This window comes from Liolophura sinensis, chromosome 7, assembly GCF_032854445.1.
Source record: "Liolophura sinensis isolate JHLJ2023 chromosome 7, CUHK_Ljap_v2, whole genome shotgun sequence".
NCBI classification, from domain to species: domain Eukaryota; kingdom Metazoa; phylum Mollusca; class Polyplacophora; order Chitonida; family Chitonidae; genus Liolophura; species Liolophura sinensis.
This window is the reverse complement of record NC_088301.1, coordinates 29,489,847-29,554,932: the sequence shown is the minus strand read 5'-3', so window position 1 is coordinate 29,554,932 and position 65,086 is coordinate 29,489,847. Positions and strand designations below refer to the sequence as shown.

Below are 65,086 nucleotides of genomic sequence, written 5' to 3'. Positions count from 1 at the left end.
TTTCTTCCGAATATGTTCTCTACCTTCTATAGCTGGCTGGCATAGTACTCTGAATCAGTATGGTATTGGTTTCGTAGTGTTGTCTTTGTATGACTTCTTTCAATTGTATTCAGAAGTTGGGTTGCATAACATAAGATATATATGGACCATAACTTCTATTTATTCGGTGAGCCTAGCAAATAGACGTTAAGCTGCATACATGTGTGTACTGTATGCTATCTTTGTATGTTGGCATGTTTGTTATCTAAGGTTAGCCTCGGTAAAAATACACGCAAAAGGTGCCACTGTGCATTAGGCATAACAACTTTTTATTGTGGAACCACTGGTACCCACGTGTAGTATGTATAATATTGTCATCTATTATAATGATGTGTTTCTGATTTGAAAGTGTTTCAGTGTCAATATTACTCAATAATGAAGTTGTCAGACGTACGAAAGCTTGCAAGCTTCAGTATTAAAATCTCTGAGGTTAGAGCTCATAGCAGCCTATCGACAATAATCTCAACACCAGATGCTAGCCTTTCAGGTTAAAATCGAGATATAGCCAAAATAAAAGAAAGCCTCTAAAGGATAAGCTGTAGTGAATATGAGAGATTGGGATTTTTCGGCGTCCTTTTCAGCAGGCGCGAGGGAATTACGGCGAAATGTAAATAAAGCCAGAATTCCACCTATGCCAAAGTACGTATGCCTGATGGACAGTTTGTCAGAAAACATATAATAATTTGGGTTAGACTATTGTTAGAGCATGCACTAACAGGTCTCTGTAGCAGTTGTCAGAAACTAATAATACACCGGAGGCAGAACAAGTTACTAACATTCCTGTTACAAATACATGTATATGAATAAGACGTCAATAAACACCGGTTATGTTATATTTGATGTGGGATTCCGAATTCTAAATATTATGGTTATGGACTTATTTGTAATAGCCTTGCGGTTCAGGAACTTATTGTTGTTGTTGTTCTTCTTCTGCTTCTTCTTATTATTATTATTAATTTAGTTATTATAATTAATGATGTTTATACAACCATGAAATACACTGATGTGTTTTGTAAAATATTTCATGGTTTTGCTTTGTATAAAATATCGTAATATATATATCATGTAAGTAAATAGCTCAAAATAATGCCTGGGAAGATTTCGAACTGCATTTTCAAAAGACATCCGAATTTATATTTTTTGTTACTTTTCTGTAATAAACTCAAAAATAAATCACTACAAACGGATAGCAATTGTCTGTGTGTTTATGTCACTCCGCATGGTATTCACTATTATTGAGTCATTAAAGCCTCGCAAAATCCCCCAATCGTGAGGACAAACGATCGAGGGGTTGGTTCAGTCCCACGCGATTCCCCGCCTCGACAACTTTTATAGAAGCTTGATGACGGCAAGCGGCCGATGGCGCTCTTATATAGGCGTATGTAGTCTTACAGATGTTGCCAATGACTGGTCCTCCTTCAATATTGCGTGCATCTGTACATCACATGTGGGAAAAATGTTCCGTTTACTGACCAGCACTCTGGTTTCCACCCCCCATAAAAATGTCTACAGTCGTATAAATGAAATAATACTGAGGACTTGATTGCAACAAATCTATGTAGGAATTACAAAACGTGCCACATGTATAACTGACTGGTAAATTCTTAAAAAAAAAACTCACGACACACTATATTGCTCAACAATTTAATTTCAACATTGGAGTTTTCTCTAGAACAAGATATTCTTGATTAAATGCGACGACCGGTACCCGTTTTCGGTATATATGTAAATAAATTAAATATCCAGCACTTCAATAAGTAAATAATTTGTATATCTACTCAGATTATGCCACTTCTGTTTTGTGTCTTCACGTCTTGAGTGACAATGCATGCGAAGAGGACTTTATACAGATATATGGTCGCATATAAGCTCGGCACACACGAGGGCTTAAGAAAGGATTAAACTCAGCTCAACTTATCGTACAATATGGTCCTAATCATGGAGGGCCAAAAGACTAAGACTGACCAGCACATGCACGCTTAGCGACAATAGAGTTCTAATCCAGCAGAGTCCCGTCGTTATTTCGCAAACACGAGCGCTTAAGGCGTTGTAAGCCTTCTTCGTAAGAGTTCCTCAAGCTATCTTATTAATGGATGACGTTATCAATTGTATGTAACACGAAAAAGTCAGGTGGGACTAAGGGACTCGCTTTCCCAGTCTCCCTTGGGTATAGGGTACTCCTCTATGTTTTTAACCCGATATCGCCTAGGGCTGAGTTTTTCTCTCTAAGGAAACAAGAACTGCTGTTTGACTTGTTAGCAATCGTTTTTATTGCCACTTCAGTTTAACTGTTTGACTTCTGCTGGAAGACATTCCCGCATTACTCTCCACTCTCTATCCCCCCCCCCCCCCCCCCCCCCACCCAACAGCAGAAGATGGTTGGGATAATGATGGCATATGTTCCAATGTACAAAACGAATAAAGGAGCAATGTAGCAATTGGCTGACAACCGTTTCCTTTGTAATTTTCCCTAGAACAGGATCCAACCTTCTTCACTTTTGTTTGAGGATCGCCACCAGCAGTTTCATCATTACCAAGATAGATCCATAGCCCGCGACTAACCACAGCAACTCATAGACCCGCGAGTAAACTCCGAGTCTAACTCATACCTGGTATCACGTTAACCGCTACATCCAGAGGACAGCTAGGTCAGATTTCCATACGACACAACATTTCGTTTTACAAAAGAAGGTGAAAAGAATCTAAATGAAAACAAAATTGTGGCTAAAATGACACAAGCGTTTGTTGCGTATTAAAAGTAAAAGCAAAATAAAATTGTTTACATATCCTTCAAAATGGCTGGTGCGACATCTGTTCTTACAAATACGTCTCGTTGGCTCTGCATGTGATAAGAGGGCAAGGGGCAAAATCGAAGCTTTGCTGTCTTTATGCTCACCTAGATGACCTACAGGCCACATTTTTTTGTAACAGCGACCACAGTTTTGACACACTCAACTCGTATCATTGACCGAGCTAATTCGCACTGCTTGACACCAATCTTTATCCCCAGTGCCATATGTGCATTGTGCCTTTCCGAGAGCATCTCTGTGAAAATCAAACTGTAGTGGACAAGATTCTTGTACACCTTTTTAGAACGTAGCCGGACAAGTTGGCAGCGGGACTAGGACCGCCTGCAGTTTCGCGGCTTCAAAGGACTCCGCACGAACTGTTTTCACCATCTTCTTCAGTACAGATCAGCACCAGTTTCCGTACTATTGTTCCTTCATCAACAAAGCGATGCTTTTATAGTAAGATACACATGCATTGTGAACCCTAAAAGTATAGTTTTTTATACTATATCTCAAGCTGCAAACAGAAGCAAAACATATTCCACATCACCGTCTCAAAATACACTGGAATCCATAAAATTCATATAGTGAATATTCGTCATATATTGAACCAATGTCCAGTTTCTAAAGTTTTTGACAGATTTTATTGTCGTTTTCGAACTCGTATAAGCTGGTATGTATTAATGATCTACTTGCTTCTTTATAAAAAAAGATGGTAACTTTTTTCGAAACCCATTATGGCCGCTAAACTAAGATGCCTAGACGAAACCTTTGAGATAATATCAGAGAGAAATTTATTGCTAAATTTCACACAGCTGTGATCTGCAGTTTTCTAGAAGCAAAACAAAAAAGATTGTCAGAAAAAAATAATTTTAATATTTCGAGCAAGAACAAGAGGATTCCGACTGAGCTTTCAGTTTGGGAGCCTAAAAAGATTACAACAGTTATACGTATGAGATAAGCAAACTCTGATTGGCTCCACGTGACATGATTATACACTCGGATGTTTTCCTCCTTACCAATATAAACATAAGGTTATGTCAGGAAACGAAAGTAAATGCATAAGCAGGCACAGAACCATGGGTAGACAGTGTTTTAGTCCCATTGTGTGCCACTTGCTGATGTTCTGGCCGGATAAAGATCATTTCATCTCCACTTGTTTGTAGTATGAATCCAGAAGTCAGCAGATTAGAACACTGTGCTTGTTTGAAAATTTATTGGTCACGGGGAAACACGAGATTTGCAGTTTAAAATTCATACATATTGTCATGCTGTTGATTAGAGTGAGTGAGGGAGTGAGTGAATGCTTGGGGTTTAATGCCGTACTTCTGTTGACTTGAGTCACAAGACTCAAATAATAGCTTGTATTAATTGGCCTTGCCTCCTGTAATGCTGTAATGTCTGAAAGTCCATTATATAGCTTTGTCGACTGCTTAAATAATATCTTTCTCGTTGTGACAAAATAATTACGGACGTTTGGTCATATTACTCAATGCAAACAACGTACTGCACCTATTCCACGGGAGACAACTCCGTCTCAGTTATTAAATTAGGGCAACATACTCAACTATAATGTAGATCGAGATGAGTATAAAAATGTCATCTACCATAGGCGTAGGTAGGTATAAATTTCAAAAATACATTGTAGACATCTCTCGGGGCCTCCGTGGCTCAGTTGGTTAGCGCGCTAGCGCAGCGTAATGACCACGGAGCCTTTCACCAATGCCGCCGCTGTGAGTTCAAGTCCAGCTCATGCTGGCTTCCTCTCCGGCCGTAAGTCTTCCAGAAACCTGCGGATGGTCGTGGGTTTCCCCCAGGCTCTGCCCGGTTTCCTTCCACCATAATGCTCGCCGCTGTCGTATAAGTGAAATATTCTTGAGTACGGCGTAAAAAATCAGTCAAATAAATAGATACATAAATAGATATCTCTCCTACAATATATATTAGCCACGCGCGCAGATTCACATTATAACGAATGGGTTGTGGACTGCAGTCCACTTGTGTTACTTAAATTTCATAATAAATAATTAATGTAGGATGTATCTGGTTTCACCCTAGTAAGAAAATTGTTCTTATGAAAACTTTGCAAAAAATGGTGTAAACTGGAGAAGGTAAAATCTTCATCCTTCACACTTGGCTCGAGCTTGTAAAGAAAAAAGTTGTGTATGCAGTCCACCACATTAATACTAAAGTTCATGGAACATGGAACCAAACAAGTTCTAAAGGAATGGATGAATGAATGAGTGCTCGAGGTTTAGCATCGTTCTCAACCATTTTTAGTCATATGATGATGAGGAGTCACTAGGTATGTGTACATATACTGTGTCTCCTTGTGGCAGGGCGAGTCCATGCCGTCAAGTACTGCCGCCACTGAAGTATCATGCCGAAGACGCCAGACATGACACCCCACCCAGTCACATTATACTGACACAGGGCCAACCACCGGGCCAACTAGTCCTGATCGCAAAGCGAGGGAGCAATAAGTACCATTTCTAAAGTCTTTGGTATGATCCGACCTGGGTTTGACCAATCCTGAAAAGTTGTTGACACCCAACAAATTGCGCCTTAATAAATAATGAAGTGTCCCAGAATGGAAAGCGTGTGATGTAAATTGTCGAGGTAGGTTACGTATGCCCGGGGCCAGATTAACGAAGCACAAGTACGTAACTGCCATGACAACTTAACGCCACACGACTTGTTGCAGTTACGAGCTCGCAAAGTTAAGAGAGCTAATCCTGTCGCGCTTGCACGTTGCGATTTTCGACTCGACCTATCTAATTTGACTAATCTAATGAAAACAAGACCTGAGCTATTCCATGCGACTGTATAGCACTCGACGAATAACATCGTCCGACTGAGGCTAATGAAATAGCCTTGTCACATTTTCATTCCATTTGTCGAGTTCGACTAATCGATGCGACAAATCACATTGTGTGAAATCTCGGCTTTATACGATGGAAGTCACACCCATCGAAGCCTCAGTGCTTAGTGCGACCTGATGCCTCACAGAGGATATCATTCACAGCAGGTAGAATCCAATACGAGTAGGCAAGTTTTTTATTTCAAGAATCAAGAATTTGGAAAATTAACAAAGTACGAAACCAAAACAGCACTATATAGGCATATATAGTTAATAAACACTTTACATGGCCTGAAAAAGTTGGTAATTGTCGCTGTGTCATTATTGCGCTTCAGAAATTATCAGACTCATTCCTGCAGACTCTGCGGCCCAGTTGTGCACTCAAAAAATTAACCTGTTAATTTTAACAGCAAAATCTGTTGTCTAAATGATGCTAGAATGTATTCTGTCATTATAACATAAAACAGTGTCATATTCAACATGATATCCTGTTAGTCTAATAGAATGATTATGTTGAATTAATAGAGTATGTGTTTTATATTTAACAGAATAGTGTGTTGTCGGTCTTTACCAGAGTAGTCAAAGATCACTATAGATATCCAGGCTCTCTTGGTTGTATATTCACTTTATGCTGTTTTCTACTACGTTATTTCACTGGGGTAATAAACATTTGGAATTTTCTTGTAACTGTATATGTACATCTCCCAAATGAAATGAATCATCTCCTGCCTCGCCTAACTTGGATGGCGATCTTGCAGAAAGGCTGCAAAACGAATTCAAATGTTTGAAATTCATTCATTGTTAGATTTTGAAAGAAAAATACTTCTTCCGCCTGCTTGTTACATGTAGAGATTGATCCTTCGTGCCTTGATCATATGTATGTTTGGAATAACCGGCATCAGAACTAATTACGTAACTGAATTACATTATGTAACTAGAATCGATTTTTTGCAATTGACTTCACAGAGCACGTAATGTACACGTATATTTTCAATTGCCCAACTTGTATCTTTCTTCCTAAAACACTACTTGATCCACCCCGTGGCATGATTATACACTCGGACGTTTCCTCCTTACCAATATAAACATAAGATCACGTCAGGAAACGGAAGTAAATGCAGTAGCGGGCACAGAACCATGGGTAGACAGTGTTTTAGTCCATTGTGCGCGACTTGCTGATGCCCTCTCCGGAAAAAGTCATTCCCTCTCCACTTGTTTTAGAGATTTACAGTTTATACATAAAGTTGTTATGCTGTTGACTGTTCAAACAATAGATTGTATCAATTGGCCTTGACTCCTGTAATGTCTGCGTTTAAGCCCCCAACGAGTCAAGTATATAGCTTGGTCGACTGCTTAAATAATATCTTCTTCGTAGTGACAAAATAATTACGGATGTTTGGTCATATTACTCAGAGAAACAAATTATAAAATGCAAACAACGTACTGCACCTATTCCACGGGAGACAACTCCGTCTCAGTTACTAAATTAGGGCAACACACTCAACTATAATGTAGATCGAGATAAGTATAAAAATGTCATCTTTGGCCTTCTTGTTTCATGTAGAGATTGATCCTTCGTGCCTTGATCATATGTAAGTTTGGAATAACCGACATCAGAACAAATTACGTAACTGAATTACATCATGTGACTAGAATCAATTTCTTGCAAGTTACTTCACAGAACACGGAGTAGGGGCTATCTATAAACCCACTGTCCATCATTGAGTTTGAAGGCACATATGTCCTAACGATTAAAAAGGCATGCAGGCGCCTCTGATCCCTGATCCAGCTAACACATCGTTTCTTCCTTCTTTTCTCCGTCTTTGGCTAACTCTAACACTTTGTCACCGTCTGTTCCACTATCTTCCTCAACCTCACCGGAACCGTCCGCTTCAAACATCTCTTCTCTCGGAGAATCAGCGATATTCATGTCCTTGATTAAATCTAGAGACTGTAAATTATCACTTTGCGAAGTTTTTTTCGGTGTGTACTCCTTCAACTCTTTATCAGTGTCCATATCTGGTGACAATTTGATCATGCTTGCAAAGGACACGGCATATTTCTTACACAGCTTCCGAGCGTCTCTGAATCCCGTTAGTGTCGAAAATTGTTCATCGTTTGATGACAACTGGACATTGCAAAACGTATCAACCGGTAGCTCGAAAAGCACGTTGCGTTTATTGACTATGGTGCTGCCGATGACAGTGTCGCGTTTCTGACAATCTTTAATAGCAAGGAGACCAGTAAAAATACAAGGCACTACAGGAGCTTTACCATATATCAGGCGCACCATCATGGGAAATGTACAGCTTTCGATTAAATCTTTCATCCTGTAGATAGAGTGTGAAGTTTCCGTTGTTTTGTCGCGGTCATAAACAGCGTTAAACTTGCCTGAGTGCTCAAAAGGTATCAGGATTTCCAGTCTATCTGGGGTGTAACATCGCAAGTATTGGATTTCCCTGGTTACGTATTGTTTCTCCTTACGCTTAAATAAACCTGACTGTGTTTCGGTCTTCCATTGAGCTGTAAACAGACCGTCAGTTTTTAGTATCACACCAGCAGGAACTTTTCGTTCTTTGTAAACCGTCTCACCAGTTTTAGTCTTGGTTACGATGATGCCACCCACTGAATTCCTGGTGAAAAACTTCCGGGGCATGGCCTTGGCAACCTGTTCAATAGAACTGTAAAATTCTGCTCGCCCAAACGAAGGAGGGACAATCTCGAACCAACCTTAAACAGATGTAAAAGAAAAGAACTCACGATAAAATCTTGGTGGTATGATGAAAAATTAATCCTTTAATGGATTTCTTATGTGAATATTTTTCTCTGGGGATCCCCTGGAGTTTAAATTCGACAAGTTACTTATACAGTCAATAGTATACTCCGCTAAAGGCTTTCATTCAGAGTACACGGCCAGTGCTGTAACAATAGTCGTGCACAACCAGTGCTGTAACAATAGTAGTGCACAACCAGTGTTGTAACAATAGTCGTGCACAACCAGTGCTGCAACAATAGTTGTGTGCAACCAGTGCTGTAACAATAGTAGTGCACAACCAGTGTTGTAACAATAGTCGTGTACAACCAGTGCTGTAACAATAGTTGTGTGCAACCAATGCTGTAACAATAGTCGTGCACAACCAGTGTTGTAACAATAGTCGTGCACAACCAGTGCTGTAACAATAGTCGTGCACAACCAGTGTTGTAACAATAGTCGTGCACAACCAGTGTTATAACAATAGTCGTGTACAACCAGTGCTGTAACAATAGTTGTGTGCAAGCAGTGCTGTAACAATAGTCGAGCACAACAAGTGCTATAACAATAGTCATGCACAACCAGTGCTGTAACAAAAGTCGTGCACAACCAGTGTTGTAACAATAGTCGTGCACAACCAGTGCTGTAACAATAGTCGAACACAACAAGTGCTATAACAATAGTCATGCACAACCAGTGCTGTAACAATAGTTGTGTAGAATCTCACCTCCAATTTAAATTGATAAATGACGCTGGCCCTCGCCGTATAATTGAAACATAATTGATAGTTTAGTACGACGTAAAACATCGTAATAAATAAATATCATTAATGGCGGCTCACTATAGGAACAACGTAAATACGCACGCACGCACACGCACACGCACGCACGCACACACGCACGCACGCACGCACACACACACACACACACACACACACACACACACACACACACACACACACACACACACACACACATACATACATATATACATACATACATATATGTATGTATGTGCTGGTGTTGCTTAACATCTAGGTGGGAAAAAAAGTAACATGACCAGTTTTACAAATCTATGAAACATGCATACAAGACAAATTTAACGAATTTCTGCAAAAAACATATTCCTGCCGTGAGAAAAACTCTCAGCCAGGTTTGCGTCGTATGTACTGGAATGCTGGGGGTGTTCAGTTCAATGCTTTGCTTAACGTCAGCAACAAAAGTAATGATACATAGTAATATATGTATTTATTAGCAAAATATGTATGAATGTAACGAAAAAAAACCCTCACAAGAATACCTTTTCAATTTAGTTCATCGTTTCTACACCAATGTAGAGTATCAAGAAGGTTTTCTTGTTTGTCACCACATCCGAAAACTCAACTTGTTACATATGTATGTATGTATATGTGACACAAACCGGTTTATAGTTAGCATGCCTATTATATATGTACAACCTGCAAGAAAAGGGAAATATCTACTCTTACGGATGTACGTGCTGAAGAAACCGAGTTACTGAATTTTATTTACTTATTTATTTATTTATTTATTATTTATTTGATTAGTGTTTTACCCCATCGCTGCATTTTATTAATTAATTAATTTGCCAAGCATTATATCTCACAAGAGACCAGTCGATTCCAGTCAGTCACCGACGCTTAGAGTACACGTCACATGGGATGAAAAACCAATTTCAAGGGAATTTAAACCACTTTGACCTTCAAAATATAAGCGATTTATTAGATGCATTTTGGATTCCATATCATGTACCCTTCCCTAGGTACCTGACAAACCTCCTGTATTAAAGCCGCGGCCGAACTAGCGAGGGCCTGTGAGCTCATCGGTCAAAGTGTCCAGGCTCGGAGCTGTGAGGCTAATTACTTTACGTGAATGAGCCCCATAAGTGAAGGTCGCATATCCGCACAGAATACATGTGTTGTTTAACAGCCAACCAGAAGAAACATGTATGAAGTCTGATTGACAATAAGAACAGTTTTTGAAGAACACCGAGTAAATAATGAGTCATAGTTTTGCTCGGTCATTAATTTCAATCCAAGCTTAACATACTTCATGATTAGCATACTATATGCAGAGGTGTGTATATTGGGGTTATTTGGCATTGGCCTTGTCGTATAGATATCATTAAGCCATTGAAACTGACAAATGCAATCGAATTCACAGAACAGATAACACAATGCAGCTGATGATTGGCACAGATTCTAACTAGATATAGCAACAATACTGTCATTTATCACTTTACGTTCAGTGCTTCTCCTTAAATTTCATTCGACATTCCTAACACCTAACTGTAAACAGATAGATTTTCATGTAGATTTACAGAGATATTGTCATATCAATTCATGTCATCTCAAATACCAGTAATAAATAATAACATTATTTCATTGTTATGATTTATTTATTTATTTATTTATTTGATTGGTGTTTTACGTCGTACTCGTAAAAGTAAGAATATTTCACTTATACGACGGCGGCCAGCATTATGGTGGGTGGAAACCGGGCACACCCCGGGGGAAACCCACGACCATCCGCAGGTTGCTGGAAGATCTTCCCACGTACGGCCGGAGAGGAAGCCAGCATGAGCTGGACTTGAACTCACAGCCACCACATTGGTGAGGGACTCCTGGGTCATTACGCTGCGCTAGCGTGCTAACCGACTGAGCCTCGGAGGCCCCCTCATTGTTATGTATGTATATGATTGCATTGTATAGCTTAACTCAACCATTTGTGAACAACTGAAGTCTAGAGCCCGTAAAAGAGTAACGAAACCCCAGGAAAATATAGACAATTGCTGAACAGAATCATGACTATAGGCACATGCATGAGACACTTGGATGTAGGACCATATAGGATACAGTTAATCAACGCAGTTATACTTAATCCATCGGTTTGAAGAATGATTTACTGATTTTTTGTGTTATTATTTTTTCTCCAAAACAACACAAAATTTGTCATTTTGAAGCCAGCTTGAAAGATGAAATAAAGCCAAGCGCTCGGAGTAAAGCTGCCATCTGGATTTTATTGATCAAAGGCCAATCGGCGAATATGAGAGCTATACGCAACCAATCTACCATAATCAGCCCATCTACAGCTAAGGAAATTTGGGAGTACATGTTTTTAAAATGGGACTATCACATACTCGGTTAGAACAGGCACTGCCTGGTTCTGCTACCACCATAATGCTGGCCGCCCTCATATTTACGGCGTAAAGCACCAGTCAAATAAATACGTATATAAATATTCATGTAAAAAAGAAAACATATACATGCATGCATATATGCATGATTTTGCACAGTTGGGGTTATAATCAATGATTAAATAGCCACGAAAAAATAACCTTCACCTTGGATCGTCATCCACTACCTACTGCAATAATATCATGACACCTCCCACCTCCACTCCTCACCCCACCATATTCTGGGCATGAATCCCCTGGGAGGTTGGGGGGGGGGGGCACACCTGTCTTACCTTCATAGCTATCTGGTATAAGCAGAGTCTGTCCCACCTCAAAGTATTTCCCGGTTGTCTTATCACGGTACACCGTCCTTGCACTGACATCACGCTTACTGACACACTGGTTCAAGATAACGGGTTGATTTAGGTAGGGACGAAGCCCATAACTTATTTCAACGCCCTCATCTGGCTCCAAGTTGACCACACGTGGGAATTGATCTTGTCCGGTTAGATCCGAAAGACGGTACGTCTCCTCTGCCCACGTGAACTCAAAAATCTGGGCGGAGGACGACGACGAAAGGCTTGAACTGTCTTGTCCCACCGATGATTTCGTTTGGATTGAACTCCTGAGCGAACCCTCGGCCATTGTGTACCATTAGTAGCCATCAGAATTTCCTGTCATTTTGGAGTCGTTTGGCTTGAACAACGTACGTTCTATGTTTTGTAACTGACCGTTAGCCAGTCACCCCCATGAGCTTCGCGACAAAGCCGCTGTCATGCATACACTGTTCCAACAAAGCTCAACAGGTTTAAGTGTGCGGTCTATAAATAGAAATGTATTGGCGTAATAGGCATACCCGTTCACGACTCGGCTCTGGCGAAACCGGTTTTTAGGAATGACATTCTCAAGAGTATATATATATATATATATTTATATATACATGTGTGTGTGTGTGTGTATGTATATGTATATGTATTTACCGATTTACCGTCGTGTTAATATACCTGTAAAAGAACACAGTAACGGGAACTTCAACTAGGTTAGGTTATATATCCGGATAATGTGTAACTAGGCCAGACTTTTTCATCGTGTCCGTTTGTCGGATCTGCACGATGTGGCTGAAATATTACCAGAAAGGCGTTAAACCTCATCCGTGCATTAAAATGAAGATAAAGTCTGCCACTACATATACTCAGAAAAAATTATATAGTGCACAGTTATCACGGAAAAATGTATAAAAAAATTTTGAAGGCAGAGAAGATGGAAGTTCAGCACTGCGGATATTGTACTGACATATCAGTAAAATTCACTCCGATCAGCCATGTTGTAGAAACCCTTATGAACTGGGCCAATCACTAGCGCTGAAAGCGTCACGTGATTATAAACTTTCACGTCAAAAAACCTGTTAGCTCTCGATTGTCAGTGTGGTTTCTTATAATGGATGGACAGATATCGATGCAATGCACTGGGTTTTACGGCTAGTTTAAGTGTTAAAATGAAGTATTTAGAACCACACACTTATGAGTAGGGATCTGAGAACGTCTACTTTTATCACAATGTGTACATGTTTGGCAGGATACTGCTAGCAAGAAAACCGCCTCGGGACAGTCATTGCATGAAGACAAATATTGTGACTTTGCGTTATTTTTATTCAGCAAAGTCAGATTTATTACGAAAATATCTTCCCGAAGTCTGAATGAAAGAGTCTGTTATCTGTCGGAAGGTCCTGCTATGTTCGGTGAATTCCCTGAAGTTGGTACAGCCAGCTAGGCCAAATGCTTACTCCCATGCAGGACGAGGACGAGCAGGACGCGACGCTTGTGTTCTCGAATAGCATTGAACGAGCGCCAAACTAAAAGAAACACCGGCCATTTGAACACGGAACAGAGTTGACACTCTTTGGTTGAGTATCAAGCGATTTTGTTTGTATTTTTCATTGTCACATTGTTTAGTACCGATGGTACGGGAGAGCTCCTACGTTTTGTGACGTCGCTCTAGATAGCCATAACATGACAAAATGGCGTCACCAAATGAGTGGCTAGGTACTGACGATTGTTGGCTATTTATTTTATTGGTAAGCAGTGGAGAATAATTAAAATATGTTTAGAACATTTCTGGAATGTTACTTTATCAATTAATTCAGCTTTAGTGGTTGACTTTATGTTCACTTTTGTGTGTTTCTTCGTTTCTCGACATTTCATTGATTGACCTTCAGCACCATATTTGTTCTGTAATGTTTTAACCGACAATTACTTCTAGATTTCAATAACTGGTATTTGTTTACCATGGCATCAGGGCATAAAAAGGACAACATGCTAGCTAATAAACCTTTAATAGGGCTGATCTGCAATAAAGATTTTCTTTCTACACTGATTTATATGTACATATGTACCATTTAATGATGACTCGATGCCTTAGGCAACATACGAATAGCCAATGATTTCAAAATATAATTGTAGCTCTAATCGCACACTGCCGACAATGTTCGGCAAAAGAATAGCTTGTTCCATGCGATTACCTCGAATCAATTGGAAATGCGTTTTGCTACCCACTGATGTATCACATACTAATGCAAGAACCGGAATTCCAAGTTGTAGTGTAAATTTATCCAAGCCTTTGGACGGAAGTGCTCTGATGGGAATGTGTTTAAAAGCCGACATCATGTGTACTGAGGCATGCTAGATGATCACGTTTGGAGCTCATAATTCATGTCTGTTATCGCTTTCGTGTGAATGTCATTTTAACGCTGATCTGTAATACTTTAAGTAGAATTTATCTATTTATTTTGTTATTTATTTTGATTGATGCTTAACGCCTTATTCAGTAATATTTTACTTATACGACAGTTATAGGGTTATGGGTGAAAGACAGTGAAGCACGTTCATGAGTCCATGATCGGCCCCGATAGCACAATTGGTAGAACGTCCGCGCCGGGAGCGGTAGATCCTGGGTCGAGTCACACCTAAGACTTTAAGAGGGGAAGTTGTAACTTCCTCGCTTGGCGTTCAGTATGAAGGGGATAGTGCGACGACTGATTGACCCGTATCAGTATAATGGCTCGGACGGGGCCGCTTACTTCCTTTCGGTAAGGCGTTTCAGTGAAGCAGTACCAGATAAAAGAGCGGTGGAAATCCATCCTGCAACAAGAAGACACATTACATGCACTCTAAGGATTCCTTCATCGTCATATGACTGAAAACTTACTAAAGGAGAAGAAAACTTAAAAACATGACACTATAGGATGAAAAGAGCACATTTTTTTGCTATCTGATGGTGCCTGCTGCATAATTTTGCGATTTTTCGTCGCCATACACGTAAAGACTGAAAACGGCAAAGCTGGCATAAATCGCCATGGCATCCTCCATTTTTAACACCTTGTCATTTATGCTGGAGGTGTGTTGCCTTCTCAGCCAGTGAGAGTCGTTAAAACTGCCGGCTTGTAAACTCGGAACCTACGTCCAACATTCCGGTTTCCCGATCGTCAAGGGGAAAACGAACTGTACTGTTCGCTACCTTCTGAAAAGGGAGAGTTCTACCGGAAATGTACGAACTGCACTTCGGCGGTTTCCGACGGCAATTCTCCTAACACAGAACACTTCAAGACTAGTTCTTAGGCAAAATGGAGTCGCCAACAGCGGATTACGGCGCTGACTTTATTTATAATTTATCAACTTCAGGTACACATTAGAATTTTTTATGGCATGCACCTGCGAGGAAATGCACACTATTTTCAATGGTATTGGATTGATATTTAAATTTTCTTCTCCCTTAAGTACGACGTTAAACCCCAAGCACTTGCTCACTCACTTATAAGTCCATGAGGCAGACACGTGACAAAACTCCTTCAGCTTGAGCTGTAATCGAGCCTAAAAAATCAATGATCAAGGGTTTACAATAAAATTTAAAATAAATGTGATTTGAGAAACAGCAATGACGTTGAAATTCACGTTTATACAACGCGATTAAAATAAACATGATTAACAGCCTGGAATATCCTCTGTCACCTCTCTTGCTAGATGTTCTCTAAATAAACACATAAAACTGATCCCTCTGCTTGAATCGTCTGATTTGAAAAACGTCCCAGGGCCATGTCAAGACACTTGTCTCCCATTCGCTGTGACACATTTGCGATGTGCAGGTTCAAACCCAACCTTGGCATTTGTGGATTCACTCGCTTTTACTTTTCAATAAGGGGTTGACGACGCTTGCAGGACCGATTACGCAGTTTAAAGTCCCTGTCACACTTTGACAGGTGACAAGTTTGGCCTCGGTGTTACCCAATTTAAAATGTGATATTAACGAGAAGAGCGCCTTGTAGTGCATTTCATGACGCGTTTGACACGAGTCACGTGCTTGTCTTCACCCCAATTCCATTTTGAACCCTTTACGGCTTCTTTCTCTGAGACACACCAGGATTTGAATTCTCTTTCTGTCCGAAGTTCAGCTCTCCAGCATCTGAGCTACTGGGATATTTTCACTTGTGACTACTAGTATGAGCACTAGAAAGCTGCTCCCCTTATACCATTCTCCTCTTCCAAGGCACACGCCAGTTCAGGCCCAATTCTTGTAACATGTTTTGTTCCGGTAATGGATGGTGTAATGGATACTATAAAAAGAGCTTTATATAAAACCACATCAGTATCGCGAATAGACATAATTCACTTCCAGAGCCGATAGCAAAAAGTTGTCAATACTGTATCACTTGGCTTCCTTCAGCTTCTTAAGCTTACTATATTTTGCGCAATATTGTGATTTACCCGCCTAAATGCATGATATGTTACATGTTCATTAATTAAGATATATTTTAACATTTAGAAAACTCCTTTCAGCTTCAAACGCTAAAACGGAGATGCTTTAGCCAAATTATGAAACTGTTGGGTAAGTTAGGTGCCACCATCGGTTCCGGTGTCCAGGCTAGATTATCAGCAAATTTCGGCCGTCTTTTTCTCATATGACGGCCTCGAATCAGAGAGGCTGCAAACCATGGTTTGTAACAAACGACAAAGGTGGGCTTTTTTTTTGCTTTTTTGAGGGGGGGGGGGGGGGGCATACGCTTCGGCGACACCATCCGCCCTTACCGGTCCCCTTTCACTTGCTCATTAAAAATTCAACAAGTATGTGGCATATTTAACTGCATTTTTCGACCGATTCACCTGTTTTATACAATTACGGCCGTCATGCACAGTTGACCCAGCTGAAAGTCCCACTGTAGAGACACACGCCACGCCCACATACATTCTACCAGGCCTACCCATTATTCCGTGAAATACCGAGATTGCCGATTTTAATTTATTTATTTATTTGATTGGTGTTTTACGCCGTACTCAAGAATATTTCATTCACACGATGGCGGACATGCACACGGACAGAGCCACGACCATCCGCAGGTTGCTGACACCAAGAGCTAGACTTGAGCTCCTATTGATGTGAAGCTACTGGGTCACTGTGCTGCGCTAACACTCTTTTTCCTCTGCCAAGGAGGTCCCACCAAGTTAATATCATAGGTACCAGACAAATATTTCAGCTTATACGAGGCTCTTTAGACCTCCACAGATCCATCAAAAAACATTGTGCACTTCATTCAAACTCCAAAGTAATCGATTTATTCTTGAGGTAACATAACAAATGATAAGAATAATAATAAATATACCACAAAAAGGTGACCTTGCTACAATACTGAGAATGTGTCATATTGCACTTCTTCCTCACGGTTACATACTAGGCAAAAGTAAAGGAATAAACAGCCAAATGCAAGCTTAATGACTTTCAAACTTTTTGTGGCATTAAAGACCAAATGAAGAACAGATCGCAGTTTACCGTACGACTAGTACATAGAAACCAAATATAATAAATATGAATAAAAGTGAAAAAAAGATAAAGGAAATCATTCCTGCAAGGAATAAACAAAATAACAACCTATCCTGGTTGAGTTGTAACAACATATAGATATTATAGATAGATATATACATTTCTCTGACAAATTGATTAGAGACACATATTGCACGGAATGTAGGTAAAATAAATAGTAATCATCATATTATCATCAATCATCTCAAAAACATCTCAGTATATAATATTTATGTAGTGGTACTCTCTATCCGTTATCTTCCGGGTAACCCGCAGGTATAGCAATAGCAAACACCACCCGAAAAGTTTATTTAATTATGGCTAGAACAATTTCAGCGAATATAAAGTCTCAACAGAAGCATTGTTAAATGGCTGTCCAAACGTCTCATCGCATCGTCTTATCCCTTACCACAATCTTCAAGTGTTTACCGTCTAACCCCTTTCACTATCCACACTTCTGTGAGTGCAGTTACATAATTACAATTTAGCTCCGAAATTGCAGTAAGGCACAGAGCGAGTTCAAGGGCGACAACCTCCACATAACATTCGGCAAAGATGACGTTTACCTTGAGACATTTTAAGCGGGACACGAACAATGTTTCTGTATACATGAACTTTTGCGGAATGATTACTTCATGAACACAATTGAGGGTCCAGTTATTTGTCTCCATTGGTCTTAAACACTCAACTCATAAAAACAGGCTACCTTCGAATAAGGCCAGGCGTTCACAACAAAGTAAAACAAAGCTAAAACACGAGGTAAGGTTCATCAAACAGACCACAGAGAACTATGTGTAAAAATACTTTCATTTATTTTTTAGATTTTTTAAGAGTTTTGAAAGGCATTCAACTATTTGAATTCTACGGTCGGCTTCCTGGGTCACACTGTTGGTATTTAGGAACCTTGACGTCCTATCACCTTTTTTTCCTGATATTCACCAGAAGGAATGAATTTTTAGAGCATTATTTCAGTAATCTTTTACTCATGGGTTAAAAGAGTTATTCCAACATTCAGTGTCGTGATTAAAGGTGGAAAAACTTCCTGTGACGTCAGAGTTCCTGAACTTTGATAGTGTGGTCCATAAAGCCCACCTTACAATTCAAATGTTTAAACGGTTTAAACATCTTCACAAAAATCTCAAAAAATAAATAAAAGTATATTTATGCATAGCTGTAAGTGGTCTGTATACTGGACCTTACTTCATATTTTATCTTTCTTTTACTTTAAGAATTCATCAACACGCTGATTTCTCAAAAATCCAATCCCCTTTTCCTCTGCCACCCGCCCCCTTCCCCAAAAATTAGATGTCAATGAGGTAAATATACCAAAACCACAACCACCGATAGAAACCATTCAATCAAAGGTATCACCCCCTCTAACGTTACCTAATTTCAAGGTCACAACCATTCCCGAATGACTAGAAATATTAGTCCCAATGTACATAAAATCAATTCTTTTCAGATAAATCATTTCAGTAAATCAACACAATTACCTCTATGGTGGAAAATTGTTTAGTCTTTCAATTTCTTCTTTCAATTCGTATTTCCCCAAAGAAGTAGCTTTTCAATAGTTATGCTTCATACAATAAAAGGAATGGTGAATAAAGTTGAAAAGGAAATTATATAAAATAGACAGATGTATATGAATATATTATACACAATTCTCATTATCATTTAAAACAAATAAAATAGACTTAAATCCTCCGGTGTATATCTGGACTCGGAATGTCACGTAATTGTTGTGTTACAAATAGAACTGATAAAGGAATCGCACTATATCGAACAAAATCACCAACTTGAGCATGCCTCTGGACACACAATGCTGTCAAAAATTCCTTGTGATCGACTCTTGTTTGAATACACTTACCGGTAGTAGCACTCTTTCGTTTCCTCTAAATGTCACACCAAGGCATGAATATGAAAACAAGTGATAAATATATGCAGCCTTGCCAATTGACTGTCTCGATTAGCTCATTGTCACAAAAGGTCAAATAGTTGTCCACACTGCAAAGTCGACATCTACACAAACTCTGTGAGGAACATATATTTTATACGTCTTAGACTCATTTGTGACTTCAAAGCGAAGATTCTCTTTCCGGTGTAGGCCATGTTACATTTCCCATAAACAGTTCTTAGAGTAGTTTTGTAGAACAAACAATTAAGGATTTTGCTCAGAATCTGCATATGCTCGTTAGCTGGCCCAATTAAATCGCTCACCAGTGACAGAATGGTGTTATGGGGACCGCATCAGACTCTGCACAAATGAATATTTTCTGGATGACACCCAAATGTATGGATAAAAGACAGCTGATTAATTTAGCGGATGAATGATATTGTAACAACAACAACACTTACGCAAAGCGTTCTGATTGTTGATAAAATACGCCTTGTTTCTAACAAGTGGACAAGGCACCACTTGAATTCACTGACCTGGTAACAAGACGTTAACACTGTCTTAGCAACTGAAACTGTCCATGGATATGTCACAGTGAAACCGTAGAAAAACCAGACTTGAGCAATATCACACTATGGGAGGGCTCAGGGACTTGTCAGTTCATATCCATACAACTGTCACTGGATTTAGCCGCAAGGTCGCATGCAAACAGTTCTTTCCACCAGAGCCAATATTTAAGTACCGACTTGTACAAATCTATCACTGATTGTGTGTGTGTGTGTGTGCTTTGCATCTGGCATCCATGTTTGTGAACAAGATGTGAAGAGGTACCGGATGTGACGAGGTCCCGGTTGTGGACGTCCCAAACTAGTTCTGCTGTAGCAGAAGTTGTTCCAGCTCATCTGCAGAACGATACAAGAAAGCAGCCGATTCCCTGTAGCCTGCTATCAGCTGCTTAATCGTGGCAACTTCACTAGGGCTCAGTTGATTCTTGGAATTCTGTTTCTTTAAACTCAAATCCGTGGGCCCTGTAAAATCAGATAATATATTGTCAGTATTACGGCCCATAGTTATTTTGATCATTCCTTGACAAGAACAACAAGTCAGAATGCTAAGATTTAGAAGGTTAAGGCAGTCTCATCTGTCTCTCATCTGATCATTTCTCCACATCATACACATATACTTACGTATATATATATATATATATATATATATATATATATATATATATATATATATATATATATATATATATATATATATATAAGTAATATTATATATATAGGGATAACTACTAAGCATGTAATCACTTCCATGCATGACAACTCTTTCAAGTAAATGCACGCTTCCATTAGCGGGATGTCTTCAAAAACTGTCCCAGTTACTGTTATTGAAATATTTGATACAGTTGAGTAACGATTTGTATAACTACATATAGAGAATATAGGCACGCCCATATTATACATGAAAAAAAAACTAAATTATAAGTGCTAGTCTTAGGTCGAAGAGCAAATTTGTTTCATCTGAAAACAAATATTCCCTGCCCAGAACAGACAGTATATCACCATAAAATGTTAGGGTGCATTTTGTCCAGCGTAGCTCATCCTTACAAAATTCAGGACAATGCGGTTAATTAAACTAAATCGTAAGCAAAGGGATGCTGTCCCACCCTTATTTTCAACCATAGGAAGATATATTTAACTGAATGTCCGTCACGGAGGATGGATTAAATTTTGTTGCTGGTTCGTGAATAAAGGCCTGCGCTAAGCCGTATATTTTCACACTACCCTTTCATAGCGGTTTCTTTCGTTTTGCTGTATTTTGAATTACTGTTTCAACTTTTACGATTAATTATCCGGCATTTTATTTCTGTTCATGCGTGTTACGTATCATCCCTTAACAAGTGATCCTTAGCACTTCAACAACTGGTTGTATTCAACAATTTTGAGAAAATCCTGAAATTGACCATGTATACCATGTAATTTATAACACCATGGGCCATAAAGGAATGTGCAGGTGTCGTGAAATCAGTAGTATATATACCATGTCGTTTATAACACAACGTGGGCCATAAAGGAATGTGTAAGCGTTGTGAAATCAGTAGTATATATACCATGTCGTTTATAACACAACGTGGACCATAAAGGAATGTGCATGTGTTGTGAAATCAGTAGTATATATACCATGTCAATTATAACACAACGTGGGCCATAAAGGAATGTGTAAGCGTTGTGAAATCAGTAGTATATATACCATGTCGTTTATAACACAACGTGGGCCATAAAGGAATGTGCAGGCGTCGTGAAATCAGTAGTATATATACCATGTCAGTTATAACACAACGTGGGCCATAAAGGAATGTGTAAGCGTTGTGAAATCAGTAGTATATATACCATGTCGTTTATAACACAACGTGGGCCATAAAGGAATGTGCAGGCGTCGTGAAATCAGTAGTATATATACCATGTCAGTTATAACACAACGTGGGCCATAAAGGAATGTGCAGGCGTCGTGAAATCAGTAGTATATATACCATGTTAGTTATAACACAACGTGGGCTATAAAGGAATGTGTAAGCGTTGTGAAATCAGTAGTATACATACCATGTCAGTTATAACACAACGTGGGCCATAAAGGAATGTGCAGGCGTCATGAAATCAGTAGTATATATACCATGTCAGTTATAACACAACGTGGGCCATAAAGGAATGTGTAGGCGTTGTGAAATCATTAGTATATATCCCATGTCAGTTATAACACAACGTGGGCCATAAAGGAATGTGCAAGCGTCGTGAAATCAGTAGTATATATAATATGTCAATTATAACACAACGTGGGCCATAAAGGAATGTGCAGGCGTCGTGAAATCAGTATTATATATCCCATGTCAATTATAACACAACGTGGGCCATAAAGGAATGTGTAAGCGTCGTGAAATCAGTAGTATATATCCCATGTCAGTTATAACACAACGTGGGCCATAAAGGAATGTGCAAGCGTTGTGAAATCAGTATTATATATACCATGTCAGTTATAACACAACGTGGGCCATAAAGGAATGTGTAAGCGTTGTGAAATCAGTATTATATATACCATGTCAGTTATAACACAACGTGGGCCATAAAGGAATGTGTAAGCGTTGTAAAATCAGTAGTATATATCCCATGTCAGTTATAACACAACGTGGGCCATAAAGGAATGTTTAAGCGTTGTGAAATCAGTAGTATATATCCCATGTCAGTTATAACACAACGTGGGCCATAAAGGAATGTGCAAGCGTCGGGAAATCAGTAGTATATATAATATGTCAATTATAACACAACGTGGGCCATAAAGAAATGCGCAAATGTCGTGAAATCAGTAGTATATATAATGTGTCAATTATAACACAACGTTGGTCATAAAATAATGTGCAAGCATTGTGAAATCAGTAGTAAATATATCATGTCATTTATAACACAACATGGGGCATAAAATTGTTGAAGCCTCGTGAAACATGTAGTATACATACCATGTCAATTATTACAGAAGGCGCATAAAAATGTTCAAGCGTCGTGAAATCAGTTAAGCTTGTCATGAGAACCTGGCTGCGTATGTGATAGTTAACGCTGGTACTAACCAGGTAGGGAGATTTGTCATTTGTCACCCTGTAAGTGCAAGTTAGGTGCAGGAAAAAAGACAAGATAATGAGGTCGTACATTTACCATTTTGCACTTGAGTGTGCTGAAGCGTCTGGTGCTGCAAGAGTTGTGGATGATGATGGGCGGGAGGCTGATACCCAGTGGGGAATCCTGGTCGAAACAGGCCATTCCCATTGGCGAAGAAAGGTGGGTGGAAATCGTGCGGCGGCCTAAAGGTGGCAGGCGTGTGCCGCAAGAAATCCGTCACAGGCGGTATGGGGCGATCTATGGCTGGTGTTTGCGTCGGTGTGTGCGCCTTAGGGATGGTTGGCTGTGCCGGCTGGGGCGGGGGCGGGGGTGGTGGTGCCGACTGACGCTCCGCAGCTGGTTGACTTTGGCCATGACTAACTGGGGGAGGAGGAGGAGGGGGAGGAGCAGTTTGAGATGGTTGAGCGGTGGCCGAAGAACTTGTCGTGCCCCTGTTGTGCATAGCTGCTGCCTAATTAAAAGAAGATTTTTACACATTTAATGCAATGAAATGAATTATCTTAGTTCTCTCAGTAACCACCAGAATTAGTCTATATATTGACATAAACATTACGCTCGTATGGTCCTTTGGACAGTCTTACCTTCGTTGAAGATCATTTGTCTTCCGCAAATATTGTGTACACATTATTAACCTGTGCGTCAAAAACGTGTGAAAGTTCGTCAGGAGGTTTTCCATCGTCAGCAGTTTATCACGGTCAAACCGGTTTCCTCCCACCCATAAATAAACTGATTGCCATTTTATAAAAGCAAAAAATACTTCAGCATGGCGTGAAACAGCAATCCAACAAATAACTAAACCAGTCAGCGTGAAAAGTGAACAAGTCTGAGTAAAACGGTTAACCCCAGTCAAATAAATACATAAATAAATCAGTAATTGTAATTTATACTCTTCGTAATTAAACAATAGGCCCGTGTTTAATCACAGAGAGCGTGGTCGTGGACTTCCCCCGGGCTCTGCTCGGTTTCCTCCCACCATAATACTGACCGCCGTTGTATAAGTAAAATATTACTCTGTGTTTCCCTCTACCACACAGACCATCGGGCTAAATTTGAACACATGTAGGATTTCGTGCATCAAGTACTCACAGGGCCATCCTTAAAGAAACCTTTCTGGACGGTAAGCCAACGCTATCAGATAAAACAGGGTTGGTCGCTTGGTAAATTTATTTTTATTCTATCTAATGAAAAAGCTGTGGAATTCAAGTTCCATCAAAAGTCAAAATACAAATTTCGAGTGGGGCCTTTTTTGCAGAATCGGTTGAGTATCCCCAACAGACATATTTCTAATGGTGGCCTAAGATGAGTGGAAAATGAGGGCTACAGGGCGTGGTACGTACAGGTAAAGGGTCCAGACCCATTCTCATCCGCTTGGCATTGTTGCTCTCGTTCTCGCAAGCCTGTGCCAGGATACCTTCTGCAGCCGCTGACGTTAGGTGAGGCGGTGTTGGTCTTAGCTATAAAGAAACATTTCATTTGTCACAAAATCAGGAGGGTGGGGGGAGTAGATACAAATATAATTTCAGATGAATTCTTCAGTAACTGTTTCAAAATTTAGTTTGTTTCCTCCAAAAATATGTGGATGTATATAAAACTGAACATGATGCGATTGGGAAGAGGGCATCACTTACATTCCATGGGATAATATAATGCGATGACATACTGCCAATTGTGTTCTTTATGCAACGCGTCACCAAATAACAAAAGACGGTAACATGATAAAATAATGCATTACATACAAAATCAGATGAATACAGTGCATACACTGTAATAAAAAAAAACGGTATTCGAGGTGGATCAGTCACTAGTCAATCAGTCAGCTTAACGTAGTGTCTGAGGGCACGTCCTTATCGCTCTGTTCCTTCAGTAAGTCCTAAATGCAGGTGCCTACCCATATTTTTCCAGACTATTTTAAGGCAACCAGCTCACCGATTGACCCAAGACTTTAAACGGTATAGTATGACGGAACTAAAAAAAACCAGTTAAGCGGTTGGATCTTAGTTCATTTCGCGCTGCTCTCATGAGACGTCATTTATGGAGAAAATACCCTCTAAAATAAAATGAAGTTGCCCCTGTGGACTACATGGAAACGCCTTTTGCTACCACACTGTCGCCGCTGCTCTGGTTTTACTCTCTATAATGTTTCTTTTTACACTGTATTCCTGTATAAGCCAGGATCCTGCTGGTGGACAAATAGACATTTAGCTAATTCTACTTAAGACATGATGTAAGAGTATGTATAAGTTTCTACTACTTAAGCATGAAGAATTATCCGCGGTAATGTGACACGAGGCCCGATTTCACCGGTTCCTTTTTTATCATTTGCCCACTACCACACTGTCGTAGCCGATCTGGTTTTACACTATATGTATTATTTAATTCACTGGTCCACAGAGGCAAACCACATTCATGTCCTACAGATTAAGTCCACATTCATGTTCTACAGAGTAAGTCCACATTCATGTCCCATAGAGTAAGTTCACATTCATGTCCTACCGATTAAGTCCACATTCATGTTCTACGGAGTAAGTCCACATTCATGTCCCACAGATTAAGTCCACATTCATGTTCTACGGAGTAAGTCAACATTCATGTTCTACTGAGTAAGTCCACATTCATGTTCTACTGATTAAGTCCACACTCATGTCCTACAGATTAAGTCCACATTCATGTCCTACAGATTAAGTCCACATTCATGTTCTACAGAGTAAGTCCACACTCATGTCCCACAGATTAAGTCCACATTCATGTTCTACGGAGTAAGTCAACATTCATGTTCTACTGAGTAAGTCCACATTCATGTTCTACTGATTAAGTCCACATTCATGTTCTACTGATTAAGTCCACATTCATGTCCTACAGATTAAGTCCACATTCATGTTCTACAGAGTAAGTCCACACTCATGTCCTACAGATAAAGTCCACATTCATGTTCTAGGGAGTAAGTACACATTTATGTCCTTCAGATTAAGTCCACATTCATGTTCTACTGAGTAAGTCCACATTCATGCCCTACAGGTTAACTCCACATTCATGTTCTACAGAGTAAGTCCACATTCATGTCCTACTGAGTAAGTCCACATTCATGTTCTACTGAGTAAGTCCACATTCATCTGGACATTCAAGAAAAATTTCGAACCGTTTAACCAGCAATGATAACAGCAGCCCACTCACCGGTTCCCATCCGTTCTGCTCCTTTGATCGTCTCATTCGCCGACATGATTTTAAGTATGTGCGGATGCGTTTGCGAGCTCTTTCGTGAAATTCTGGAAACTGTCTATCACATGCCTCAAGAATAGCCTGAATTTTGTCCTTGGGTTGCTTTGAGATTGGAACCATTCTGTCCAGATTTTCGTCCACAAATAAACGCACAAACATCTGCAAATACCGTAAACTAATCAAGCACATTCGGAAGAAATCATACATATATTCTTTACATTTATAAGTGAACCTGCATATAACAACTTTATAAATTATGAATTCGTTGGATAACCATCATGCTACAAGCACTGTTTCTTTTTTTCGAACTCCAAATGCCACAAGTATAATATTTTTTACTAACAATAGTTAGATGCAAATTAGATAGTCCTTGATCTCACTAAACGACACCAATGAGCATTGTATTTCCTGTATAAACAAAATGATGTAAATATGCTTCGGCCAAGATCATGTTCATGTCACAAATATGCATATCAAGCTCATACTCTATATTAGAAATCTTGCTAACAAAGAATACAATGATGTCTCTTGTCCTGCTTGCAATGTGTGTAACAAATATGCTGTACTTTGCCCATATTGAATCACTGAATGTACTTTCTTGTTACCATAATTAATGAATCCTACTCATGTACTTTCCTTCGCTAAACTCGCATTACTTGAGTTCAGTAAAAATCAGGCTTGTCTAATTTCACTCTTACATTGAATGCCTTCAGACGCTCTGGATCAATATCCTGCCCAGGAAGAACTTTGTCGTCATCATCATTGTCATCATCTTCATCATCATCTCTCACAGCCTGAAGCTCATCCAAATTTCCACTCTCGCTGGCTTTTGTTGAACTCTAGAGAATATTGAAACATTGATTTATTGACAAACACCCTGTGGGGAGATGTTTCGTTGTGAAATGGGTGTGAAGTAAAACTACGTAAACAGATCCCAGTTGAAATGTACGTTAATTAAACCAATGTCCTGAGACTACATTATTTCGAAGTATTATCTCGTTAGAGTAAACTTTGCCCCAATATTCTTCACGGAATACTATAGACACAGACACTGAGAATAAAAGCTTGGATGAATACTACCACAGAAGTAAATATTATTATTTTCACGTTTGATCATCTTTGAAGTTTTCAGCACTCTTAACGTTGACTGTTCTCTTGGTAGCTGTACCCCAACCTACATTTTGATGACAGTATTAGTTCCACTTATTTCTAGTCTCATGGCATTTTGAGTTACCTGCTTGGACGTACTTGTACCTGACCTAAAGAGACTGATCTAACGAATGGTTTGAAGTATCAGCCTAAGTATAACTGAAGACATGACGCATTAACCCTTTGGCTTACATCCATGCTTAATTCATCGCTAGCTCGTCGTTTTCTTTCGATCCTCTCTGTGGGCAGCCTCTCTACAACGGGTTCCTCTACCTTAACGGGGGATGCATTACTTGGCTCAGAGGATGGGGTGATTAGAGGTGCTGGGACGGGCTTCTCCGCTGCTACTCCTTCCTCTAGTCGCGCACATTTAGTACCTGTGGCCATATTCAGCGGAGATGTGGTCGTTTCATCGGCACCTGGCAAAAACATATAAAATCATTTTGGTCATAAGCTGCTTGGGTTATTCGGAAGCCCTGGATAGAGGTATTGTTCTAAATGGCTTACGATGTGGTATAAGTCCAGAGTCCACAGTGTTCGGGATGGCTGAACGCCGCGACCAGATGTTAGCTTAATACTTGGCACATCGAAGTCAGCAATGCCTGACAAAATGCCCAGCACACACTACCATTTACCTTTCAGGCATGACTCCATTTCTATAGTGTTCGTTTTACATGTAAGCCCGTATATGGCGCTGTCGTGTCAATGAAGAAAACTGTTGGTTATTAAAAGCAGGGAGCACACCCTCACCGTCCTGAGCAGAGTGCGGCAAGGCGGAATCAATGTAAAGGTGGAATCAAGCGGCTTGGAAAATAACAGGTATGTCGCCTCATCGCAAGATGACAGGAACGCCTTTATCCCCCGCAGTAACACGGTGGAACTTATCATAATCTACACCGTCAGCTAGAACAGGGCTTCCCGGACCCATTTCCAAGAGAATATCAGATTGTCGACTGGCGATGAGCCCCGTTTATCGATCCTCGACGCTCTTAAAGGAATGGATAATTGTCCCGGCTATTTCTGCTTGATTCACTTAAATATTGGCAAGCGGCCCTAAGGAAAGGTCTGATAAAACTCCACCAGGTCCCAATGATTGGCCGCCTTCGCACCTGTAAGGTAGGCTCATCAGCACAGTTAATTTCCCATCGACCGCACTGTCTGTGATCCAAGAGCGACGGTCAGCCCTCCAACCCTTCAGTTCAATTCCCCAGACGACACCTGGAAGAATTCTAAATCACTGTCACCTTGGAAACGAGTAGCGGCTATCTAAAAGCCGACCGACGTGTGTGTGTGAAGAGCTGAACAGGGGTACGAAGGACGCTCTGCTTAAGATAAACCGTCCAATGAAAAAACACAATAGATAATGAGCTCTCCGCTCTATCCCAGCAGCACGGGTCAAGAAGCAGCCCCGCCCAATCTACAGACGAATCAACGTTGTCGCACAGTCGGAGTAATTAACAAATTAAAACTATCGAGTGCAAATTCACTTAGCAAATAAGAAAGCAAACGGCAACGTTTCAGGCAAACTACTACAATTTGGGGTGCTGTTTCACTCGTCTATGCTCGTGACAAAAATTTTCTAGCAAAAATCAACACCATTCTCGGGATAGTCTGGAAATATAATCGTGTCCATATATCATATGCAACAATCTTCTTAGAACAACAATTCCTTACTTATTTTCCTTTAGCTGATGGGTATCTTTATCAGTGGCGGTACCAATAACAATGATCGATTGTTACTGATATATTTGAATCTATGAACGAAGTTATCCTGGTGTTTAGTAATACACTGAATGCAATTTTATATTCATCATACATAAATACATCTCCCAGAAGACAGCCAGAAGGTTCAAAATTGTCAAATACATTTATTATTTGACAAGATAGGTTCGCTGAATGCGTTCTGTCCTGTGATTGGCTACAATTTTAGCCAGTCAGAAATTGTTTTTCGAAGCAGACCGGTCGAAGAAAAGGTGTGACTGGTTAAATAACCGGCAATTGTCAATACCTTGTAAACGGTGACGGCCTTTTCATTGGGCCGGTACAGAATTTTTACAGACTCTCATGTTACTCCTTCTCGCCTGTAAAACTGCTGTCCGGAGCGCAATCAAGAAATTTTCCGCTCATGATACGATAAAAAAAATCCTACTTTTTAAAGCTGTAACCTATTCAGAGTAAGATACATTGTATTCAAACCTCTGACTTCATTGGCTAAGGGAGAGAGAACATATGGTCAAAACTATTTCTTCCCTTAGCAAATGAGGGTTCTCCTATATATTTTACAATACTAGTCTACAATAATGAATATAGGATCTCATGTATTGAGGCAAATTCCAATCCATCCAAACATTGGAAAAATCAGCGATCTCCATTTACGCTATACTCAAGGTTATTTCACTTATACAACAACGAGGATTAGGTTTGCTGGTGAAAGAAAACACTGTGCCAACTTTCTGCCTTCCCCTCGCTGACGTAATGCCGTGGCCAGGTGACGTCTACCAAAAGCCAGAAGGCACTTGGCCAGCTGTGAGATGTGGCTTTGTCTAAATGTGCAAAACACACAGATAGGCTGATAACGCATGTACTATTAAAACCGCTTTTGTGTTGGAGCTTTTATGCATTGTAATATTTATCCCCAAAAAATCAGTAAAAAAATCGTTTCCGTGTTTATGGCTATTGTCTAGAGGTCCAGTTTTCTGCTCAAAAAGCTACCCTACAAATTCTGTTCTCTCCACTAAAGAAAGGGACAATGTGGTGTGAGCGCAACCTGTCGCAGTCACGTTGAACAATAGAAGAAGGGGCTGTGCATGTACCGGTTCTTGGATATCGCGAGACTCCCTCGTGCGTGCATCCACTACACTGTTAAGTCGGCCCCTCCCTGTCGTGCAGAGGTGTTACGGTCACCCCCAGGAGGCTAGCCGCCGGCAAGGCTGTCATCTTTGCTGTGCCTAATGCGGCATCAGGTAAATCCAGGCATGCTCCCCGATCAAATCAAGGGGCAAACAGCAGCCTGAACTGAGAGAGTCGGCTGATACCGCAAACAAGAGTTGAGAGAATAAATTTCCTCGTGCCATAACAGCACGGCCGATACTTATCCAGAAGGCTTAATGCAAACCCCTCGCGGTTTCCTTGGTTACTATGTCTCCATATCTGCTAGACTGAGTAACTTTGTGTGTCGCTTGGACGACGGATAGTGCCCCAAGATGGTAACATATTGCACAGGGTCGTCTTCTTGAGGTCCCTCAATAATACCGTACATCATACCTGTACCCTTCAACACAGACTGAATGTGGGCAGAAGGCAGTTTCTAACCTTACACCACGCCTTCTTTGTTGTCGTGTACAACTCGAATACAGCTGAGGAATTAATATAGCAGTTTGCCTAACACTACCAGTTTTGTTCCACCAAGTATGTAAAAGCTCAATTTTCCGTTGCTGTTAAATTAATAGTTCAATGAATTAAAAATAACAACAAGTCAACGTCGAAAAATTAAAGGATTAGTGTCCTGATTTAGCTACTGCCCCAAATTACAAAGAGTATAATCTGTTTAAACAGTATGTTACCAGGACGGGCTCTGAGAAACGTAATAATGACTTTAAATCCACTAAAATGAATAGATTTAATTCCCTAGCCGATCTCTAGCCGGTCACACAGTACGGCTCAGCGGGTGACGTCATAGATGGCCAACCCCAGTCTGGCTGACCAAAATAATCCAGGAATTTGTGTCAAAATGATGTCATTTTCGAGATGTTTTCTAGCTACTCAGAAGCAAATATACTGCCCCATCAATGTGACCCCATAGTAGACGATGCTGAGGTTCTGATTTATGACACTGACATCTCTGGCCAGACTTCAGATTCTGAGTTTTCAGATGTTGAATTTGATCTTTGTCTGGGCATTTCCAGCCCATATGTCAATATATACTGGTAAGCCATAGTTGTACCATGTGTTACACTGTGCATTTTGTGATGTTATTTTAACATTTAATATTTATTTGCTATTCTCTCCCTCTGTGCGCTTCACAATAAATATCACTCTATTCCCCGAGGGGCCACTCATAACTATTTGCGATGACAACTACCGGTGCCTGTTTTTGTCGGCATTCCGAATAGAGTCGTGTACAATATAAATACATGTGCGATGTGCACGTCGGCGTTACCGTGAACAGAGATTTACTATCTATCAGTTTTCGGTTCAATTAATAGTATTTTATAAGTATTGTGTGCATGCGCCGTTGTGGAAATCCAGCTGTATTCCTGTCGCAGCTTTCAGCTGTAAAATGGTGAGAGCAGATACGGCTGTTTTAGGTGAGTACAAAATCCTTCCTTCTTGTGCTCTATATCCACGCCTACCTAAAGGCCAAATCGTCTGGAAACTTGAAAAAAAAAGCTGACTCCAGGGCTCTTCGACGATCTGTTTTCACAAACAAATGTAGAACAGCAAACCATTTCGTGCAGAAATTTGATACGCTTGGTGTCACTCTTGGATTCGTAGAGCTCGTATTCGTAATTCGGCGGAGACTACCGAGTGTTGGCGGAAAAATGCATAAAACCAGCCTCATTATCTAGTGATTTTAAGTGCCATATTACTCAGATTAATGTACCGTTTTTCCATATTTTTTTACACTCAATTTAACAATATATACAGTTGTAGCTAATTACGAAGAAATAAAGAATCCAGACACTAATCCTTTAAATTAAATTTTGATTTACTCTAGAACTTGAATCAATGAGGTTTCAAGCTTGGTCTTAAAACCCTTACATATATCAAAGAAAAGCTGCTAATTAAAATCGAAATAGTAAAGGACACATTTTGAGTTATCGCGCAAACCACCAGTCATTAACAGAGGTGTGCGACCAGGATTAGACATAACCCGGGGCTTTCAAACTTTAAGCATAGGGTCTGTAACGGATGTGAATAGAGTAGACTTCACCCAATCTTCCACCATGTGGTAAACTAGCTAAAGCAATCCCTGTGACTGGGCAATCTTTGAAACATGTTGATCCTTTTGCCAGACTGACCATGATACAGTTGGCCTACATTCCACGTGAAAACCTAACTCTCGAGACAACAGATTTTATGTGAAATGATAAGCCTTGAGACGGTGCACTCCATGGGGAAGCATGAAACTTGAGATAGTATTTTCCATGTGATAGGGCAATGGTCAAGACAGTTCAATCCCTGAGATAAACCTTGTGAGAGATCGTCATAACTTAAGTTGAACCAGATGTGCCACGACAACTCCGTTTTGCAGCGATCAGCGCGTACTAAAAAGCAATACCCGTGGTTTCAAAGTTTGACTCGTCTTTCAACAAAATGGTTGACACGTCGTGCTGTTGAAACTTGGCTTATGATGTATTGGCGTTGATGATGGGGTACGCCATTATTGCAGATAGACATAAAACTGGCGATAACTTTATTTTACAGCTACAGACATGCTTTTCACACTATCTGATAAGCACAATCAAATAATACCAAATCTTCCCGGAGGATCGTCCGTTCTCCACATTAATGTGCACTTGACATACAACCTACGTGTGTCTTTATATTATATATTGAGACAAACAGTTGAATCAAAGTTTAATCACACACTGATGGAATTTACACCATGCAATGAATACTTTTGTTAATTTGTAATTTACCCATTACTGTATCTTTCGTTTAACGATAACTTAAAACTGTGACCTTACCAGCGGATGGTCACGTGTTTTGTCCCGGGCTCTGCCCGGTTTCTGGTCGTCGTCGTATAATATTCTTGAGCACGCCGTAAAACGCCAATCAAATAATTTGTTTAAATTGGGACAGCACGCCTTGGAACCACAACTGACGGGACTGCAGATCACATCTGTAGTGAATTCACATCGGCTCAAGATTGACAAACAGAGTTCTAATGAAGCCGTGGGTAGATCGGCCTTGCGATTGGGAAGAACTGAGTTTTTGGCGACTAGAAACATCTTGGAACAACAGGGGACATGAGATTGGGCGCTGGTTTTACTCGACCTACGCAGTCTAGCGATCAACGACAACTGCTGACATATTCTACTTTCTGCAACTCAAAACATGTAGTTGTGTCCAGTTCTGTCAATCCAAGTGTGCTTGATCTCCTACCATTAGAAGGCCCCAGCTGTTTGTCCGGAAACTGAGAAGCTTGCAGTGGTGACGTCAACGATGAGAGCTGTCAAAACAAATTCGTCAGTCAAGAGCCCGATTTGGGGAGGGGGCGCCAAGCTGGTCCCGCGTCCCCAGTCCGTTCATCAATGACGTCCTTTCCGAAAATTCACGACCACTGACGGATACGATTTTTTTTTCTGTTTGCAACACCTTTGTTTTCGTTCCATAAAACCATGATGTTAACAATTTTATAGTACCCTTTTATGTATTTTTTGGAGAAAACAAATCAGCATAATGATAAGGTAACTGTGTGCACAACTTATATGACTGGCAGTAACCAATATATGTTAATATATCATATAGATGTTACATGAGAACCTTATGGGTTCATACAAAATACACACTGAAACTAACAGCAAACAAATTTGAAAGTCTAAGATCAGGTCACATTTGATGATCATGATTTGATACAGGTACGAATGATACAGGAGCGCAGATTCTAAATGACGTCGTCCTGAACTATTGTATTCATGTTAAAATCATCGATCTTACCTTCCGTTTTTGGCCCGTTGGATGGACTGCTGGTAGTCTCTGTGTGAGGGGAAACACTTCTATCTCGGCTTACTTCACTTTCTTCACTGGACATGCTATCCTAAGCAAGAGAAAATACAACTTAGTTTTATATTGGTGCCCAAATGCCCGTAGTAGGAAATGCCTGTAGTAGGATTTGACACTGTATTCAAAATCGATTTACTTTTGGCCAATAGCATTTAGCCCCAGCTGCTTGTGAACGTAAAGGAACAGAGCAACAGGTCAAACTCATCATACACATATTTCATTTGCAACAAAATGAATCAACTCAACTGGATCCCATTCATCGACCTCATTGTAATGAAGAAGAAAAAAACACCAATGGTGGCAAAAGACGTCTGTATAAAACTTTGCTCATTTATCACTGAGCAAAGACACTTCCAAATCCCAATCAGTAATTTCGCTATTAAAATATGTCAATACGCAATGATTTACTTCAATTCCGGATCGTAGCTGATTTTATTAGTAACAGTGTAAATTAATACATCCATGCTCTGCTGGTTTATTGTAGACGTAATTCAAAGTAATCTTGTAGCAGCATAGGTATGCTTTTCCGTTAGATTTATTTTGCTCATAATTCACGATCTGCTCCAAACAAGTGGAGAATCCAAGAATGCGTCAACGAAGGTCTTATTATACGTCTCTATACTCATACAATTCATGTTAAGGGATACATCACAAATTGGGAATCTCTGACACTACCTCTTTTTCCCGTTACGACTTATGTGAAATTTTATTTGAATATGTGAAATTTTACGCAATTTTAGGCCATAGTGGGAAGTGTTAAACTAATGACCCTTCACCACCATCATTCACTCGAACGTAGCCAGATACTTGAAGTGTGCAGAAGGCTGTAATCTAACAACCCCTACATCAAGTCCTATTTTCAGTACAAACGGAACAAAAGAAGGAAGAAACAATGCACAAACACTTTAGAGCAGATTGACACCTTTAAATAAATTCAAGACAAAGGGAAAATAACATTTACACTAACCAGTAGAGACATTCCGTTAAATCAGTCTGAAAAATAATTTGATGAAGTCTCAAAAGACTTATAGCGCATATATAGAACAACATAGTTTTTTAACAAGTTTACATAATTATTTTTATCAATATTGTTAATCAAACGTCTACCATAATTGCATGTTGATTCAGTACAGGGATATTTATAGCCTAAGAAATATTTTAAGCAGAGAACGGCGCCGGGGATGGGGGGATAATTAGCCACGTCAAAACACTACGCTGGAACTATAACGTGTTGGTTATGAGCCATTGACGGCCCAGGACGTTTCACCAGTTCTACATGCCGTCCTATACCCGGTTCTTTGACAAGCTCTTACCTTGTCGAAGAAATGACACCAGTAAAATTCCAGAGCCATGGAATCCTTCTGGAAGGTGCTACAGACCTCGAGTAAGCCCACACCTCTCCGCTCCCTGTCACCCGGCCTGTTCTCCATTATACACGACCTTGGTGACATCTTCGTGATCTTCGATCGCTTGACCTTGCTTTACGGTGATTTGAGCGACGCTTAGCACATTAAACGTGCGATTTGTTCCATGTCGTTGTACATTGTCCAAGTTCACGCAACTTCGAGTAGTACAAGTTCCGCGGGAGAAATTTTCCCAGGTGAACCGCTGGCTAAAAGTTACCAAATGCCGTCCAGGTAGAAACCTCGTGCCCACTCGACATCGGTAGCACGTTCCACAAAGATGCCATGGCTCTAGAGTTATACCTGTGCAGACTTTTTGGGGTGAAAGAAGCGATAAGACAATCGGGTATAATCTGTTCCATAGGAAAGTGATAAAACGCCGTGGACATGGCCAGATCATGGCTTTGTAGCACTAGCTTTACTACGAATTGGCTGAGGAGGAGAGGGTAAGAGCCTCAAAACTCTGCTGACGGTTGGCATGGGGTTTCGCCGGCCTCCGTCGTCTAAGGTAAACAGAGGTCTAAACGTCATAAATCTGTGTAATCACCGAGACCCAGGATCTTCAACAGTACACCTACAGCTGCAACAGTACACCTACAGTTTCGACAGTACACCTACAGTTTCAGTATTCTCTCTCTCTCTCTCTCTCTCTCTCTCTCTCTCTCTCTCTCTCTCTCTTTCTCTCTCTGTCTCTATCTATCTATCTATCTCATCGTTCCAACGCGCATGAGTACTAGTACCACTGGGGGTAGTTTGCTTTTTACGCAATGACTCAGACAGGTGAGCGCAATGAAGCGCTCAGCTGTAGTCTCAGTGACAGTCCGTGATAATCAGTTTGCATAGGCCCCATGTTCAGAGACAAATTCTAAACAAATGTGCATATTTCAAATCGACGTCTTTTTCTCTATCATATGGTGTCTTTGATATATTAAACGGTAAGAAAACTACCTGCCTGTATGAAATAATACGACGTCTTTATTTTGCTTTTTGTACCTAAAATATCCAGCAGAGAACACTTTCAAGCAAGAGAAATGACAGGTACATTAAGACTCAAAATGGAAAAGTATTCGTTTCAGGAAACAAAGCATATGCACAGAGCTTAAACAATTTTACGCTTGGCTGACGGCTACATGGACCGAAGCCGACGAATGTTTGAACATCGTACATATAGGTTTACAGGGCGCTGAGCACTGCTGAACAGGCACGTTTTGGCTAAAAACAGTTTCTACTTCCGCCCTCGCTTCCCGTTTCGGATAAGCCGAGGACAGTTTGATGCCTTTCCGTGTCCCTATTTTCAGGCTACACACAGTGTTGTCCAACGAACAGGAAGATTACTTACATCGACTTTTTAAAATACCAGGATACAGAGCCGTGATTGGCCGCTTAAGGAGCGACATATCTCGACGTTGATTTCACATATGAAACTACACTCTAAAACAGTATACTGAAAAAACTGTAGTAGCTGCCACGTTTCGTTGAAATAACTGGCAAACAGTGCACAGTGAAGTATTTACAGTGGGGTTTTTTTTCGTTTCGTTTATGACAACTACATTTTGAAAACATGCTTCTTGATGTCACACTATATATTGTAGTAAAAACTTGAACATACATCCTTTCCAGAGTCCGAGCTGTTTGAACGAGACCAGCAACTCTTCGATCTTGATTTATGCGGAAGTGTTACTAAACAACATCTTTAAAATCTTCAAAGTCCTGAAGGTTATCAGAGGAAAACTCTTTTGCTGATCTGAGATCTGTTATTATTTTCCCACCATGTATCACATTGCAACAAACACTAAAAAAATAGACACTGGCCAGCACGTGGAGATTCAATGTAGTTGTAAAACTGAAAATGTGCAAAAAAAAAACGAAAGCCTGCATCATCTTAAGATTAACCGTGTTTAATTTTTGGTGACTTTTCCATGACAATAGTCACGGCCATCACATTCTCGCAAATAAATAGTTACAAAAACGTTAATGCCATAATTTCAAATTTGAATTGCACCGTCATGCCTCTGATTGGTCAGGTCAAGAAAGCTTATCCAATTATCTTCAACCATGATTTTGCTAACGTGTGTTCTGCGAATCAAAAGAAAGGTCAAAGGGCTTGGAGTCACTACTTTTAAAAACGTCTGAAAGATGTTATCAAGATGGCCACCAATACAGCACAAACCTTCAGCGATAGCACGGCCTGCCAAGGGAAGTATGGTCTCATATGAGCCTAGATATGCCCTACTTCTTAACAGTTATGTTTATCTGTGTCAGTAAAAAAAGTAAAATATTAATTTCAAAATGTCCATTATATATTGCTACATACCACAGAATACATACATGCCAGGCTACACGCTATACCTTATGAGTTCTCTTCTCAACCGCAACAAACAGTGGCCAGTGTTTCAGGTATAATTTCGGCATTTTTCAAGACAAACACAAGGCACACTTATGATAAATATGATAAATGTATCAAATACCTACAAATTTTTTGTCTTATATTTTCACGTCAGCTATATAATTAAGCCATATGATACTTTTAGCATGACACCAGAATATATACAATATACTTGAGCAGGTTTACAGGGCTTAGCCAATATAGTACAAGGTACTACACATTTCCAATCCATAAAAGCATTAAACTTTAATAGCTGTGAACATCATTAAGTGCTGAAATTGTCCTATTTATTCGCGGTACATTAAAAATTAACTAGGTAAAAACTTGCATATGTCCAATAGCAAACATTCAACTTGGCAAAATTGACAGGAGTTTGGATCGAACCTGTGCAAAGGGAAAACAGAGGCACAGTATTAACGCTGCATATAAGACTAGCTTGTTGATAATGTACAAAGAGAATGGGACATGAAAGCTGGCGGCGCCCAGAGATAAGGCGCCACCTGTGACATGGCCCTTACTACCTGAGCTGAGGATGAGAGCACTGCTTGAGGAAAGGGCCTCAGGGATGCTTGTGCCACAGGCTCACGGTTGCTGGGAAACTGGGACGGTCAAACATAAACCAGAACTTGGATTAACCTTGGACTAAATTGCGCTTACCATTGTATGAAGTTTAGCGCAGTGATGTAACTCGTATGAGACAAGTCGACAAGATTTGTCTCGCATTAATCGACCAGCAGCGAAAAAAAGAAAAGTAGCCAAGCCACATCAAATGTGGATCTTTCTTATACATAGAAATATATACAGAGATATATACACGCACAGAAACAGCAGGTAAAGAGAGAGACACACAAGCCCAATATGCAGTGTGAAAAGGTGCTATATTTAACAGAGCATCACGAAACAATCAGCTTCTGAGTTCAGGGTTACAGTCATATTTGCTTGGCAGCCAGAGAGACTAGCGGAGAGGCACGGCAAGGTAAGCGGGGTGTCGTCGCTGAGCTCGGCAAGCACTCGCTGGCACGCGACAGGCTCAACGCTGTACCCCTGGCCGCCATTTTGATCAGGTCCACATAAACAATAGAAAATCCAGCCCTGTATGGCTGGCATATGGCAGCGTCAACTGGAGTCAGTGAATATATGATATAGCCAACAGGACCAATACCTGTGTAGAAAAAGTAAGTCATTTCAAATTCGAGATAAATTTAGAATAAAGCGTACCTCAGCTTTCCCCTTGGAATGTTTTGCGCCTCGCTTTGACATCCTGTCTGAGTCTGTGCACGCACCACTGGCCTGTACTCCCCTTATCCCCTGTTTATCCGTGCGCGTAACGTTTGGATCCAGGCTCCCGACTCACTCCTGTACGTGTATTCGCTACAGGTCGAACTTGTATCAGTGAGGCGCACCAGTATGCTTATACTATGATAAGTAGGGGCCTATCTCAACATGGAAGTAGGAACAGGGAAGCTAGATGTTTAGTTCAGTATATGTCTCTTTTGTCTGCTGCGATCGGGGGACAGCGAGCCAGTCTGCCGGCGGCCGGTACAGCTTATAGGTTTCGGGTATTAGATTAGGTTCCAGGTGTGTCCCTGTATCTGATAGCTCGCTGCGTCGATATTCCCCTCTGTCTAGCTAAGACAAGACAGTAGTTGTCGTTAATCACCTGAACTACATGAGAAACATTTTCCCTCTGAATACGTAAGCTCTGTATCTTAATCATTAACAATAGGCCCCGTAGTACCAGTCTCACCAACTGTCTTCCTAAAACCTGTACACCGTCTGGACAATAGAGGTAACGGTAGACCGTGCGACGATCGACCGTGTTGTTCCTGTAGCCACAGAGCAAGCTGGTTTGATCGTGGCCGATGCTGAGCATGCGTGGCGAGGGTAGGATGAGGGCCTGTGCTGGTACAGCGGGCCTATATTTAGACCAATAGAGACGGAGTGAGAGGGGTAACGGTAAGGGGGGAGAACAATATATGCTCCCCAGTCGGATGGCTAGATTAATGATGTTTTGTAGCGGTGGCCGCGAGGCCGGTCCTGTGTACGCTGGCGTACCCCTCTTCTGTATCGATCGGCCGTAATTACAAAGTAAAGCCGATTTCTGCCCAATGCCAAGCAGCCACTATTTGGGAGTAGTAGCTCATCACTGGCGTGCCGGGGAAAGGTGAGACACTGCACCCTGAGCTGTGGCGGGTGTCAACCCGGGGAAATCGGCTATAGCCAGATCGGCTTGCTGTCGATCTACGTACATGCTACAAGCTACACACTGCAACCTCCACCACCAACTTTTCATTGATTTTCACGTCTTCTCTTCAAACAGATTCGTGCAGGTGACGTCAGTTGATCAGCTGGACCGAAACCTCCCGAAGGACTAAGAGAGCAACTCTAGTATCGCGTGTTACCCGGCGTATATATCTGCCACTGTATCAGTTATACATTTCCATCCACTTGTTGATATCAGGTAAAAGAGGAGCCTAGTATAAAACGACGCGTTCATCTCACACATTTACGTGCAGCGCATGCGCAAAATCGGATATAATTGAACCCTTAGCGTGAAGGAACTAGATTTCACTTTCTGACACTTTAGTGTGTGTCGCCAATGTATCAGTGAGTTAGAAGTCAAACATTTTAACAAAACTATAACTTGAGTTAAGAAAACGTTTCGCCACAAACAACCTCGGATCATACCTAACACTTTAAAATCCCAAGCTAAGTTCTTCTCTGGCATCACATATATACCCAATTTCTACATACTGACTGGGTGGGGTGTCATATCTTATTTGTCTTCTGTTTTCCGCATGGTATCTAGTGAAAGAGTGCTATTTATTTATTTGCATTTGTATCAGATATAACGCTGAAAAGCATTGCTAAAATTCCAAACAAAGAAACCAAACAGGAAGTGGTTCAGGAGAATAAAATATTTTGGAAGACGTGTGCGGGCAGCAGTTTTCACTTAACAAAAACACAGGATAGAGTTAGTACAGTTGATATAGAGCATGGTTGTTTACAATAACCAATGCCAGGCTGTATTCGATAAATCGTCACTGTGGAATAAATCTGTTTGATAATATTTTATACATGTGCAAGGAGCCCAAGTTGCAATCCCCTTGAATCTGGTGTTACAGAGATACTGGTGTTACAGAGATACTGGTGTTACAGAGATACTAGTGTTACAGGTTTAATACTTATGAGATTAATGTAAGCCGTAATTAATGTAGCTTCACTTAAACGACAAGAGTTGAAACCAGCGAGAGGCTGGATAACGTACACTAGCACCACACCCCCCATGAGACGCATGGTAAACCTTGTGACGTGTAAGACTTTAAGATGAAGCTACAATTTAAAAATAATTAACATAAAAGAAAAGATAAAAATAAAAGAAAGATTGTTGTCACACATATATCTAAAATTGTTACGTAACAAGCGTTAATAAGTGTAGTTATTGTTATTTTTTTTAGTTAACGGCAAATATTAAATCAAGTCAGACGTATATTGTTACGTATATCGCTTTTATACCAGTGTGATCCGATAGCTAGTCTTCCTAGTCTTCATATCAGACCATCATCGTTATCCAATCAGACACTTATCTGCTCGACTGGCAAAATAGAGAAGTTTAAACGTACCAATCAAATCCACTCGACATGTAGTGAAAGAACTTATCAACATATGACGGACGTAGTTCAGAAAGCGATTGAACAAGAAGTCGTTTGGCTTCAGGTTTATGACAGTAAAGTAACAACTGTACCAGTTTCTGCCTTTTTGTCCTCACTTTTACTGCCATCGGCCTTGAATGCGGAAAACTTACGCATCTTGTTTATGTTGTCATTTCGTCTTTGATGGCCATCATTAAGGAATCCACTATTTCATTTACTACGTGTTAACATACATTCGAGTGGATCGGCTGTGTCTGCCTGTTGGATTAAGGCAATAAACTTAGTTACATATGAGTAGCGTCTGATTAGATAAAATGAAGACAGCATGTGAGGCTGGGGATAAAAGCTGTATAGCTGGCTATGGAATGTGTTTCAAATGAAAACGTATATACAATTCCACCCAGCTGTCAGCGTCGACTTAAAGTTTACCCGGTGAAGTTCAGACATGGTCGTGTATGTAAAAGGATCTAGCTATGACTTAATATTGTAAATGAATTAAACGTAAAACTGGTTCGCCATCTGTTAGCTTTAATATACAGTTAATGTATATCGTCAGGCTGTTTTGGAAGTTAACACCGTTTTCAGTTTAAGATGACTGCCACCTTCGGAACATAATAACTGTAAAAACTTAAATGGAATTTGGGGTTGGAGTGGCTGGGAATACGTGTCTTTTTGTCTAATCCAGATTCAAATGGTCAGCGGGACAGTTTAGATCCAGATGAAAGGTGTCGGAATGAATCTATATAGATATGGTGGACAATGTGACCATCATGACAGTGTTTCACAAAGTTTGTCTTGTTATTGTCATGAGTTTACGTAATGGCCACATCCGTGAGGTCTTGCGACATGGAGCCGGGGATCGCGCTTGACTGGGATGGCGGGGTTCATGAGAAAGAAGCTGTAAGCGGTATAGTCACAGGCAGCCACACGCTTCCCCCTCACATAGATATTGATAGAACACGGTCACAACACCGAGCCCCCGCTGAATAGTACGCGAGGTAGAGCTTTATCGATCGAACAGCTACACCAGGCCTTCTCTCGACGAAGCCTATGCCAGGTACACTTCAAATGAAATGAGGACAAGTTTGCCGCTAGCCTTTGTGTGCCGCTTGCCAAAGCGCTGTAGACGAGAAGGCGGCCGGTCTTGCTCTGACCAGGCCTGTACAAACACTACACAACTACACAGACCTGGACCCAATCCTCCAGGAATACAATTTGTAACATTTACGCAGGATATATGGTACATACATGTATTTTTTGTGTATGTGGCATTCATGACAGCTTGTGTTTAATTTAACTGATAAAACGCATCTCAGTGGGTGTGGAGTTGTTATATGCTTCGTCTTAACCCAAACAAATCCACTGGACTCTTGATTTTCAGTGGCGCCCATAATTTCTTGACTCGATGTGGGGCCTGAAACACATCGAGATCTGACCTGATCTCAAGTTTGCGTATAGCTCTTCCTACTCGATCCGCAGCATGGCTATAACCTCGTCATGACTTGTCGCGGAGGGTCCTTCAAACCCTCGGGCCCTTTCTAAGCTTGTAACCAACACGCCTATACGTTATTACGTAACTCTTCACACCTTCATCCTAAAATGGGATCGGCCCCATTGCCTTATTTATTTATCTATTTATTTATTTATTTATTTGATTGGTGTTTTACGCCGTGCTCAAGAATATTTCACTTCTATGACGGTGGCCAGCATTATGGTGGGAGGAAACCGGATAAATGTGTGATTTGTGGCAGACAAAACTAAAGAAAGGTTCATGAGACCAAAAGTTCCATCCATGAAAAACATGTGGAAAATCTTGCCACGATGGCGACCAAAGCGGAAGAAACTTCAACTGACCTGGGATGTGTAACATCTCATATTTGCGACCTGTAACCTCTCACAACCTCTCACGTGTAACCTCTCACAACCTCTCACGTGTAACCTCTCACAACCTCGCACCTGTAACCTCTCATAACCTCGCACCTGTAACCTCTCATAACCTCGCACCTGTAACCTCTCATAACCTCGCACCTGTAACCTCTCACAGCCTCTCACGTGTAACCTCTCACAACCTCGCACCTGTAACCTCTCACAACCTCGCACCTGTAACCTCTCATAACCTCGCACCTGTAACCTCTCACAACCTCGCACCTGTAACCTCTCACAACCTCGCACCTGTAACCTCTCACAACCTCGCACCTGTAACCTCTCATAACCTCGCACCTGTAACCTCTCATAACCTCGCACCTGTAATCCCTCATACTCAGCAGCTGTAAACCCTCACACCCGGGAGCAGTAGCCTCCCATAACCTGGGACCTGTAACCTCTCATAACCTGGTGCCTGTAACCCCTGATACCCAGCAACTGTAGACCCTCTCACCCGGGAGCAGTAACCTCTCATAACCTGGGACCTGTAACCTGGGAGCTGTAACACCTCATACCCAGCAGTTGTAGGCCCTCACACTCGGGCGCAGTAGCCTCTCATATTTGCGACCTGTAACCTCTCATAACCTCGCACATGTAACCTCTCATAACCTCGCACCTGTAAACCCTCATACCCAGCAGCCTGGGACCTGGAACCTGTAACCCCTCATAACCTGGGAAATGTAACCTCTCATAACCAGCAGCTGTAGACCCTCTCACCCGGGAGCAGTAACCTTTCATACCTGGGACCTGTAACCTGGGAGCTGTAACCCCTCATACCTGGGAACTGTACCCTCTCATAACCTGGGAGCTGTAACCCCTCATACCCGGGAGGAGTAGCCTCTCATGACCTGGGAGCTGTAGCCCCTCATACCGAGCAGTTGTAGACCCTATCACCCAGGAGCTATAACCCTTCACACCCGGGAGCAGTAACCTTTCATAACCTGGGACCTGTACCCTGCCCATAACTTGGGAGCTGTAACTCCTCATAACCTGCGACCTGTATCCCCTCATACCCAGCAGCTGTAGACCCTCTCACCCGGGAGCTATAACTTCTCATACCTGGAAGCTGTAACCCCTCATACCCAGCAGCTGTAGACCCTCATACCCGGGAGCAGTAACCTCTCATAACCTGGGATCTGTAACCTCTCATAACCTGAGAGCTGTAACCCCTCATACCCAGCATCTGTAGACCCTCTCACCCGGGAGCTATAACTTCTCATACCTGGAAGCTGTAACCCCTCATACCCTGCAGCTGTTGACCCTCATACCCGGGAGATACAACTCCTCACACCTTGGAGCTGTAAACTCTCACATCCTGGGATCTTATAGTGCATTCAAAAACTTGATCCCATGCAGTGATCAAGGTTAGTGAAGAAGGAAGTGTAAGCAGTTGGACACAGAGGCCTTATAGTTATATAGCACATGATTCGAAAGTTTGGTCCTTGGGCTCTGTCGGGTTTCCTCCCATCATATAATGCTGGCCACCTGTCATGCTGCATGGCTGTGTATATCAGTTTATAAAAAACATATAGGGCAAAGGAGTATTGATTTTATTTTACTTACTATTTAAATGCCAGTTGAAACAAATACCACAAAACTATCACCTGTAGACAATCGACACAGCCTAATCTACTTTAGCGCCTTTTCAGATTTCTTTATGTAGCAGTTTTTCCCTCTTGAGTCTGTAGAGTATTTGCACGAGTGGCATAAAATGCGATTTGCCCAAAAAAGTTACGACTTTTGAAAAAACCGTTGAGCCATAAGATAACTCTTTTAATTAGCTTATTTTGTTGTCACAAAAAAAGTTAAAATCACGAAATATTTTCAGTCAAAACTTAGCTTTCGCCATTTGCGTAAATGAAAGATCTATTTTGATTAGGTAAGCACAAGTTCCAAATACCATTGAATTTTGAGATAACTAGGTAAGGTCGCCGAAAAATAATACGAAAATAAATAATCATAAAAACTGAACGATTTCATTTGAGGTCCTGGTCGAAAATGGAACTGCGCTCCGAGTTCATAATATTACGTGTATAAGTGTCTTAGATTTAATTGAAGAGGCACCTTCCTTACTTTCTCTAGCCGAATTATTTTTCTTGTATGTATGCCATTAAAACACTTCAGAACAAAACTGAGCTGTTTTTTTTTTACTATGAAAGTAACTTAAATATATACAAGCACTGAAATGAGCAGAGTAGTGGTTGGGATCTGTGGAGTGCATGGTCATCTTCAAAATTGTAGACCGGAGTTTGACCGGATGTCTCCGACGACCTCTTGTTACGTGTGTGGTTAATGAACATCAGCCAGTTTTGAACTATGTGACCAGCGATTACAAATGAGCGCGCATGCGTGCCCGTGTTGTTATTCGCTGCAGAGAATCTTGATAATAGAGGTGGAGTTATGGCTATGTAACGGGAGGTACATGTAAGCCTACTATCTTCAACCCTTCTGTTTTATCAAAACAGCTGTTGCAAGCCCTAATCTATATACAGTAGATAAACAACACTGTAACCACATGTGCGTTTGAAGCAGTTCTTATTTCAACTTTTACCTAAATACTTGGGTTTAGATGTTGCTTATGTGCAACCTGTTTGTTTCTTTGCTTAATGCCGTATTTATTCTCTTTTTGTTCCCTTATATTTTAAATAACATGTATGTGAATTAACTAGATGTATGCCCGTTTAATGATTTCAGGAAAAAGAGGTGTACGTAGTACTCTCAAGGGGTAACTTCTTAAGATTAAAAGAAAGTCTGTTTTCTGAGTGAGGCCAGAATGTATTCAGTAATTATAACATATTACTGTGTCATATTCAACATAATGGGCCTATCCTGTTAGACTAATACAGCCTTCACTTTGAAATACTTTAAAATATAATATATTCTATATCTAACTGAACAATGTGCTGCATATTACATGTTACTGTACGTGCACGTGTGACAGGCTACTTTTAGCTTCTTATCCACCCATTAATCTCATTTTCAATACATACACTTGTTTGCTAAAATTAAGTAGGCCTTACCTGAATTGCCTCCCTTGTCAGGCGTGAAACTACGAGAAGTGGAAGCTGGTCTACTGATGTCATGACAGTAACGTCTATTTTCCAGGCAGATTTTAAGTGGAGTAGGCCTATTTAGTTTTTGAGTTTTCAATTTCTTGCGAATGGCTTAAAAACCATATAGAACAATTACCCTCGGCTTTTCAAAACAGTTCACAAAATCATAATGTGTCTTGAAGCTAGTTTGGTCTCCAGTCACCTGATGCACTTGAACTTATTTCGAAACTCGCCGTAAGCAACTTTTAGAGGTCCCACTTTACTCCGCACCTTACTCCTAAAACGCACAATTTAAATGGAAAAATGACCTGAAGGGTGCGGCCCTATTAACAATAATAATGTGCGTCCTCTGATAATCTCCTGCCTTTGTCTGTATTATATGGATACGAGGGGAATGACGGTAGGTCTGCATCACGATACAAAAGTGCAGTCCATTATATTTTACTCCACCCGAAGTTTTATATCTATACATTGTCATGTTATATGCAAAACCCCAATGTTTCAGCACAATATGAACTGTATTAACAGGCATCTAATTTTGCTTCAGAAGTTAAATAAAAATCACGCTGTTACAGCACAACTAGCTCATTTAATTAATTAAACTTTGTTTTTCCCTTTGTTTTTGACCCTATGATTTTGGAAATATATGGGCGGGTTGGGTGGGGTTGGTTTAGAACTTTATATAATGATTATATAAATATTACATAAAGAAAATGTGCGTCCTCTCGGCCACAGGGCACGATAGACTGTAAGTTGTAAACTGTGGCATGATAAATAAATGCCTAGTGGTGAGTTCAGGGCTGAAAAAAAGGTTCTACAGGCCAACCGTAAGTACGGAGCCGTGAAAGGGACATGGCTTTTTTTTTTTCATTTTTTCATCTGTGCGTTTTTCATTTCTTCCACATTTGCATTCGCAGTTTTCTTTTTTTAGGCCAAGATCAACCGTCTTGACCATACGCCAGGGTGGACCGTTTTGCACGACTTATGTCGGGGCCCGAGATAATCATCCAGGGAGAGTGTCATATATATGTCATATAGTGTTTCAACAAAAGCTCGAAGCAAATCCGATTGGCTTATTGGGGCCCGAAATCTTGTGTGTGTGGGGGGAGTAAAACTCCGACTGCAAAGGTGGAAAAAATGAAAAACGCACAGTTTTTCGCAAGGATATGTAAGTGATCTGAATACAATTTCACTTACCTCGTTATTGTCGTTGATGCACATTCGGGTGAGATATGTCTGCGTTATAGGCAAACTAAAGTCTATAGCAGGAGAATCGTCCGACATGGCAGTCACTGGTATGTTGTTGTTGTTGTTTATTGACTCGCTCGTCAAATGCATTCTCTTCTGACAGTCGGAGCAAGACATCAGGAATCGGGTGACAGCCTCTCTGGGCAGGAAGGCATAGGTTTCAGCAATCTAAAAACATAACGGGAACATTTTAATTGACGTCAAGTCCACAGTTATAAATTTGCCGTATGAGAAAGACAGCCCAATACTGAGGCACTGACACATTCTACTATCTAGGCCTATTCACAAATGACAAGATTACAATGCAATTATGGAAGAAGTTTGTGAAGCGGTAAAATGAAATACTTTTGTACAATTGTGCTATTCATTGATTCTACAAGACATCCACAAGGTTATTTGATTAACAGATTAACTGACATAGGTATTTTGGATCCATTTTCCTTTGTAATATTTACTTATTGTATTTTTTGCGTTAAGACAATCTTTGGGGCCTCAGTGGCCGAGTGATTAGCGTGCTTAGCGCGGCGCAATGACTGAAGCCTCTCATTAATGCAGTCGCTGTGAGCTTATGTGAGGGGTCTTCTTCTCTGGTTGTATACGTGGCCAGTCCTGTCCGCAGCCTGCGAGGTTTCATAGATGGGGGAACCCGGTATGCCCGGGGGTAGGCCACCGACCTACTGGGTATAATTTGACGCACAGATATACGCGACACATCGGTGGAAGACAAGTTATTTGTGCAAGCGGCTCAGTCGGTTAGCGCGCTAGCGTAGCGTAATGACCCAGGAGCCTCTAACCAATGCGGTCGCTGTGAGTTCAAGACCAGCTCATGCTGGCTTCCTCTCCGGCCGGAAGCTACGTGGGAAGGTCTGACAGCAACCTGCGGATGGTCGTGGGTTTTCCCAGGGGTCTTCCCGGTTTCCTCCCACCATATTGCTGGCCGTCGTCGTATAAGTGAAATATTCTTGAGTACGGCGTAAAACACCAATCAGGTAAAATAAATAAATCTGTGCAAGCACCCATACAAGCTGCAGCCACAACTTGAATGTAAATTATGGAAAACTGGTCAATGGAAGTAGGTTTCTGATGTATGCCTGTTCTAAGTTACCTCCCCTTACCCAGCAATATCTGATAATGATGTCAAGTGTGAATAATACCTGATTAGTTCACAGCTTACTTTCTGTTTACCCTTCAGCCTTGATGGATGCCCCTTGTCTGGGTTAAGGTGTTGAGAAAGCCAATCTTTATACTGTAAGATTATACTGTTATATTCCCGTCTTCATGTAATCAAGCTAGCGATGTCCAACATCATCTACCTTGATTAACTAAGCCATTTTAATTCTTCAAAGCCCTGAATTGTCCATCATAAATATCGATGATTCACGGCCCATTCAGGTTCCAGTTTGCAAAGTTATTTAGCTACTGGCCCTGCTGGGAGTTCAAAACAACATGGTGCATTTGAAAGTAGCGGTAGTGACAAGTAGGCGGTGTATGGAATAAATTTATTTACAGTAGACATAGAAGTATTAGCGCCAAATTAACTCCATGTGCGTCGAGGTGTTTCATGCAATCTTGGACGGTCATTATGAGGGAAAATAAGTATGGCTGAAGTTAGTCACGAAACACCAACAACATAGGCCAGAGCTTGCTGTTTCGCCATCATAGGCCTAACCGGTATTGCCTGATAGCGTAGTGACTTTCCGCTGCCTGTTAAATAATACTGTTTTCTAATGTTCTGTCAAAGAATAAACTGGATCCAAACCCACATACATTTGTTTCAAAAGAAGGAAGTAGATACTTATAACAGGCGATAAATTATGACTGGCTGAAAATCCCCTGGCGGAAGTACGCAGGGCGCAATGCAATTGGCTGTTGGAAGAGAAGGCTTCTGAACACATTCATATGTACAGTGAAGCAAGGGAGGTCAGGAAGCCTTTAGCTCAGTAACAGCCTTGATGGAAGGAAGACGGTTATTTCCCGTGGGTTAATTCTACTACTGATGAGGTAATGTTGGCGAATAGAAATGATAAACAGCCCTAAATACTATTTTGATGTTTAACGCGTATGTGACATTTTCTTCCGTCATCCTTAAATTAGCATGGTAATAGACAAGATGTTTCGATGATGAAAAAAAACCCGACCAAAATCAACTTAAAAGCTTTATAAGTTATTTAATAGTCAGGAAATAAAGCATTTCACACAGTGTTTATTTCCTCACGCACTCTGACCATAAGAACTTTGCGCCACTAGGCCTACTTGTTGACATTTAACCAAATTTTTGAACCCCTACTGGCCCTGATTTATGCTCAAGTCACCGGATCCGATAATTGGTTTATACGTCAACCTGTCTTGCGCTCTGAGTTAAAAGCATATGTATAGTAACTTCCTATACGATCCTAATAAGACAGATTTTCCCACTTCTTGTTTTACTCTGAAGCCGAATTAGACAGTTGATCTGTGATTGAAGGAAGTAGCAGCGGTGTCTACAAGAGTTGTCTCCCCTCGGCAACACTGTTTACAACTGCGGGTGCAAACGAGCGGGATTTGTTGTGTGTGTGTGTGTGTGTGTGTGCGGAACAGAAATAAGCATAAGACGGCGTCGTTGTTGAAAGTGTCATACAAATAAACTTCCCGGTCACCAAAAACAAAGGACATTTTTTTTTCTATTTAGGAGAATCTAGATTCATTTGTTTTTCATTTCACTTCTAACGTCAGTATTATAGTTCAGGGGTTTTTTTTGTGCATGAGGTGCACAATTGTCTAATTAATATCTTCATTTTAATCAGCGTCTATAGTCTACCCTTCGTGGCTGCTGAGAGTATCAAAGGTTAAAAGCAAAAATAAAATATAAAGACAAAACCAGTTTCTAACAAAAGGTGAGAAGACTGAAAATTTTAAAAATATATCTTCGCCATCCGAAATTAAACCATAGTTTCAACATTTGTGAACAAGTTGGGAAACACCAGCGCAGATTCTGTCGCATATCCAAAGGAGGCATCGCCAGAGGGGGTGTGAAATATCACTTTTTCAAATTGACACGTCCTTATTCTGTGATTAAAATCAGCTCAACGTGCCGAATTAGCCCTCCCTGAGATTTATTAAGATGAATATACAATGTCATTACTTTCATGTGTTGTATTAACCAACAGGAGCTCTCAGGACGTTAAATTTACCTACAGAACGAGCTATGGATTAACATTTTTTCCCTTTGGCGCATTGCTTTTATTCAATGAAAATCATCAGTGCCTACATTTTCAGCGGTGATCTCCTTCCAATAAATATTTACTAAATTAATTTATTTATAGGGTAAACGTGATGTCCGGAAAGTTCGATTGCAGATTTGCCATCAGATTTAAAATGACAACGGTCCATCCACGGAAATCGGCGCCTACAAAATATGTAACCTGTTACGAGTCGAGTTTTCTCCCTTGCTTTGACGCAAACTGGGAAGACAAGGAACACAAGGAATAGTACACGTGTTTTCTGAAACAAAATGTTTTATACAGAAATAAAATTTTGAAAAACTACTTGTCATTTACATTGGGCAGTTAGCATTCACTCTGTTCTCCCATAACTACTGAACAACGATTGGTCATTGCTGAGATTTAGAGAATGCAATTAACGTGGAAATACGACAGGCTCGCGTAAATCTCACAAAATATTTATCACGCCAATCAATATAAAAACGTTTACAGATAAAATTACGTTTAAACTATTAAGTCAAAATGTCAAGCTATTGCTATTCATCGAAAATGTCTTGTATGAAGAATCTCTTAAAAGGTATTTAACTTTAATTATTTCAAACATAAAATCTGTTAAGAAGAGGATGTGCTGTATTATTAGAGTAAAAAGCCCGCGTTACATTTGGGCATTGGTTTTAACCCGGGTTCAAGCATTTTCTAGCTGAGAATGACAGTCTTTACGCACTATATGTCGTTTATCTCATATCCAGTCTGAAAAACTGATAATTTTTCTTACTGTCACATCGGCGACAAGAACAAATGAAGGTATAGAAACTATGCGGGTTTCAGAATAAGAACAAAAATTAACATGATGATACTGCAAAAACAACACAAACTATCTTACACACTTTCAAAGCAAACATATAACAAGACTGTGCTTTAAGGGGTAGAATTTCAAATTTCATTGTGTAAGAGAGACTCACTTACTTATTGATAATGGAAGGATTCGACACAAAATAAATAAATAAAAGGGCCAGTTAGATATAAGTAAGTGTCAGTTTTTGCTGACCCCTATGTTCAGGAACAGCATAGCAGCTAAAGGACTGGAATAAATCTTCACTAAAATCAGTGTTGTCAGCAAAAAGTACCCATTGCCCACCCGTAATGCGCCTCTCATAAACCAATGCCGCACACTACATGTGCTGGCCATGGCCGATCGATACTCTTAACAGTGGTATGTTGAGGTAATCCTGCCGATAGTTGTACACCTGGGATAGCAAGGAGGTTCTGGAGGATACATCCAAATATTACAGGCGTGCAGTAGACAATTTCTAAAGGAAATCCAATGGCTACATATTTAACAAATAGCCATGTAACCACATAGGTTAAATATAAAATCAGAACTATGTGTGTACAGTTAAAATTGGCCCGACATCTATTCCTGATTATTTCAGTAGAAAAAGAGTAGTCTTTGTAAACGTTTTTCAGCTGCGCATTATGAACGCCAAGCGATACATTATTCATTTTTATGAATATGCGTTGTTAGATTTGTTTGGTCACATTTCGTAAAGTCACCATTTTTTTGTGTGTGTGTGTGTGTTCAGTTAGGTTTTCATTTTCTTTCAATACTTTTTTATTAATTTAGCTAATAAGCTCTCAGTGGAATGTTTTTAAGTAGATTTCTACTTTACTACATATATATTCGGTCGTATAATTTTGAAGGTCTTGATTAATTTTACATGTTTATATGTTTAACCAAATGTAAATTCAGTTATAAAAACATATACGGTTTGGTTTACGGTGTAAGTTTAATCAGGCGATTGAGTTGATTTCCCTCAATTTCTTATGCAATTTGAGTCTATATACTAATTTTAATATTTTCTTGTATGTGGCGTGAAATGTTTGTGAATAAAATTAACGAATGGAACTCACCGCTCTGTACGTCCGTTTTTGTCCAGCGTGCTTTCCCCCTCTTCCGTCCATCTCCACGTGCACATTATATATAATGTCGAAGAAATCTTCCACAATCGCAACTCTTTTGAATCCCTTGTCAAGCCCAATTCCGTCTCCCTGAAAAAAGTTTTGCTTATATATATATATATATATATATATATATATATATATATATATATATATATATATATATATATATATATATACATATGTATATATATCCCTTGTCAAGCCCAATTCCATCTCCCTGAAAAAAGTTGTGCTTATACCACGATGATACCACTCTAGGTGAAACGTTTATACCATCATGGTACAACACAGAGTGAACAGCATATGTTATCATGGTACCACTGAAGGCGAACCACATATGCCATCATGATACCACTCAAGGTGAACCACATATAAACCATCATGGTACCACTTAAGGTGAATCGCATATAAACCATCACGATATCACTGAAAGTGAAAAGCATATACCATCAAAATATCACAACAGATAAACGTTGGAGAAAATGTTAAAGGTTCCCCATCAGCAACGTTTCTCGTTGGAAATAGTCCCAACCGAGCATATACAGTTAAGGTGTGCGCCTTTCAATAGCCAGGACACACGAAGTGCGGGTTCACATACTGTCTTGGACGGAGAATTTTTACTACTGCTCTCACTATTCGTCGGGTCTTAGTGACAGCAAGCCGAAGACGGCGCTTGTGGCTGTTGGCGCCGTCTAACTTTCATTGAAGACCACCTGTCTCTCATCAATGTGGTATACATAGCTAGCTGTATGCAGCAAGTGAGTTTGTGAGTAACTTGACACAGGTTGGTAGCGACCGCCTGTGAAAAAGCCTTGGGTATGGCGTTGACAACAAATGTAAAAAAAAAAAAGAATTTTAAATATACATCTTATAACACTCGAAACTTGTACTACGGAATGTCTGCCGGGCCTTCATGAGAAACCTTCAATGTTCTTTCATTTATTTATTTCTTTATTTGATTAGTGACTTATTGCCGAATTTTAATGTTCTTCTTTAGATTATTTCACTTATACGAAGGTGGTCAAATCAAAGGTCGGAAAATAGTGTCTGAAGGCCATCACCAGCCTCTAGTAGTAACTTGTCATATACCATCATACCTTTGTTATATCTGACGCATGCAGAGCAAATCCTATGAGCAAATCCTATGAGGGCAGCCAAATGATTTCCAACGAAACTCATGTTAGATCATCTATATTAACGGCCGTACGAACCCTTATTGCCACCAAGTCGCCGGAAACCGAGCAGGCAAGGGGATCTCGAATTTTCCCTGATCTCGGTCCGGATTGAGCCAATACCTCGTGTATCACAGCTACTGAGCATCCTAAAGGAACAGTTGCGAACCAAAGCAATATGGGATTCATCTAGGTTTCCTGGATGCAAGAAGCATTAGCACGATATAAACCTATCTTCAAACAGCAATCGAATTGACTTTCCCAGAGTTTATCATACTAAACATGTTTATGGAAATGAAAAATAAATTTGCGTATTTCTTTGCATACTTAAAACTTTACATCCCAATTGCATCGACATTTGAATATGATGTACTGCCACTTTCAACATCAGTTACACCATTTTGTAGAAAGGCAGTGATATTGCCCACATATATATAGTACTGACTCGCGCAAGGAAGTTGAAAGATTTTCAAGTTCAATGTCTATGGGTTGACCTGTATACATGTACATTTTCGAGGAATGGAGTACAGCCGTTCTATCAGGCTTTAAAATATCATTACGTGTCCAGGGAATAAACTTTACTTGCCCAACACTTGGACAATACTTAGACAACGCATTTAGATGACAGAGCACAAACGTGTGTTATGGACATCTATGCATACATAGAGAGACCACGTGATTAATAACAATAATTTTGAGTGGAACCAACTAATCACAAAGATGAATGGTACGTAAACAATGAGGTCACAATGTGTCAATAAAACTGTTGTGACAATCAAACGATAGCATTTTTGTCCCGTATCTAGGGAAGATGGCAAAACATAAAACCTTGTAATATCTCCCTGGTTTATGCTACTATATTTAACTGGTCGACCCTGGACAAGGTGTTGGCTGCTGGATGGCAGTCTCTAAATAACTTTTAGATCAGTATGGTGTTTGGAATGATTTCCATTGATTTCATAGAGGTGATTTAGCATCGTAGGAGACTTAATCATAGCCTATTTCAATATTCAGATAATTGTCCTAGCCTTCATACAACCAACTGGCACAATGGTGATAACCATTTAAAGGACGTAGGGTTCTAGAAAAAAAGAGAAAACTGAAAACTTATTTTACAAAATAACACTTTACAGTAATCATTTTTATGGCCTATGTTGTGTATCATCTCGTTGGGGATTTTGAGTCGTGAATGGCCAATGTTGACACATGAGTGGTCCATGTTGCATGACTTATATGATGATATAAATTTGACGGTCAACTTTTATTTCTACCGGGTTCGCAGTTCATAAATCTGTAAAATTATCGACTCTGCCTTACTTATAATATCAATATAATCAGCTACTGTTATGTACATCAGGTTTGACTTCAAACGGCTGGGCACTCCGCTGATTTGAGTTTTAACAGATGACACTGTATAACCGCGAGCACTGCTCACACACATAGGACAGGGACTCGTATCGGTTGCTAAAGGTTCCATGATAATTTAGAACCCCTGTATTATTCCGGCACGGTCATGGTATAGGCTACAATATAGGCAATATGCATGTAAAACGATCTTTTGGAAGAGAAATACATTAAACTTTCTAAAGAACATATATATGTATCAGACAAAATCCAACTGCATTCTTTACAACTTGTTTATACGCTTAGGCAAATCAACGTGACTTTTTCTTTAAATTCAGTAGATGTCTGAGGTAGCGGACTCAGCTATTGTGTTTTATACTATTCTGTATGTACGTAGGGTTATATGACATATTAGAAAACACTTTTGAGGTTTGACACTTTGTCATCGAAACCTAGAACGGAATCGTGTCCTTTTGCCATGTATTGTGCGGAATATCCAGACAAGTTGAGGCGCTTAACTAAAATGAGAAAACGTTAAACCCATGCCTCCATGTAACTTCCGAGCATGGGGTGGTTTTTGGAACGGATATGGGGGTTTAAATCGCCACATTCAACCATGTGTCAGCGCACAGTTTAGATAGCAACCCATTAGATTTCCCGTGCCGACAATGAAGCCTTTCCCGTGCTAAATTATTCATCGCTTGTCTTGGCAGTTTGCGAAGGCCCATCATTTGGCGGACTCGGTGGACAAGCCTCAGATGGGTACGACAGAGTATACCTGACAGCCCATCAATATGGCTGTGATATAGCAGCCGGGACCCCCGGGCCTGGACCCTGAGAAAAGGGAGCCCTGCAACTTGAGAAACGGGCCACGGGTATGCTTTCGTCTATATGGACAGACTGAGTAGAGAACATCATATTAACATGTGGCAGCCTGGGAGGTAATTGATGCGGTGTCTCACGGAATCCCGGACTTGTCCCAGTTTCAGTTCACAGCGGCAGCCTGCTCAACTCACGTGTTGCATCCAACTGGGTGTTACCGATTTTACAAGGGAGACTCCCACACGCTGTAGTGAACAACACGAGTAGATTCTAAGAACATTAACTCACGTATGCACCCATAGCGCCGCGAACAAAGATGCTGTTCCAGTTGTCTGTCCTTTGTCTAAGGCAAGACACACCTGGAAAGGCAAAAACCCAGTTTTTAATTTGGGGTGTCTATGACGGGCTTCTATTTAAATATATCAAGATAAAAGCCAGGCCCGATGTCTCTACCACAGATTCATCCTTCACCTATATTCCAGCAGAGGGCAATGCGTTGAATCCGGCCTTGTATGATTACAGTGTATCGAAAAATAGCCTTGAGTAAAGGACAGCCTTGAGAGAGTGTGCAACGGGCGCTGGTAAATTCCAGACAACATTGCCGTTTATCCCTGCCACCTCACACTATGCAGACATAAGTTGTCGAAGAGATTTCCAAGCACGCCAAATGCCGATTTTATGGATACCAAACCAGGATTACATGTGCGTTTGGAAATAGAACCGACTTATACGCATGTCCCGAAACTGCACTGCGATTACATGCATGCTTTGAAATCGAATTTTGCAGGCCGTGAAATGGAAGAGAGTTTCCATGCATGTCAAGAATTCTGAACGGGATAACATGAATATCAGAAAACGGTTCAATGTTAACTTTAACTTCTTGAGCTCTTATATTTTTTCGTTCAAAAATTGTATATACGAGGAACATTTATGTTGATCGAGTCATGGTAATGAGCAGATCAATTACTTAGCATAACAGTGGGCTTTAGAAATATGTTAGACTGATAAAATATTTTGTAATTATGATATTTACCTGTGAAACCTTTCCTTTAGTTGTACATCCATGAAACAATAAAGTAGACACAAAGAGGTGAATCTATCATTAGAAACCTCAAAAAAGTCCAGCTGTATATTAGTAAGAGGGCAGCGAGTTGAACTCCGCTTCGAAAGAGGATACGGAAATGAAAGGAATAGGCGCTGTGTTGCTATTATTACTATTTTGACAAGCCTAAAAACGCATGTAAACAATTCTGGTTTATACTAGAAAACATGAAAGTGCTAAAAATTAAACTATTTACATCATCAAGCTTATTTGATTTTTACTGGTACCGTTTAACGGATTACATTCATTACCTCTAGGTAATTATTAGCATCGTTGTTCACAGAGGTACCCAGCATGGCGCTTTGGGTCTTGAACGAGAAAACCAAGCTTTGTTATCTATGGTCTGGAATTAGCAGTTCGTCACGGAAGGACAAAGATAAACAATCACTATGAGCATGGGCTAATTACTACCCTTCGAAAAACGATTGTGATAGGTGAGCAAAAAGCAAATAACTATGGGGGGAAAGTAAGCACTTTTTGAACAAATGTTCTTGTAGCCAATGTAAAGTCTGAAATCAACTTCCTTAAGTACACAAAATTGTCTAGAAAGTTTATATAAAAAATTTTGGAGAATTTGGTTGAATACCAGCATGTATATGTGTGGATATATACTTATATATAGATGAATGACAATATCGATATGGCGACAGAAAAAATCAATAACGAGAAGGGAGCTGAGGTTGATCTATGCTTCGTCCACTAACAGTCGTTGGTCAGGTGAGTCGAGAGCAGATGTGCTATCCGAGACGCTGACTGGCATCTGATCCTAGAGCTGTACTTCATCAACAGTTGTTTAAAATCATTTATGAGAATACTAGATTCTGTGTCAAAAATTAAATATGAGAAAATGAGTTTAAGGACAAGCAAACGTGTAGTAAGATGGAAACTCAGGTTCAACCTGATTTGAAAATGGGCAATCGTACTAAAGGGGCATTTATCAAATACTGGACAGTCATGTCATGACAGTCATGTATATAAATATAGTGTTCATGGGAAATGCGTCATGTTTGATGTCTTTTGACATGGCCTACTAGTGAGGCAGCACTAAAAATATTCGGCCTGGTGTAATGAGGCACTGTTGTCACACGAACAAAAAATGGTAAACGCAACATTGATTTGACACCAAGCCCGTGAAAAACGAACAGTTACAAAAAAACATCGACACTTAAAATTTTACACCACCAAGGATGCTTCTGAAGAGCCCCAAACCGTGGAGAACTCTACACAATATCTTCGAAATCAATTGCTATTAAACTGTAAGGGACAAAGAACTTAACAGAAATAGATTATCCCTCATGGATATGTACATCTATGTTTTTGTGAAAGGGTGAACGCACAGGACAGTGGATGCAGACAAGGGTTGTGGATGCAGACGTCCGGAGAGGTATAAATCTATGTGCGGGACAGGGGCCGGCGACACGAAGACATGTTGAAGATCACAGAAGACGGAACCAGTCTGCAATGTCCTTCAGACAAGACTTTGCCCGGCGTCGGCGTCCGGTGATTGCCGGCCTGCTTTTCCACCGACGTCTCCTTCATGGGACCATTGTGGATTATAATTGGAGGGTAGCTTTGATAAGAAGAGACCTCGGCACGGGGATGGCCCGGGGCGGACCTAAAGAATTCATTAGATTTCGCTGTGCCACTGGCAGATGCTGGAAGAGTCGGCTAGTCCCAGCAGAGCTCACCGGATAGCGCTGTCCCAGTTACCATGGTGACAAGATGATGGGGTTTGGATGTAGAAGAGTATAATGTTATGAAACGTGACAGCCCAAGACCATGTCTATTGTCTTGTCCTTACACTCCTGATGGAACTCTCCAAAGATTCGGGATGGATCGCCATCGCCCCCAGTTCAAGTTATTGACAATCCCATCCTTGGTTTGTTGTGTGCAAGGTACCAGTGACTAGCTGGCTTCACGTGTACGCCCCACCCCATGCATACAAGCCGAGCCATGAACGAAGAGCAATTTAATGGTTAGGCCTGTTTTTTTTTCTTTTCGTTTTTCTTTACATCTTTCTCTTAGAGGGCCTTCCAGCTAAAACATCGTCATCTAGGGAGGCAATGCACTCGGCCGATCGTAGCTCTCCGAAACGCCAGCTAGCTATCGTGTTGAACAAAACGTCCTAAGGTGCCTAATTAGCTTAAATTCTTCAGCCACGTAAAAGCTGTAATCATAGCGCGTTACCATGGAAACTACTGGGACTCGTATGTACATCGCCATAATAACCAGCCACCGGTATTTCCCCTTGGCGAGTACACAAAGCTCACCGCACAATGCACAGGATAGTCGACATTCTCTAAGAGGCTGCCGTTCACAGGTGTAGACACATAGCCTTTGATTTCCACTTCTTCACCCTCGATTGATTCACAGGCTTACTGATGGGAGGGGCAAGATAAAAGGCGTGGTACACCAGCAAACCAGCAAACATTCCTGCTCCCAGACACTCACCTCTGTCCTATACATGGTTAGATATGGTGGAAGCCGCAGTGTCCCATCGAACTCAGCTGTTGCTATACTGGGTGCTCACGTTCACACTGACACGAATAGGTATAACGCATATCTGAATATTTTAAATCAGTTTTACAAACCTTAAGAGCCATGAGGACATACTTCTGAGTAACTCCCGTTTCCCCCACCCATAAAAATGACAATCATCCTATAAATGAATTCTCGAGTATGACATAAACAACAATCAAATAAATAAATTTTCTTATAGGGACACCTAAATTTTGAAGAGGGCAATGGCCATACATACATTTGTTAGATATTATGATAAAAAAGCGTTACAGTTACTCTTTAGGTGTTTTTTTGTTTTTTTTTTTTTCTTTTTGGGTTTTTCATTATTCTATTTATTTCAACAGCAGTTTTCTACTTAATTTCTACACACCAACTAGAAGGAAATAGCCTAAATTCTGAGTAAAAATTGCATCAAACCTATCCATGTCTGTGCAGACACATGGACTCTGTAAACCCATGCGACGTGGAATTTTATTAACAAAGCTTAACAAGGTGCACAAGCTAAAATTACAGAGTTGGCTATTATTTTAAAATGGAAAATGTTATAATGTTGTACCTTTGTGGTAAGCTGTTGGTAAATGAAGCAGCCAGTTCTAAGCAAACGAGGACAAAATGAATTTAAGAGAGACAGAAGGACGTAACAAAGATAGCGTCCTGTTCGAATTCTGAAACAAAAGAATAATACGTGTGAAATTCACCGCGTTGCATCCTGTGTTTAGAAAAACGTCTAACCGTACCTGATTTAGAAGTTGCCAATGCACAAATCTGTAAAATCTGCCACCTAAGTATCTTCTTATTGTGATTTTAACGCTAATTTTAAAACAGTATCCCTGTTCATTGATCAATCAAGAAAATGTCTTTCTCCTCTCTTTTTCCTAACGTAGAATAGTAAGGGTTCAACGATGGAGCACTTTGCAGTTTGTAACAATTCAAGTCCATACAGAAAACGCATGTTTCTTCCAAACATTGTCTTCAAAATCAAAAAACAATGTGGCTTCAAAGCTCGATCTATATATTGCTAAAATGAAAGCAAAGGTACTCTAGCAAATTATATGGTGATTCATGGCAAGTGTCCCGCCTAGAGCTGACAGCACAGCTGATTCATCCCTGTCCATTCTCGTCGCCCCATCACCTTCCAAAAGATTGTATTCTGGTCAAAAGTGCCCCTGGATGTGACAAGCTCTAGGGAGCATGGACGCAGAGTAAATCTCCCCCAAAGTTCATTTCCTAGCACGGCCTGTGTGAACGCGGCTTGCAGACTTTGCATCGATTCCCCACCGACTGGCCACAAGGTGAGCTCAAACTTGCGTCCTGTGCCAAGCCAGCGCCTTTCGGTAAAAATAATAAATTTACGTCGATTAGGCGTGAATATGATTTTAACTCCCTACTAGTCGTTCTCCCATGGGAAGTAGGGCTATGCAGGATTCAAATATTAAAATAAAAGTTTTGTGAAATTCTTTTTTTCTCCATTTTACCATGGCAAAACCATTTCCAAGAACGTAGGAAAGTGTTGCACTGGTGGCAAAAAGAAAACATGCGGGTTTTACATATGCGCTAAAGTTTAAACCAGCTGTTCTGTTGTCCAAACTGAAGAAAAACGGCGCGTAAAGAAAGGGCGCGGAGATGGCATGCAACACCGCAATTTCTTTCACGTAACAGATGTAAAAAAAAAACGTGAAGTCCGCTAACATTTCTTCATTATCTGGCGGGCGAATGATGAAGGGTCGTCTGTGGGGCTTCAAATCTTCATATCGACCGCTAGCTCTTACCTCTGGGCTGTCATTGCATGCATGAAGAAGTAGAAGACTGTGGTCCGAGGTATCGCTAGTGCTGGAACTAGCCAAATATGCCTGTATTGATCCAAGCCGTCAGTGGGACGGACTAGGATTGAATTTGTCAGGGAGAAACTCCGCCAAATGTCCGATATACAACGCCATTCAACTAAGCTACTGTGTATTTTTTTCGGGCATAGCCTGTTTCCAGCTTTTTAAATAAGCTTTAGAAGAAAAAAATTAAAAATCGTTTCTTGGTTCTCCTGAGAGTTGATTCTAACAGACGCGAACAGAAGTAGAATTGGGGTTGGCGCACACCGTAATGTCACCAGGAGACGGTTTGGCATCTAGTACTCACGTGGGATTCCCCACCAAAAGGTACAGGGCTTAGGTTCGATATCAAGTCAACACAGCAACCCATAGACACGAACCCTTTGGTACGCAGACTGCACCACATGCATGAAAAGTGTCAAGCACTTACCTTGAGACATTCGGTTTTGTGCATACATTGGCAGTGAGAGAACACTGGCGGCCTACTTCCATAAAATGTAGCAAAATCTACATGTACATTGTAAATGCTAATTAGTACAGTACATTTACCACTATCGGTATAATGATCATTTAATTTAAGTTGGAAAATAAACTGTTGGATGTTTTATAAATCCGGAAATTCTGCACAAATGAACCTACACTCAAGTACAAAGTTTTAGTACACCTATTGATAACAACATAGTCGGCTCTAAGGTATATAGAATGGACAAAATTGACTTACGTGTCCTCTGGTTGGCACGTGTAAAAAGCCCATGGTTCCATCTTCTCTGTCACCACCGACACGAAATCCTTTGGCCTTAACCCAAAAACGAAATTTGGAATTTTCCGCGGTAGATTGTTCTTCACCGTTCAATATTTTAATGATACGCTCGTATTTCCTTCTCGTCACCGTTTTTGTCTTCCCACTGTCCCCGTAGTTCCGCAATGCCCACGACTGAAAAGTTTGAAACATGCTCATTTTGTTTTCGGGCAAATCTTGTGGGTCGCTGCAGCCGTTGTTGGCTAAGCTGTCTTTCACAGGACACATGTCCGAAGTCAGGTCTGCCGAGGACGGGGTGGTCGACATCGCTAGAACTTCTTCCAAGCGTCCGGCCGGGCCTTATCCCGTTTGGGGCTAAAGCTCAGTACAGCGTAGGGAAGGACTGGGCGCCTGTCTGGCCGGCTGACTGCAGACCACTGTAGCCGACAAATCGGCGCTTCTGCTAGGATGTCTCCAATTTACGCCCAGGAACCTAAACCCGATCGGAGACCAGGATGTGTTCGTGCCACATCAATTAGCGTTCTCACGTCTGTATGCCGGCTGCAACTGATGTGGCCCAGCCCAAGCTTGCGACCAACCACCGACGGCCTCCGCCCGTCTTTCGTCTAATTAACACTGTACAGCATACCATAGCTGCAGCATCGCTCAGGTCGAATTCCACCTTTTGGGAGCGTGTTAAATACTGGGTCCCGTCCTGGAATTGTCCGACAAAAGTGAACCGTTATGGGTAAGGGGTGGGTGGGTGGTGTGTAAGTATGACGCATTACGGTTCCTTCAAGCGTGTGAATATTTCTGGTCACATTGATAGGTATGGGAGATATAGGTATGTACGATACCACCGGGCAACACACACACCTATAGCTGAGAAGCCAATAAAAGAGCTCGTATACAGCTCGGAGCAGGTGCACACACGGACGCTTTAGCACGGTATCCAAGGGTAAAGTGTTCCCTGAATCCAAACTGTTGGAACCCCGTGGTAAAGGTGTCAATAGTCTTCACGCACCTGCCCAATTTTATAATTATCTATACACCTAGCTCTTCTACACATCAGTGTAATCTACCTGTCCCACCAAGCCTGATTATATGTGTTAAAACATAGTCAGTTCGGGCATCTTAAGCATGTACTATTTCCGTGTGAACATTACTTATAAAATGTTGTGATGGATCTCAAAATTCGTTTTAAATTGTACATAATCAGAAACAAATTCTTAAAAAAATAGGCTTTGTTACAAAATATTATCGAAAAATGCTAGGCTTGTGAGTCTGGTGTAGGTTATGTGTGTATTCCATATTTGCGTTTTCAGTTTCTGCCTTAGCAATTCAATCCGAGACAAATGTTTTCAAATTGAAAAACAACTAAAAGATTCTTTCTACGTATTGTGTTATTCAAGAATAACATTATTTGTTCTGCACAACCTTTTCTGGGAAAATAACAAACCACGTAGGCTAAATAAGTGAGCAGTATGTATACGGCCTCGCTTCAGTCAGTGGCTTATTTTTTACCAATCATATTGTCTCTGTTTTAGATATTCTGGACGATAGTTCAAGTCGAGTCTTTTATATTTGGAGTATTTGGTTCACGCCGAACTACCCTTAGCTTTAGAGAGTTCTGGTCTATTGGCGATGACCGATGTAAAAGCGCTGAAAATGTAATGTACTTCCACATCATGAAAAATATAAACAACCATTACTGAAAACATCGCTGGGAAAACAATTAGAGGTGCGAATTTGCAAAACTATCTGAATTTTCAAGAAAGAACTGCAAAAAAATGAAATCTTGATTCATAGTCATTTATGAGATTTTAAATCAAAAATATGAGCAAAATGTCATTTCAACGTGTTAATGGAAAACTCGCCTTTGATATGAATTTTGATTAAAAAATATTGACAAAATCAGGCCAAACTGAAAAATCAACCTGTTTACAGAAAGTTTGGCTGCAGTGGAAACGTGACATTGATTTGTTAGATGTTTGTGTGGTCTGATAAACTATGAAAATTGTTGTGTTTAATTGGCCTTAAGCAATGACCGGGGATCTTTAATCACACGAATGGCACATTTCAGAGAAATGTTCTGGAAGCTTGACATAAAACAAAAATCAAAGAAATAAAAAAGTTTGTCCATAGTACCTACTCATTGAAGCAGCATATCGTCAGACTGACAGAAATATGACTGGTTGAAGAGCATGTATGCAACTTGGTATGAACCTGTGTTATAACATTGCTATATCTGCATGGATCACCTCTAAAAACATGTACGTTGGCTAACAAACAAGTTACCGGTGGCGCTAATTGACGCACATTCTACCTAGATAGTCGTTTTCAGATTTTGACACATTGGCTAGACACGATTTTGACCGACAGGGTAAATGCTTGAGTTTAGCTGGCATGCCCACCTGTCTGATCGTGTAACGCCATTTTTACACCAAAATTTATTCTGGTTTTGTATGGTGTACTTCTTCGTGTACTTGTTCTTGTACTTCAGTTTTCTATGTGGGTTTTACCTACTCCTGGCGCCTTTGTTTTTATATCTTTTCGGATAACAATGGTCCAAGATCGCGCACAGTAAATGGAGGTATATCT

The 65,086-nt window shown here is 40.6% G+C and overlaps 2 protein-coding genes across 2 annotated transcripts; both read right to left on the bottom strand.

Moving 5' to 3' along the window:
* Positions 1-5,874: 5,874 nt before the first annotated feature.
* Positions 5,875-12,326, bottom strand: LOC135471389 (uncharacterized). Its single transcript, XM_064750606.1, has 2 exons — positions 11,926-12,326; positions 5,875-8,418 (listed from the first exon to the last, which is right to left on the bottom strand). Exons 1-2 carry the CDS (start codon positions 12,275-12,277, stop codon positions 7,478-7,480), a joined length of 1,293 nt encoding a protein of 430 aa, XP_064606676.1. The 5' UTR covers positions 12,278-12,326; the 3' UTR covers positions 5,875-7,477.
* Positions 12,327-18,822: 6,496 nt separating this feature from the next.
* LOC135470822 (nucleolar protein 4-like) lies at positions 18,823-62,698 on the bottom strand. The gene is made up of 13 exons (XM_064749865.1): positions 62,468-62,698; positions 52,913-53,050; positions 47,751-47,969; positions 43,524-43,821; positions 39,143-39,273; positions 34,070-34,169; positions 27,599-27,825; positions 26,956-27,096; positions 26,213-26,416; positions 24,379-24,495; positions 23,369-23,492; positions 23,072-23,284; positions 18,823-20,401 (listed from the first exon to the last, which is right to left on the bottom strand). Exons 1-13 carry the CDS (start codon positions 62,696-62,698, stop codon positions 20,241-20,243), a joined length of 2,304 nt encoding a protein of 767 aa, XP_064605935.1. The 3' UTR covers positions 18,823-20,240.
* Between the last annotated feature and the right edge of the window lie 2,388 nt (positions 62,699-65,086).

What these genes read in the sequence shown, in the direction of transcription:
- LOC135471389 (XM_064750606.1), bottom strand. Translation starts at nt 12,277, where the DNA reads ATGGCCGAGGGTTCGCTCAGGAGTTCAATCCAAACGAAATCATCGGTG. An exon ending in TATACCAGATAGCTATGAAG is followed by an intron (nt 8,419 to 11,925) that starts GTAAGACAGGTG and finishes CATCTGTTTAAG; the next exon opens with GTTGGTTCGAGATTGTCCCT.
- LOC135470822 (XM_064749865.1), bottom strand. Translation starts at nt 62,698, where the DNA reads ATGTTTCAAACTTTTCAGTCGTGGGCATTGCGGAACTACGGGGACAGT. An exon ending in CAACGGGCCAAAAACGGAAG is followed by an intron (nt 27,826 to 34,069) that starts GTAAGATCGATG and finishes TGTTTTTGCCAG; the next exon opens with GTGCCGATGAAACGACCACA. An exon ending in TGGGTCTGGACCCTTTACCT is followed by an intron (nt 23,493 to 24,378) that starts GTACGTACCACG and finishes TCTTTTAATTAG; the next exon opens with GCAGCAGCTATGCACAACAG.